Source organism: Mercenaria mercenaria, chromosome 8, assembly GCF_021730395.1.
Source record: "Mercenaria mercenaria strain notata chromosome 8, MADL_Memer_1, whole genome shotgun sequence".
Taxonomy (NCBI): domain Eukaryota; kingdom Metazoa; phylum Mollusca; class Bivalvia; order Venerida; family Veneridae; genus Mercenaria; species Mercenaria mercenaria.
The window spans coordinates 2,620,869-2,692,957 of NC_069368.1; the positions used below are offsets into that span (position 1 = coordinate 2,620,869).

General features: G+C 35.1%; 2 protein-coding genes across 3 annotated transcripts; both read right to left on the reverse strand.

Moving 5' to 3' along the window:
• Positions 1-14,434: 14,434 nt before the first annotated feature.
• LOC128558925 (uncharacterized) lies at positions 14,435-17,757 on the reverse strand. The gene is made up of 2 exons (XM_053549242.1): positions 17,628-17,757; positions 14,435-16,597 (listed from the first exon to the last, which is right to left on the reverse strand). Exon 2 carries the CDS (start codon positions 16,594-16,596, stop codon positions 14,452-14,454), a length of 2,145 nt encoding a protein of 714 aa, XP_053405217.1. The 5' UTR covers position 16,597; positions 17,628-17,757; the 3' UTR covers positions 14,435-14,451.
• A 14,299-nt stretch (positions 17,758-32,056) lies between these two features.
• LOC123523200 (epoxide hydrolase 1-like) lies at positions 32,057-60,456 on the reverse strand. Of its 2 annotated transcripts, XM_053549243.1 has the most exons (6): positions 60,170-60,456; positions 53,960-54,084; positions 42,919-43,031; positions 39,569-39,737; positions 34,515-34,666; positions 32,059-33,788 (listed from the first exon to the last, which is right to left on the reverse strand). In XM_053549243.1, the coding sequence occupies exons 1-6, from the start codon at positions 60,374-60,376 to the stop codon at positions 33,529-33,531; spliced, it is 1,026 nt and encodes a 341-aa protein (XP_053405218.1). In that variant the 5' UTR covers positions 60,377-60,456; the 3' UTR covers positions 32,059-33,528. The 2 variants fall into 2 exon arrangements, with proteins under 2 accessions (XP_053405219.1, XP_053405218.1); XM_053549244.1 differs by lacking the exon at positions 53,960-54,084 and having other exon boundaries at positions 32,057-33,788; positions 60,170-60,292.
• Between the last annotated feature and the right edge of the window lie 11,633 nt (positions 60,457-72,089).

Consider the following 72,089-nt stretch of genomic DNA (forward strand, 5'->3'; position numbering starts at 1 on the left):
GACTAGCTCATGTGACCCCTGTGACTGAATAGTTATGGACCCAGGGGACTGACTAGCTCTTTGACCCCAGTGACTGACCTGCTCTATGACCCCATGCCTGACAAACCCCTTGTGACCCTAGTGCCTGACTAGCCATGTGACTCTAGTGACCGACTAGCTCATTGACCCAAGTGACTGACAGCTCATGTGACCCCTGTGATGAACAGTTATATGCCCCCTGCGACTGAATAGCTTATGTGACCCCATGACTGACTAGCTCTTTTGGACCCCAGTCCCTGACTAGCTCATTGACCCAGTGACTGATTAGCTCATGTGACCCCAGGGGACTGATAGCTCATTTGACCATATGACTGATTTGCTCATGTGACCACTGTGACTGAATGCTATGTGATTCAGTGACTGACAAAGCTCATGTGACCTCAGCCTGACTGCTCATGTACCCCAGTGACTGACTAGCCATGTGACCCCTGTGACTGATAGCCATGTGACCCCAGTGACTGATAGCTCATGTGACCCCAGTGACTGAATAGTTATGTGACCCCAGTGACTGACTAGCTATTACCCCAGTGACTGACTAGCATGTGACCCGGGATGACAGCCATGTGGCCCCAGTGACAGATAGCTATGTGACCCCCAGTACGGGACTAGCTCATGTGACCCCTGTGATGACTAGCATGTGACCCCAGTGTTGACTACTAATGTGAGCTATGTTCTCACAGATTGGTGAAAATATCCTTGATCTAAATTTTCATAGAAGAGACTGAAAACACTAGGAATCTAACTACATTATTACATAATTTTCCTGTCTTAATTGTTTCATGAAGAAACAAAGTTTTTTTCCATCTTTGTCAAACTTTAGTACTCATATTTCAAAACATCTCATTTTAATGAAAACATAGTACAATGTTAGTTCAACCTTTTGTCATAAACACTAAGATATTTTGGTAAACAATGTAAAAAAAAAGATCCATGTAGTAATTCATGAAAAACCAAGTACAAAACACTTTACGGGCAGCAAAGTATCGGTAAAACTTTTTATATTTGAATGCTGAAACCTAGGTGTGTAAGATAAACCACAAAACTGTTAATCAACAACGTGATAAGTAGTAACAGAAAATCAATATAGATTTTTTACCTAAAATTTATCTAAACAAAAAATGATAAGCTGTATTAAGTGAAAAGTACATGTACTATTTTTCCTTTTTATTGAAGGTTCCATATAACTGTTACAACACCTGGTCTGTGTAAAAAAACAGACAAGTTTGGGAAGGGGCTCTTGATTAACAATAGTAACTATAATGTGAGGAATGTTCTGAAGTTGTTATACCAGCTTCAAACTATTATAGTCTCTTTCAAGTGGTCCATGACAAAAATTAAGTCCTAATAAATTAAGTCCTAATTTTACAGCTGAAATAATGGGCTAAAATTACCAGTTTTTAGGGAATTACAAAGTTTCACACAAGATAATTGGCTACATGTTCCCCTGACGACGGATCGAAAACGTTAAACCATAAAATATTTTTGCAAGTTTTCTTGTATAAAACTTAAGGCCCCTGACTGCCAGTCTCAAATTCAAACTAAAGTTACCCGTGGCACAAATGAGCGTAGAACATTAAACTATTTTAGTTAAAAGAGAAGAAAACTCTTTTTAATATTCATCCTTTACTTAAAAATCTTTTGGTGGCCTAAGTTATGTCTTAAAAGGGCACCATTACAGCAGTACCCCAGGTACAACATGTACAATTTTGCACACCGATCTTAAAACTGACTTCAGTGACCATGAATGTGACCTACTGACCTACTTTCTATTTCTTTAGCGTCAGTTTGCCATTTTAAACATGTGGCTCATATTACTCAGATGAGCGATTCAGGGTCATGATGCCCCTCTTGTTAAAAATGTAACAAGGATATTACATGAGTGTCCTTTCACGTCAAACTGATTCAACAAAAGAAAAAATAAAATGCGAGTTCTGCGAGTGGGCTATTGTGACCGCTCAGTTTTCCGTCATGTGTCGTGAATCCATAAAACTTTTTCTTGAAAACCCCTAGACAGAATTATATCAAACTTCACAGGAATGATTTTGGGTGGCCCCCTTCCAAAAGTGATCAAAAAATTTTGAATTCTAAGGGAACTCTGGTTGCCCTGGCAGCCGAAAGGAAAACTTAAAAAATTTCTTTTCCAACCGCAAGGCCTTGAATTTGGCATGTGTCATCATCTAATGGTCCTCTATGAAGTTTGTTCAATTGGCCCCTGGGCTGAAAAGAGGCCCCAAGTTTTACATAGACTTATATAAAGGAAAAAACTTTAAAAATCTTTTTGTCTAAACCACAAGGGCCCAGCCTTTGATACTTGGGATGTAGCATTTCCTTGTGTCCTCTGTCAATATTGTTCAAATTTTAACCCCTTTGGGGGAGAGAGAGCAGGCGGCCCTGCCCCTTTTGGGGGTCTCAAGTTTTTTCATAGATTTATAAGGGGAAAAAACCCTTTAAAAATCTTCTCGCCTGAAACTGCAAGGTCTAGGCTTTTGATATTTTGTATCTTGCATTGCCTTGTGGTCCTCTACCAAATTTGTTCAACTGGGGTCCCAAATTTAAAAGACTTACAGTAGGGGGAAAATCTTCTTGTCTGAAAGTTCAAGGCCTAGGCCTTTGATATTTGGTATGTAGCATTTCCTAGTGAATGTCTAAAAATATTATTCAAATTATTCCCCTCGGACAAAAAAAGGCCTTGCCCTGGGGTGAGTTATAAAAGGAATAAATACTTAAAAAATTATCAGATCATATTTCCTAACTGTTCAATTATAATTACCTGATGAACCCAAGTGATTAGGTGTTACTTGACTGTGACCATGACTTAATTACTATCTACTTTCTGTTTTAAAGATACAGCCTTGAAATTTGGATACATGTACAGTTTTTGCACACCGATTCTTAAAACTGACTTTCAGTGACCATGAATATGAAAATACTGACCTACTTTTAATATTTTTTGCATCATTTGCCATTTGAAACATGGGGTCATATTATCAGGTGAGCGATTCAGGGGCATCAATGACCCTCTTGGGTTTAAAATGTAACAAGGATATTTCATGATGTCCGTTCACATCAAAAATTATTCAACAAAATGAATAAAATAAAATGCGAGTTCTGCCAAGCATTTTGTCAATTTATTTTAACTTCAGTAATAAATTCAGTTTTAAAAAGTACAAGTGTTTCTATTCATTTTATCACATGTTAGCTTTCAAGTGAAACTGAACATTTCTTTTTTTTTCCCTGTTATAGACCAATTCAGTTCAGCCAACACTCTTAAAATTACGCCAACATCAAAGCTTTATTACACTAGGTAGTGGGTTTAGTTTACTGTCACAATGTCAAGCATGTGATTATTGAAATTTTTTTTTGTTTTCTTTTCTGTAGATTATGAAATCAGAAGTCCCACAGGGCAGATATAATTTTGCTGTTGTTTATATGGTTAAGATAATTGACATTGTCAGTCAGATAATTGACACGTATCACTTTCTAATAGTAAAATGATAATTGACATGTATCACTAAGATAACTGACACCTTTCACTGGGTACTTGCACAATCACTTAGATGATTGACATGTACATGTATACTAAGATACAGTCACACTTCGTTCCCTCGAACTTTTACGGGACCAGCAAAAATTGTTATAGTTATTAGTTTTTTTATCCATCTAACAATATACATGGAACAGAGATGGGGCCCTGACGATGAGTCTCTCTGTCTGAGTAAAGGGCAGTGTTTGAATTATCCAAGTCTGAGGGAACAAAGTTTGACTGTGATAGACATCAAAAATTGAAATGAAAATGTGTTACTATTTAGCATAATATGAATTTTTACTCTCTTTTTCAGTTGAAAACACTGACAACTTAAGCATGGATTAAACGAAATTTAAGCTGTATTAGTCAAAAAAGCATCGAGGTTATAGCATGTATACCCGTGTGAGCAAACTTCATCCAACATTATACCCCATATACCTCAGTCACAAAAATCATTGTGAATTATGACATGTATATTGAGTCAGCAAAATTATAATGATCGACAACAATATACTTCAGACAGCAACATTCATCCAGAATGTAACACGTATGTCTGAGTCATTCAAAATCATTGTGAATTTTAGCATTTAACCTAAGCCAGCAAAATAATTGTAATTATTCCATGTATACTGGAGTCAGCAAAATTGTTATGAATTAATACTTATTTCCGGAGTCAACAAAATTATTGGAATTATAGCATGTATGCCTGAGCCAGCATAATTATTGTGAATTATTACATTTATACCTGAGCCAGCAAAGTTATTGCAAATTATTACATGTATACCTGAGCCAGCAAAATTATTGTGAATTATTACGTATGTATCTGAGCCAGCAAAATTATTGTGAATTATTACATATGTACCTGAGCCAGCAAAATTATTGTGAAGTTGTATACCTGTGCCAGCAAAATTATTGTGAATTAATGTATACCTGAAGTCAGCAATATTTTTGTGAATTATTTTAAAACATGTATACCTGAGTCAGCAAAAAAGGGAAAAATCCTTACTTAATGATTTGGGCATGTTTGTCAGTCTGCCATTTGGCTGGAGAATGCTTAGTCCTTTAACTGAATGCTTGTCTATGTTCAATAAATGACCACAGTTGGTTGTTTGGTCATATAAACAAGGACAAATCTGTAAGAATGAAATTACAAACATGCTTACTCTGACAGGCTATGATAAGGGTTGGATCAGTGTTTTACAATCAGGAAAAGATGTCTTTTGAATTTACAAAAAATAATGTACCTTTCCTTCTTTTTAACATTTTCCAAAAGATTCATTGTTTTCTTTATCTATATAAATATTGATAATTTATTTCTGAAATAAAAATATAAATATATAACACTACTTTTTGTGTGTAAATAATCAAGTACAGATTTTTTATCAAGTTTTTGAGATAGAGTTTTGCATTTTGTTCTGACTTGGGGTTGCTGAAAAGCACATAAAGAATAAGTTACCAAATCAAGATAAAAAACATACTTTATACCTTAATATATTAAATCTTCTCTAAGGGGTATCATTTTGGGGGTGTGTTTTACAATTTGATTTAGTTCATTTGTTGTTGGTGATGGTTGCATACAATTTCTTATACAAAGTTTGGTTATTTCCCTTCATTTTTTCCAAAACAAACTTTTACCACATAATGCTTTGTGATGTGGCTGGATATTTCATAGCAGTTTTATTTTACTAAATGAATTCTCTAGTTTAAAAAATATTTGGGCATAATATATCTTTAGCTTAAATAAGTATTGCCATGTCCTTGCTTTTATTAGGGACGCATACTTTTTGTATAGTTTGTCTGATTTTTGAAAGAAATGTACAAGGTGTTGGTGTCACTTAAGGTAGTTCTGCACGTTTGAAAAACCGGAAGTGATGACGTAACGTTATTTATCCGGAAAACTAAAAATAAAACCTGGATTCAGCGTACGGAACGAAAATTTTATAAATTAATTGAACCCGTGATAAATTTATTACAAAGGCACTGTTTCTATTTTTCTAAAGTCAAAATATATATTAAACATTCGGGAAGCTAAAAAATCCAAAATAATGTGTTAAAATTAGCGGAAATGTCCGGGTTTACTTTAATTTATAGTCAAATATCTCAAAAATAAGCCACGGACCTATACGTTTTATTTCACCAAATTATAGTCCCTATGTGTATGAACAACCATGGGAAGTTTCATCAAAAATCTACATTGTAGAAAAACATTCTATTCGCGAAAAAAGTTATGAAAAATTATGATTTTCCCATAGACTCCAATTATGAAATATTGCATGAGGTCCAAATTTTTCAATCAGTCTAGCAAAAAATCAAGCACCACGACCCTATCTTTTTAATTGCTGATTTTTCTAGGTATATTCTGAAGTTTTGAAAAATCAGTGTTTAATCAAATTCTACAATGTAGAAAAAATTTCGATCCAAACGTGCAGAACTACCTTAATCATTAACCTCTGAGTTTTGGAAAAAAATCTACGAGGTATAGTTGTCACTTTATTGCCGGCATCGGTTAAGATTTTTGTAAGGTCCTTGTTTTCACTTAACACATTAGCTTTGAAAACTTTGTACACTTTTGATCATCATTAGGTGAATTTATGAAAAACTATAAGAGCTGTAGCTTTTAAACTTTTTACACTCATTTGTTATAGATAGATTAGTAAGCAGGTCAAGAGCCATAACCTTTTTGCATTTTGTTAGATTTGCGCTTTTAATTAACTTAGGTATTGGTGTTTCTTGGTTATTTTTTGTTTATGTTGTATTTTCTTGAATACTATTGTTTTGAACCTATGCGTTTTTGTCATCAGTAGGGTTTTTTGCGTATTGCCTCAAATTTAAGTACTACAGATGGTTGTTGACAAACTAAGGCAGTGCTCTTGTTGTTATATTAAAGTTGGAATGACTGAAAGTATGCAATTTGATTGTTTTAAAAAGGTCAAAGATCTTAAATTTATTCTGTAAGGATGTAAGTCTGCCTGTAAGGTATAAGCTTGCGAGAAAAAGTATTGCTCAAAGATAATCTGTAAGATTACTTTTTAAAAAACCTTTTTTTTTCTAAACCAAGATGAGAACTGTTTTAAAAAATTCAACCTTACCAAAACAACAGTAAATGGAGACAGTAGTGTAGATGTGAAAATGTTTGCATGACAGGTTTTTGTGAAAAACTGAAGTAGTTTTGTTAGTCCCAATCCGTGACTCTAGTTACCTCCCCTGACGGGCCATCCACATATTAATTCTGTAATATCAAACTGAAATGAAATGAAAGTGATAAATTACGCAACGGGCTGGACTAGTGTTTTGTGTGCAGAAATGTGCTTTCTTTCATATTGAGAAAAAATTTGTTGTCTTTTTGTTAGGGGTACTGTGGTGTGATCTAGATTACTGATTACCAATTATTGTAACATGAAAATAAAGTAGAAACTTCATAAAAGTTGATTTTTAGTGCTACTACAGATTATTTTGTTGTTTTTAAAATGACAGGCATTTTAAAAAAATGACTGAGTGTCAAAATTAAGCTGTCCACCTCAGACTTTAGTGGGCATGCACCTGGTGCATACCTAAAGAATCAGCACTTGGACTTTGATAATATTTTTACAACAATCAGTTATGTCTGTGTGAATGTATCTAGCCTTGGACCAAAAAAGTAGCCTTGTACAGGTTTTAAAAATATCATGTCTAAAAATGTTAATTCTTGATGAGCTATATTTGTATGTACATTATTGGTGTTTTAATTTGTAAGTAGACAAATATATGTCGATATTTGCTATTTTATAAATTTACATAAAAAATTCCCGTGCATAAGCATGATTGCATTTAAATTTTATAGAAACAGCCTTTATTTGACCGGCCCTTCTTCAGCAATGAGCATTTATTTGTTTTGAACAACAACTGGAAAGGATATTGGGGTTATTTTTTTTATGCCAAACTTGGGATAGGTGATGTGTAAATGTATATTCTGAACAATTTTCAATGCACTGTGTTGTTGAGAAAAAATGTCAGTAATTTTATATCGTTTATAGAGAGATAATTAATGTTTTGAGTGTTTTCATTTTTGAATAGCAAATGAATGTGTATTTGTTGTATTGGTATTGGGAAATACATGACATTAAAATGTTATTTTTTTTGTAGTCATTTTCAAGTAGGCCAAAATTTTTTCGAGACTTAATCAGTTTTGAAATTTTTTGCCAGAAACGCATTTCTACGGAAAACACAAAAAAGCTGTGTCCTGGTTTCTTTAGGTATGCTCCAGGCAGGACCCCTGTCAACAAAAATAATTTTATGTATTTTAAATGAAACTCTCATAAAATAATTATTAAATGTCCAAAATTTTCCCTTTTTACTTTTTAAACTCACCAGAGCAGAAGGCTTGGGGTGAGCTATTGTGATCACTCACCATCGTCCCATCTGTTCCATCCGTCCATACTTTCTTTAAATGACATCTTCTCTGAAAATTTCACAAGTTTGGTCAGTAGCATTCTGGCTTGGGTCTCTGTCGACTATATTTAAATAATTAAGCTTGGCCTCTTGAAGGTAAAATGACTTTTACTCATGATTGGCTTGATGGAACTTCAACAGGCTTGGTCTGTAACGTCATTATAAGGTAATTTCAAATGCAAATGGGGACACTTGGTCCCTAGTGTCCTTTTAGGGACTACTAGAGCTAAAAATAAAAGACATAGAAGGAAAAGGCCATGTTGTTCTCATGTTAAATCAATCTGCTAGGGTTTCTTAAATCATTTAAAGATTGTAGTGAAAGAATTTTCAAAATTTGTTTAAGAATGAGAAAGTTATGAGCATTTAAATATTTTATCAAAATGTCAGCCATTTTGTTTCAGTGGCAATAAAAAACAGAATGGCGTATTTATTAAATTTCTAAATACATATTTGAACTGTATTTACTCATTTTTGTAAATTAATTTCTCTACTTTTTCAAGCTATAATGAAACAAATTACGATGTTTTACATCTTATAGGTACACTCAAAAACCATTTGCTAAATAAAGAATTCAGTGTAAATGATGTCATAAAAAAATAAAATGGTCCTTCCATGTCAGATTTTTCTCTCTGTTTTTTGGGGGAAAAAAAATGTTTAGTGCTTTCATCACGCGTCGTGTCAGCATTCCCGGGGGTTAAGTTTTAGTTTAGGTCAGCTTTTTTCCAAAAACTATCAAAGCATTGCTTTTAAACTTGACTTACAAAAATTTGTTCACCATCAAACTTACACTGTACAGCAAGAAAATAACTCCATCCTCTTTTTGCAAAATTATGGCCCCTTTTTGGACTTAAATTATTTGGATTTCTTGTATTTTTTTCAATATTTTTGGGTTAAAGTTTTACTTTTTAATCAACTTTCTCCTAAACTGTCAAACATTGTTTAAAAACTTGCACCCCCTTTTTTCCCATAAAAACTGACTCTGTAAAGCAAAAACAAAAATTCCATCTTGTTTTAACAAGAATTAGGCCCCTTTTAACGGGAAAATCGTTTCTTGGTTAAGTTTGAGGTTCTTTTCCCCTTAACTATCAAATAAGCTTTAAAAGCAACACGTTCACCACAAAAGCAACTCTAACAAGAACATAATCCATGGGGCCCAAGAATAATCGCCCCCATTTAAACTTAGAAAATATCAATTTTTGGTTTGGTCAACTTTTTCCTTAACGGCCAAAATATTCTTTTAAAAATTGGGGGCAATTACCCATTAAAACTACCTGCACAGCAATACCAAAATCTAATGCCTTTTTGAAAGAATTATGGGCCCCCGGACTAAGAAAAATCATTGGGTATGACAATATTTTTGTTCTCAAAGACAAAAAAAAACAATAGGGTTTGCAAAACCCCCAAGGGGGGCTCCCTTTAAAATTTTAGAATTTAGGGAACCCATAAAACATTGTATTTTTAAAAAAAAAAAAAACTATACCCCCCATTCAGGGGAAGTAAGGAAATTAAACAAAATTCCGCTCGAGCATACCGGGATATCTAATATCATAGTTTTTTCAAACAGTTTATGTTGTAAATGTTTTTGCAGTTTAGAAGAACGAAAACTTGCATTTTTTTCATAGACAAAGATGTTTTTATGACGGCTTTAAAACGTCCTTTAAAAGATTTTGAAGGTCAAACGACATAAAAAAGACGTCCTCTTCTGTTCATAGATGTCTTCACCATTAAACAATAATTCTAACATGGCTCGAATTGATTTCCAGTTAAACAAAGAAGAAAATCAAACGCAATATATCCTGTGATAAAACGGTTGATGCAACGGACCGTAAGAGAGCTTTATGACGTCAATTTGAACGTCATGTAGTCCGCCGAATGGTCCGATACATTACTCCTCGCGTAAATGAATTCCACATAATATTTATTGAACTATATCACGTGCATGTCAGAATGAAAACAACAAGGCCTTCTTGTGATTTATCGTCTAATTTACCACGGTTCATCGTTCAGATGCTTCAGTAATTTACCACTCGGGCTAAACGCCCTCGGGGTTTTCAATTCCTACGCATCTAAACCTGAACCTGGTAAATTAGACGATAAACAACGCAAGGCCTTGGGATTATTTGTTAAATTAAAGGTGTCTTTTGTTTGCGGGGGGGGGGGGGATGGTCTTGTGACCTCTACCAAAGATTGTTTCAAATTATTTTGATTTGTCAAAAAGTATGCCGCCAGAGGCAATGGTCTTTTTCCTATTGTATACAGGGGAAAAATTTTAAAAAAAATCTTCTTGTGTGAAACTGCTAGGCTGTTTTTGAAATAACTTTACAGTCCTTGTGTGACCCTCTACCAAGAATGTTCAAATTATTTCGATTCATTAAAAAAACATGGCTGCCAAGGGGGCATGGTCACTTTTCCCTATATGTAAATAGCAGAAACTTAGAAAAAAATCTTCTTGTGTAAAACTGTTATCTTTATCTTAAAATAGTTTAACAAAAATTGTTCTTGGTGACCCCGTTTAATTTTTTTTGGACAACCAAAAAACAGGCAACCAAGGCAGGTAATTTTCATAAACATTTTTTTTTAATCAACATCTCCTCAAAAACAATGAATGGTTTTGATGAAACTTACACAAAACTGGGGGTAGCTGTGTCGCTTAGCTCAGTAGGGAGGCGTTTCTACGGTTGGGGGTTGCGAGTTCGTTCCCCCAAATGTTCTTTTGATGATTTAAAAAAAACATTGTGCTGAAATCATTCTCCTCCACCTCGATAATTCATTGGGGAATTTGGGCAGATTTGCGAGAAGGGGGGGTTTTACTGTACAAATCCGGGAACACGGGTTTTTTAAACCGCCGCCGTATAAAAATGAAATACTGTTAAAAAACGGCAAACCCAAACAACAAAAACAGACTGTCTTTAAAATTGTTCCCAATTGTTCCTGCCATTCCAAGGTTTTTTAAAAAATGTTTAAAACCCTTCAACCAAAAAATTTTTTCTCTAGATTTCGATTTTTGGGGCATTGTCTCCTCAAAGGGACGAAATTTTGCCCTAAGGGTAAAAAAATGGCCATCCTGTGTTGAATGTACTTACTATGCTTACAATAAAAAAGAGAAATCTTCTTCTCTTAATCATAATAGCTAACCTTGTATTTGGCGATGAATTAGATTTGTACTGTCTACCAAAACTGTTTAAATTTTTTTGCCCAATATTTAAAAAAATTGGGGACATGCATATAAATAGGCTTACATAAAAGAACCCAACTCGAAATTGTACCTTACATACAAACACACTAATTTTTGGGTCAAAACCCTCTTTTTTTTAAGATCTTTTCCAAATTTGTTCAAAAATTTGGGGGAACTAGGCCCCTTTTAAAGAACACAGACAACATGAAAAAGAACCCTTTTAAAACAAGCAAATTGATAAATTGGGTAACCCCCGCCAAAGGGTTTTGGGGTGGGAATGGCAAAAAAATTACCCGGGCAAAAATTAAAGGATTTTTACTAAAAGGAAATAATTTCATTAATAAAAATCTTTTAAAAACAGATTTTTTTTTTTTTTTTGGGGGTGTGGAGGGGGGGGGGGGGGTAAAATTTTAGGGTACAAAATTTCAAAATGTTATTATAAATATTAGGAAAAAATTTAAAAATATGAAAAAAATGGGGGGGGGGTGTGGGTCAGACGAGTTGGGCAAGACGGGTAATAAAGAGTGTACAACTTGCGTCTGATAAAAAAATTTAAAGGAAGGGTTTTAAAAGAAATAAAAAAAAAGGAATGATTTTTTTTTTTTTGGGGGGGGGGGGGGGGGGAAGGGGGGGCCCCAAGGGGTGACCAGGGACTGGTAAAAACTTTCCCTGTTTATAAAAAAAAATTCATGAAAAGAAATGAAGAAGTTTAATGAAAAATTTTTAAAATTTGGTTGGTTTGTTATTACAAAAACTTAAAATTTTTTTTTTAAACAATTAAAAAGGGGGAAAACTCTAAGGAAAATTCCGAAAAAAAATTGGGGAAAAAAATAAAAAAAAGGCAGGACACAAAAAATGTTGGTTCTTTTTTTATTTTTAAGTTTCATGAAATTCTACCCGCTTATTACGAGAAAAGGCTACAACAGGAATTTTTCATTTAAAACAAGGGCAATAATCTAAGAAAAAAAAAAATAAAAAAATTTGACGGCATCATCACTATGTTTTGGTTTTATTTTATTCAATTTTTATGAAACCACCCCATATTTTCGAGAAAAGGCGCGGGCGACCGGAGGGCACGGACTTTCAAAAAAATGGTCCCTTTTTGTGACCCCCCATTGTTCTCTCTAATTTTTCTAAAAATCACAAAAAAGAAAAATTTCACAAAAAAAACGGAAAAAAGACACAAAGAGAAAGTACCTTATGCAGTCACTTAAAAAACATTTTCGCGGGCACAGACGGACTGACGGACGACAACACCATTTCAAAACCCCCCCCCGATTCATCGGGCGGGGGTAAAAAGACCCGCAAAACACTCGTTTCCTCTCTTTTGTCTGTGTGTAGTTTTTTTTTTCCACCAGTTTTTAAAAACCTAAAAGGTTTAAAATGTTTGAACGTTTGTCATCTGTCCCCCAAATTTCTTTTGTAAAAATTTCTGCGGCCCCCCCCTAAACTTTCCCCCAAACCGAGCACGTTCTTTTTAAAGTTTCACACTCTCTGGCGTGGTTAAGCTCTGAATCTCAAAAGAGTGATCTTATGCAATTATGGCCCTCTTGTTTAGGTAATATTTGATGAACATTCTGACACGATCCGATTCATTTTCCTATTAAACAAAGAAGGCTGGAGACAGTGATTTATTAAACAACAATTCACTGTACTGACGTCACAACTATTGCGTCATAGCATCAAGCGGCGTAACGGCGCGCTGGAAAAGAACCCGATTGAAAACGGGCAAATATCTAATGCATGCCGACAAGGTGTACTTTAAAGTCCTTGATAACGTGTTAGAATCGAAATAATATATCTCATTTAGTGATTTGCTCTTGAATAAATCACTGTCGTTCAGATGCGTAGCATTATATCACTCGGGCTACGCCCTCGTGATATAATTCCTTCGCATCTGAACTCCAAACAGTGATTTATTCAGCGACAAATCACCGATGAGATATATTATTTCTTAAATAATCACCAGGCAGAACCATAATGCTGTCACAAATGAAATTACTACTGAAAAGTTGTAAAACAAACAAAATTATAGGATCACTTAAATTTAGCTACAATCACTTTATTGACATTTCGTTTAATATATCTCTTGATAATACATAATAAGTATATTATTTTATGCTCTTCTGTGAAATACTGAAATTTATCAGTGAAATAATATTGATATTTTCACTGTTTCAAACAGTGAAAATATCATTTTTATTTTTCACTGGTACGGAACTACATTTGAATGCGAAATGATATGAATTATAAATAATTGGAATTTCTTTGCAAAATATTCTTCAGTAAAGGTAAAGATTTATAAAAGTAATAAAAGGATCATGAATATTAACATTTTATCATAACTAAATGTAAAAGAAATCAGGAAACGTAAAAGAACTATTTAAAGTTTTTTCTACCAAAACATCCTGACGTCACAACATTATGACGTTACGATGCGATGCGTGACGTTGCGCGGACAAACTGAATATAATTTGGTTAAAAACATCAAAAATGCCTAGAATAAGCAGAATAAAACTGTTAGTTTCAGTGTAAGATCGAAATATATTTCATTCATGAACACCATAATTTACATTTTCACTCGTGGCTGCGCCACTCGTGAAAATATTGCATTATAGTGTTCACTCGGTGAAATATATTTCGATCTTACACTAAAACAAACAAATATCCTCTATGTAGTTACTGTTTTTAGTACAATGTAGCAATAAATAGAGGATATTTGTTTGTTTCAGTGCAATATCAATTTTATTTCACAAGTGAGCATCAAAAACTGATATTTTCACGAGTGGCGTAGCCACAAGTGAAAATGACTTTTTTTATGCTCACGAGTGAAATAAAATTGATATTTCACTGACACAAACAAATTTTCTTTTTATTTCATGTGTAAAACTCTACTTTTGTTGCGTAATTTATAAAATGTTGAAAATCGTCATTTTAACGACGTTATCGTCATTATGGTCCAAAGTATTCATAATGCTCGGTATACAATTTGACTTCAATTGCGACAGAGGACTGGAACTAGTTTGGCAAAAACAGTGAAAAATAAAGATGATAATCTACTGTTTCAAAACTGTGGATTATCACTTTTATTTCACTGAGAAACTCTATAATTCACTGGAAAACATAGAATAAAATTGCCCACCTGACTATCAATAATTTTCTTTGATTAGGGTCAGGAGATTTCAACCAAAGACTTTTGTGGTAAGGTTCCCTTAATATTGAAAATTTAATGTTTTTGATATTCCCCGATAGATATCAGAATAAGGTTAAGTTTTATTATTCTTTACTGATTATTTGCCAAATTTGATAAAAGTCTACAGATATGGATTCTTGCAGCATTGTTTCTCTCCCTTAGATTTAGGGATTTTAAATAACAATGTAAAGCATCCCTAGCTCTATGCTCTTGCTCCATACATTGTCCAAGTAGATTCAGGGCTGTTTCCCTGTGTCCCAGGTTTGGTTCCTGGTCAATGGTCCTGACAAGGTTAGACAGTGCTTCTTGTTTATCATTTTGTCTTTCAAGATGGCTGTAGGTCTTGTATTGTAGGAAGTAGAGGTAAGGCAGAGAATCTACCACAGCACAGTCCATCCAGTAATCAACTAGACCTCTGGAAGCCATGTCATCTTGTGTAGATCTAAGTATTTCGTACTGTAGTTCAGTCGGAATGCAGTTGATTTCATGTGGTAAAAATCTGACACAAGATGCTGTAATATTCTGTATAGCTTCTTCATTGTGATTGTCAGAGATTGCATTGAATCCTCTTCTTGGAGCTTGCCTGATGTAATTATGACAATTACAAATAGGCTCGACAATGTTTTTGTCATAGCTTCCTTCTATATCTCTGAGTACAATATCTGTTCTGTTACTGTCCCCTATACAGTAAAACATGGATGCTAGCTTCAGTTTACTAGATGAAACATCTGTGTTTAGACCCAGTGAGATCCAGCTGAGAGCTTCTGCAGATATACCCCTGTACTGTTGAATGTTGAGGGAGGCCAGGGTAGATCCCAGTGTTGTACAGAACCAGGATGCAATATGATGGCAAGCTGTTCTTTCCACTCCTTGGCATTGATTATATATCATGACCAGATTGAAAATGTATTTACGAAATTTTATGATAGCTTCTTCATTGCTACTGTTTATGACAGGACATAGAAAAGCGTCCATGTTTTCATTAGTTATCAGTGCACTTGCATGAACTAAGGAACCTGAAACAAGTTCACTGCTTTTTTTGAATGTGAATAAACTGTTCAGGAGTTTCAGAAGAAGCCTTGAACCTAGATCATCACACCCAATCTCCAGTAATGCTGTTTCTTCACTGTTTATAATATATAGTAGTATTTCAAGAATGTAAGGTTTGACTTGAGGTGAAATCTTTCCTCTCATTAAATTATTTCCAGATATGATGAAATGCGTACAATTTTCATTTAAAATACTATGGTACAGGACAAATAAATTTAATGATAGACACACAAGTAAGTTATTTTCTCTCCAGATGTTAGAGTGTGTGTTTGCAATACAGTGAAATAGCACTGTTTTACAAACGAAACTTGAAATGGTATCTTCAAAAAGTGGCTGCTTGAAGAAGGTTTTCAACACCATCTTCATCAAGACATAACATCGAATCTGTGTAATATTAAGATTGAACATTAAACACCTTTCTGCTAGACATGTTGATACTCTCCATTCAAGCTCCTCATGTTCACTGCCCTTGCTTCCAACTGGAACAACAAAACATCCAGTATTGCTACAATATCTCCTTATATCATCTGAAGGCCACTGACCTGGACTGTCTAACCATTGTCTGGCTTGTAGGGGCCATGATTTACAAGGGAAAGTAACAACAAAGTCAATATCAGCATACCCAGGTACTGCTTCTCTTGTAAATGCAGGTCCATGTCTTACTGCTTTCTTGAAAATGTGAGTTGCAAGTGCAAAATGAAATGTATTTCCTAAAAGTATTCTTCCTGTTCTGTCTCTGAAATGAACTTCGTTAAAAAGTATTCTTCCTGTTCTGTCTCTGAAATGAACTTCGTTAAGTACATCATTGTATGGAAGGGGAGCATCGTCTCTCAGACGTTGTAGAAGACAATAACCAGGTGATACAGTCTCATCCTGTATCATCAAGTAATTGGATACACCAGGTTTCCAGTCACACCAGTCTTGTATCACATTAAAGTCGTTATAACAGAAAAGTTGATCAATGTCTGAAGAAAGTCCTTCTGTAGTCGTGCCTTCAGAATTGCTGCCTAAATTGTAAAATGTGGCTTTCTTATCCTGTAATTGTAGGGATATTGAACATATAGATTCCATCAGCAGCCATGTTCTTCTTCTCTTTGTTACAATTCTTTCATCTACCCCTATATCAGCAAGCACTTCTGACAGCCTCACTGACACATCCTCAATATAGCCAGGTTGATGAAACATTCTGAAAATAAATGAATAGGTGTTAAATGTACATACTCCCAATAAAGCCAGGTGAAAATTAGGGTGTTAAACCAAAAGCAAACAAACAAAGAAAGGTGGTTAAAATATTCTGAAAATAAATGAATGAACGTGTTAAATATACATACTAGTATTCTCAATACAGTCAAACTTCGTTAACTTGAACTCATCATGACAAACAGAATTTGTTTTTGATAATAATTTTAATATGAATCTTAATTAATTTACAAAAGTGTTAAATATATATCTTCTCAATATAGCCAAGTTGATGAAACATTTTGAAAATAAATTTTTTAAAGTTATATATCGTTTGTAAATATAAAGACTTGCTCCTTGTCTATATCTTGTCCTGTAGCATCTCATGGTGGAATACTGTGAAATTGAGACTTATATTTTTTATTCTAGTGTTGTGTCTGTTCCATGAAAGAGAAGTTCTAATTAAACATTGTTGAAACTGTTTTAAGGTTGGGAATTGTTTTATTTCAATATCATTTGTTAGTTTGTTTTGGGTTATTCAACAGTTACTGTATTTCAGATATGTAATGGTGGGCAGTTCACCTAACCAGTGTTCTTTGATTCTGTACCAATACAAACCTGTTCTCTGCCAACTTCCCCACATGAATCAGAGGTGGAGGACGAATGATTTCAGACACAATGTCTTCTATCCCATTGTCAGAGATCTGTAGAATGCGCTCTTCCCTACTGCTGAGCAAAGCGGACAGCTTTATTTTTTTTTCAAGATAAATGAAAGGGAGGTAATTATAATTGTATTTCTATCATTCCTTGTGAATTTTTTTTATCAAATTCAACTTTAGAAAAGTCAAAGTTTGAAAATATCTCCAGTAACATGACTATTTTAAATTACTCAGCGAATATAAATAAATGGTTATTATAATTTTGTAATAAGTTTGTAAAAGATCCAGGCAAATTCCCCTAACACAAACACACCCCATCCTACATTGTACTGCTAAAGCCTAGTTTTTGCTGTTTCATAATATCAATGGATACATTACCTTCACATTAATTTTATCTCTGTAAATTCAAACACTATGATAAAAAGCTGTTTTGGATAAAATTGTATTTCTTTGACTTTTGTTAAATTACAAAATTCCAAACTTAATACTTCCTCTTTCTGTTTCAACAGGAAGATAACTCAAATATTGTAACTTTTTTTCTGTTCACTTGTTACTTCCCTTCTAAGTAATCTTTTGTTATTGAAGGACAAGTATATTGAGAAATGTACAGAGATTATAAATTCTAAATAAACATTAGAGCTGTGAGGAAATTATTTTGTTGGTACCAAATAAAAACTACTTCTAATAAAGTTCAGTGTACAGTACCTAATGCATCCCTTCATATTTTAAATGGTCCTGCTTTAGCCTAAGCTGAGAATGTCCTCTTGTTAAAAGTACTTCTGCTTGTTCTCTGATGATGGAACAAAGTTTTGTGCAGTGCAGAAATTAACTGAATCCTGAATTTTCAAAATTGTTTGTAAACATTCCCTTACAGAAGCAAGCCTCTGTGGCGTACATGCTGCGTATTTGCTGTGTATATGCCGCGAACACAGTAGTACGCCAGAGGAGTACATTTTACATACACTGCATGCCGCGTACATGCCGCGTACTATTTCGACGAGTACACAGCATGTACGCAGGAGGTCACTAGTACACTTCAAGTACGCAGCACAGACTCTGAAAATTTAAGGAGTACACTGCATGTACGCAGGAGGGACTTGTACAAGAAAATAGTACACTGCATGTACACTGCAGATACTTTGAAATTTGTGCAGTACACTTCATATACCCGGGAAAGACTTGTACAATTTCTTTTGGCATTTATACTTAGTTTTTTTATATAAGTTAAAGAGAATTCCTATAGTTTTTTTCCTTTCATAGAATTTTTTTAAATTCACATATATGATAGGAAAATTTGTGCTGAAAACAATGAACAAATAAAAACAATAGGTCACCAGGCTTGTTTTTGTGAAAAATTGTTTTGAACACATCCACTGTTGCTGAAACTGCCAGCGATTTTTCAACATTTTCATAATTTTCTGCTTTTTTATAAATACCAACCAAAATATACATCCAGGCAGCACAATACGGTTTTTTCTTTTTACAGATTTTATTATATACTTATTTGATATCATAGTCATATTTGTAATACTCTATCCTTACAATAATGGGTACAAATGAAAAAAAAATATTGTTTCATATTTACTTTTGTGAACTTTTTTCATTGAAAAATACCCATAGTGAAGAATATTTTTTTTAAATTTTGAAAAAACTCTTTCATAGAATTTTTTCTTTTTCTTCTTGTGTATAGATAATTATATTGTGAGCATAAAAATGGCTAAAAATGTATGGGTCACCAGGCTAAATTTTATGTTAAGACCGCTAAAATACAACACCTGTTCGGACGGAAATGGCGCGAACCTGGCCAAATTGATTACATGTATGTCTGCTAAAAGTTAAAAAAAAGTTTTAAGAATTCTTAATTCTTTCTAGAATTGAATACTACATAATCTGAAAGGTGATATTGTCTTATCAGTACTAATGCAATTATCTTACATTATATGAACAACACTGTCTTTGTACTAAAATGCGATGTGAAAACACAACCACAAAAATAGCAAGATACCTGTCAGGCATGATACTTGTCAATACAACATAAACCAGTATCAACATTTGATTACTGATATAACTTATCAAAAATGTTATTTCATTCAAAATTCCTCATATCTAAGATCGTCTGTAACATGTTTCAACAAATGTTGACTTCAGTTCAGTTTTCCATAGAAAGTGTCGGCTGCGCAGAAAGATGCGCATAAAAAACTATAGGAATTCCCTTTAAAGTCTGAAGTAAACTTCATATACGCGGGAGGGACTTGTTCATTTTCTTTTGGTGTTTATACTTTGAATTTTTTTAAGTAAAAGTCTGAAGTACACTTCATGCAGGAAGGTTATGTACATTTTTTTAGCTCACATGTCACATAGTGACAGTGTGAGCTTTTGTGATCGTGCAGCGTCCGTCGTCCGTCCGTCCGTCAGTCCGTGCGTGCGTAAACTTTTGCTTGTGACCTCTCAAGAGGTCACATTTTTCATGGGATCTTTATGAAAGTTGGTCAGAGTGTTCATCTTGATGATATCTAGGTCAAGTTCGAAACTGGGTCACGTGCGATTAAAAACTAGGTCAGTAGGTCTAAAAATAGAAAAACCTTGTGACCTCTCTAGAGGCCATATTTTTCAAAAGATCTTCATGAAAATTGGTCAGAATGTTTACCTTGACGATATCTAGGTCAAGTTCAAAACTGGGTCACGTGCCTTCAAAAACTAGGTCAGTAGGTCAAATAATAGAAAAACCTTGTGACCTCTCTAGAGGCCATATTTTTCATGGGATCTGTATGAAAGTTGGTCTGAATGTTTATCTTGATGATATCTAGGTCAAGTTCGAAACTGGGTCAGCTGCGGTCAAAAACTAGGTCATTAGGTCTAAAAATAGAAAAACCTTTTGACCTCTCTAGAGGTCATACTTTTGAATGGATCTTCATGAAAATTGGTCAGAATGTTCACCTTGATGATATCTAGGTCAAGTTCGTAACTGGGTCACGTGCCATCAATAACTAGGTCAGTAGGTCAAATAATAGAAAAACCTTGTGACCTCTCTAGAGGCCATATTTTTCATGGGATCTGTATGAAGGTTGGTCTGAATGTTCATCTTGACGATATCTAGGCCAGGTTCGAAACTGGGTCAACTGTGGTTAAAAACTAGGTCAGTAGGTCTAATAATAGAAAAACCTTGTTACCTCTTTAGAGGCCATATTTTTCATGAGATCTTCATGAAAATTGGTCAAAATGTTCACCTTGATGATATCTAGGTCAAGTTCGTAACTGGGTCACGTGCCATCAATAACTAGGTCAGTAGGTCAAATAATAGAAAAACCTTGTGACCTCTCTAGAGGCCATATTTTTCATGGGATCTGTATGAAAGTTGGTCTGAATGTTTATCTTGATGATATCTAGGTCAGTTTTGAAACTGGGTCAGCTGCAGTCAAAAACTAGGTCATTAGGTCAAATAATAGAAAAACCTTGTGACCTCTCTAGAGGCCATATTTTTCATGGGATCTGTATGAAAGTTGGTCTGAATGTTTATCTTGATGATATCTAGGTCAAGTTCGAAACTGGGTCACTTGCCATCAGAAACTAGGTCATTAGGTCTAAAAATAGAAAAACCTTTTGACCTCTCTAGAGGTCATACTTTTGAATGGATCTTCATGAAAATTGGTCAGAATGTTCACCTTGATGATATCTAGGTCAAGTTCGAAACTGGGTCACTTGCCATCAAAAACTAGGTCATTAGGTCTAAAAATAGAAAAACCTTTTGACCTCTCTAGAGGTCATACTTTTGAATGGATCTTCATGAAAATTGGTCAGAATGTTCACCTTGATGATATCTAGGTCAAGTTCGTAACTGGGTCACGTGCCATCAATAACTAGGTCAGTCGGTCAAATAATAGAAAAACCTTGTGACCTCTCTAGAGGCCATATTTTTCATGGGATCTGTATGAAGGTTGGTCTGAATGTTCATCTTGACGATATCTAGGCCAGGTTCGAAACTGGGTCAACTGTGGTTAAAAACTAGGTCAGTAGGTCTAATAATAGAAAAACCTTGTTACCTCTTTAGAGGCCATATTTTTCATGAGATCTTCATGAAAATTGGTCAAAATGTTCACCTTGATGATATCTAGGTCAAGTTCGAAACTGGGTCATGTGCCATCAAAAACTAGGTCAGTAGGTCAAATAATAGAAAAACCTTGTGACCTCTCTAGAGGCCATATTTTTCATGGGATCTGTATGAAAGTTGGTCTGAATGTTCATCTTGATGATATCTAGGTCAGTTTTGAAACTGGGTCAGCTGCAGTCAAAAACTAGGTCATTAGGTCTAAAAATAGAAAAACCTTGTGACCTCTCTAGAGGCCATACTTTTGAATGGATCTTTATGAAAATTGGTCAGAATGTTCACCTTGATGATATCTAGGTCAAATTTGAAACTGGGTCACGTGCCTTAAATAACTAGGTCAGTAGGTCAAATAATGAAAAAACCTTGTGACCTCTCTTAGAGGCCATAAATTTCATGGGATCTGTATGAAAGTTGGTCTGAATGTTCATCTTGATGATATCTAGGTCAGGTTCAAAACTGGGTCAAATGAGCTCAAAAACTAGGTCACTATGTCAAATAATAGAAGAAAATGACGTCATACTCAGTTCAAAACTAGGTCATGTTGGGACAGGTGAGCGATTCAGGACCATCATGGTCCTCTTGTTTTTTTTTTGGAAGCAAGAACTTGATTTCCGAGTAACTTTTATTTTAATAGCATAGAATAGTTCAGATTACCGGTATTCTGAACAATGAAAATTTGCCAAACTATTTGCAATGTTCATTTGTGAAGCTTACATCTTAGTGATTTCTGAGCTGCACCTTGCATGCAGTGTCAAAATATATTCTTTTTCATTTTGAATTAATCCTGGAGCTTTCTAACTTGGATAATTGAAAAGCCTTATTTGAACTTCGTTGCATTACATTTTGTAATACATGAAATAATTACCAAGATAATGCCTCAACAGCGCCCAAATGAGAAGAATTAATAGCTCTCACTGTTATTTGAATACTCTTAAGCAAAACACCATTCTATCATGTTTTATAAAGGCTTTAATGCTCATTATGTTAACTCATTAAGGCCTCACCAAATTAAAAAGTTGTTCATCGGATTTGTCGCTCGTATATTTTCAGAACGTTTTTTGCTAATTGCGCTCGCCCCATTGGAAAAAATCAATCCAAAATTTTTTGGTGCGCTACTTTTTACGGACGTAAAAGTGTATAAATGCTTATATAATTCCAGTCCTAGATTGTTCTCAGATGGATTTTAATCAAAATAAATACATACTACGCACACATCGTCTATAATAAATCATAACACTTCTATTTAGTTGCATTAAAGTTGTTTCCCCTTGATGCAGTTACGCCATTTTCTTCAAATGTTTACCAAATTACATGCTACAAAAATTGATTTATTTCATTGAAAAGTGGATGAAGAAAAGCATACTAATTTATTTGATAACATCAATCTACATTATTTTGGTAAGGGTAAATATTTATTGATGCATGTCACTTATCTTTTTTCTGTTTTTTTTCTGTCCAAATGATCAGCATTTGCATACGAAAGTTGGTGGGGAAAGGAATTTACATTATCACAGCAGTTTCGCCACAAGAGTACACAGCATGAATGCAGCAGGAGTACACAGCATTTACGCCGCAGGACTCGGGCCAGGAGTACACAGCATATACGCCACAGGAGTACACAGCATGTACGCCGCAGGAGTACACAGCATGTACGCCGCAGGGGTAGTACACCTCTGGCGTACTACTGTGTTCGCGGCATATACACAGCAAATACGCAGCATGTACGCCACAGAGGCTTGCTTCTGTAAGGGATAAGTTCAACACCATTTGCGACCTCTGTGATCACAAGATCAAGACTCTGACCGAACACTTGTGTTGGGAAATGTACATGTTGTTTCAACCCCATAGCACATAAACAACTGTTGAATTCAGAAATAGTGTTGGTGTCATCATGTATATGTAGATTGAAATCTCCCATGATCATGAGATTGGGGTACTTGGAAATAACGTCTTCAAGAAATTCGAAAAAGTCTTTCACAAATTGCGTAGGTGTCGCCAAAGCTGGGGGTCTATAAATGCCTACACAATTAATGGTAATGTTTTTAAAGACCATTTGCCATACTCCGTACTCAAAACTTTCGGTGGTGCCAGATACAATTTGGCGCATTTGAACACTACTTTTACAAGTCAGAGCAATACCGCCACCCGTTTTGTTTCTACGATTCGCAACACTGAGTCTATAACCATCTTGATTTAAATCTGATGTTTCGAATTGGGATTGTTTTTCATTGGAATACCAGGTTTCCGTCAAAAGTGCAAAGTCAATGTTCTCGTCACGAAGCAATTGTCCGACTAGCACATCCTTTTTGACTACTGAATGATAGTTCAATGTTAGACAGGTGACATTCTCTGTATAGTTACTGAGTGTGTTTGATCGTTTTGGATATACAAGATTTGACACATTTACACCATATTGTTTCCTTTGTATTTTGTGACTTTTGTGTATTGCAGCTCCTGATCGGTAACTTCTAAAGTTTAATATCCCCAGACCTTTTAATCTTGCCAATAATTGTTGGTCAGGTAAAATCCATTGTCTGGGTATTGATCTATATTTCATTAGTTCACTTGCACTATAGGTTTTAACCAGGCCCTTAGGATAATCCATTATGTGATAATCCATTGTGTGCACTGAGATGGTGTTCACCCAGTTATGATAAAATCCTTTGTTAAAATCCAATTGTTTTGGACACAAATACTCCAAAAATGCAATTAGTAATCCAAAAACGAATGATATATTCATAAATGTCACATATTCATGTAACTCCAGAACAAAAATGAAGTTTCTACATAGTCATTTAATCACATAAAATCCCATTTATTTAGAGAGACACAATTTAGCAGCCTTTGACATTTGGCGCTCAAACATACGTATTTGAGAGCTGCAGACCTAGACATTTCAGAAATATTTTCAAAATAAGTTTCGTGTAATAAATGTTGTTTCTACGGAAGCGTGAAAGGGCCATCAGACGCTAAAACGTTTAAGTACGTTAAGGCTGCGAAAAGGATATGTTGACTACTTTGATCTGATATGCATTACAGAATTTCATAACTCTGTTTTGCAATTTACCTTTATCAATTTGGCAAGTTTTTGTATGCTGGTATACATTGTAAGCTGGTGTCTTGGTACCCGCTACTGGGAATGGATCTTGTTAACCGTAATGATGTAATTCATAACTTGGTTTAGCTTCTCAACAAAGTTATGCTTCTTTTGCAATTTTGGTATTCATGCACACGGTTTTTGAATAGTCGAGTGTTGCTGTCCTCCGACTGCTCTTAAATGTTTTGTAGATTTTTCTAATTCAAACCCAGGATGACATAAATTCCAGGGTTTTTTTTTTCATATTATCTTTGACATTTTACCAGTACAAAAGTATTTTTTCTTGGAAAGCATCACTTTGGTGTTATTATAATGCCAATCTAAGTGGTTAAAGGGTAGTTCGTCTTTCTAAAAATGTTAATCTCTATGAAATAGTTTAAGAGAACAAAAGAGAGTGTTTTAAGCACTGTAGTTCCAAGGTTTAACAGAACAAAAAGAGTGTTTTAAGCACTGTAGTTCCGGATATTGACCAGTGAGCCATTGACTCCCAAAATCAATAGAGATCTTTCTCAAGTGGTACAAAGTCAGTATGTAAAGTTTGAAAGCCGTAGCTATTTTACTTTCTGACTTAAGAGTACAAATTACCAGAAGTTAAGTCAGGTCCCTGTGAACTTGAACTTAAGGTACTGACCCGAAAATAGAAAGGGATCATGCTCTTATCCATTTCATTATAAAAAAGATAGAGTGAAAGTGCACCAAAACTAACCTGAAATTTTAAGTAAATGGAGGGATAATAAATAAAATATTGGTGAGAGAGTAGTGGCCCTTGTATCATATGATGTGGGTCATGATGAAGAATAACTATTTCAAGTTTGAAGCAAATCCTTCAAGTAATAAGAGCGATAAAGTGAAAGGTCATCAAAACTTTAACCAAGGTGTGAGCGTGGACATGGATGCCAGGGCAAGTTGGACAGTTCTCAAAATACGTAGTATCATTGTGCATTTTATTTGACCTGGCGGGACGGGGTTTCGCATGGTCCACTACATCATTGTGCAGGGTATTTAGTACATGTAACCAATGTAGCATTGAATTTTAGTTGTTGGTTACCGAAAATTATGGAATTAAACAATTATACTGCTCTACCTATTTTGCGCTTTTTCTGATATTACCATTATTTGTGAAAGTCAGAGATTAACTCCTCCCTGCCAGGTCTAATTAAACGCACAATATTAAGCTAAAAATAACAATAATAAAGCTTTTTTCTAAACAATATCTTTAATATATATTTATTAAGCACAATATAATATACCTGAATACTTTGCAATGTAATCAAAATACTGCTTATTATAAACATGATTAACAAATAGTCCAACTAGGACAGTGACATTTTATGATTTCTAAAATTGTAAAACAAAAACAATAAAGAGCTATTCAAATCATGTCTATATAAACATAGTTGACATTTTCATGATTTCTGCAACTATTGAACAACAATAAAGACCACTTCTGATTATCAAGAAGCTATTGGAATCATGTCAAACTTGCTGGTTTGAATCCTTGTGACAGCAGAATTTGACTGCCATCTTTTACTTAGGTATATAGTACTGGTCAAAACTTGAGAATTGAACCACTAATTAAAAATTAGCTAATTTATAGTAATTTTCTCTGTTATTGGTGCAAAATAAATACCTAAATGCAATGTGTGTTTTTTTCAGGCACATATTACCGGTATATAATGTAAAAGTCTTATATTTCGCGTTTTTTTTGGGTTTTTTTTGCACAATTTTCTGATTTACGATTTTTTTGCGAGGTTGCCACATCAAAATTGGCAATTTAAGATAAATTTGAAATTTCTTAAAAATCCCATTACAAACCCCAGAGACCTTTAGAATGACAGTTTATATCTGGGTCTTGCAAAATAAAGTATCAATTCATGAAATATCCTGTTACGGGTACTGATCAATTGGAGCAGATCTCTACACGCAATTGACAACTTACCCACCTGAACTGGAGGTGGGAGGGCATATAACTTCAGACGTTTAATGGCTTCTCTATCTTTAATTCCAGCCGTCTATAACAGGTGCCTCGTGCCCCCATTTGAATAAACTTGAGAGTGGACCTTGCCAGAAGACTACAAACCAAGTTTGGTGTAATTCTGACCAGAAGTTTCATAGGAGAACATGTTTTAGTTAAAATGTTGACATTAGATGGCAGACCATTTGCCAACACTTTCAGCATAAAGAAAAAAGTTCAGCTAAGCTAAAAAAGCAAAATAGGGTTATGTAACCTGTACATAGAATGTATTTGTTTAGTTTGTTCGGGTTTAACACCATTTTTCAACAGTATTTCAGTTTAAAATGTAATGGCAGGCAGTAAACCTAACCAGTGATCCTTGCTTTGGTACCAGTACAAACCTGTCACTGGCAAGTAACTGCCAACTTCCCACATGAACCAGAGGTGGAGGACAAATGATTTCAGACACAATGTCTTATCAAGTCGTCAAGGAGAACATTTGCCTTGCCCAAGGATCAAAATTCGTAGATCTGTGCTCTCCCTATTGAGCTAAGTGCAACAGCTCCACCTAATATTCGAACTGTCAAGCTGTAAATGGCTTGTTTTAGAAGCTAGACCAAACAAACTATAGTAAATACCATTTTAATGGCAAGTACTGGTAGAGTAACTTCATACCTATAATTAGTTCCTAAAAAAGCTCCAGTCTTATCAAATCAAGCAAAAAGACATACTGGTAATAACTGTAAATAACATTCTATAATAAACAAACATTATGTCATTCATATCTCCCTACTGTTTCCTATTTTCTTAACATTACAAGATGATATACAACAAAAAATAAAGTTAAAATCTTACAAATGTGCAAAAAATGATATGTTAACCTCACCTTGTCTAAATACAGAAGGTTTTTAGTGTAACTTCAGCAACACCCCTTTCCCTACCTCTTCCAAAAAAATATTCACATTAAACATGACATTCACATTTATTGCTACTAACACAAACATGATAGTCAACAACAGCATTTTACACAAAATCCTTAACCCTGAAGTACTGTATATATTTAAAGTCCCTCACAAAATCCATTCTCTTCATCTTTGCGTAGGTATTAACCCCATCCATGCTAATTTTCAGGTTTGATTTTAAATACTAGTAATCAATAAAATTAGGCGAAATATGACATAAGTGACAACAAAATATGGCAACTTTCCAGCTTTGAATGGTGAGGGAAGACCAGAGGTGTCTATCCCAGTGATATTAACATGTTCTTGCATACCAGATTGGGGTTCCAGTATTTTTACACCAGTGCTGGAAAAATCCATCTTACACCCCGGGGTGCAATTTCTCAAGTCTGCGTAGGTACTGACCAAATCCATGCAATTTCTCAAGTTTGCATAGGTACTGACCCAATCCATGCAATTTCTCAAGTTAGCGTCGGTACTGACCCAATCCATGCAATTTCTCAAGTTTGAGTAATCAGTAAGATTAAATGAAATATGATATAAGTGACAACAACAAAATATTGGTCATATGGCAACTTTCCAGCTTTAATGGCAGAGGAAGACCCTGAATGTCTATCATGGTGCAGAAGTATCAGCCTTCACCATGCAAGCTCAATTGTTTTCTCACATGATGACAAGAGGTGAACTGGAAACCAAAAGCAGTGAAGGCCATGACCACTCGGCCTTGTTCCACATTCAGCAGCTATAACAACTGTAATATCTTGACTAAAATATCACAGTTAAAGCAGCAGTGTATAATACATTTAGTTTTAAACATTTTTGATTCCTATAATGAACATATTACTGTGCACAAGCTTAACTTAGGGATTTATATAAGGAACAAAGTATCCATTGCATAGATTCAAGACATTGATGTTTTATCAATTACTATGAAATCTTGCAATTAACCCCATTTAATATGAATGTATTTTAAAAAGCTGAGAATTTCTTCTTATTAATTTAAATGTTATTTCCAGCCTTAATTTTGCATCTGATAAATATTTTGATATTTCAATAATCTGAACCAAAACGAAAGTTTTAAAACTGTGTGTTGCTTCCGAATTTATATTACCCTAAATCTATCTTGGTATGCAAAGGGAGGTAATTACAACTTTTCAAACTTCCATTTCTAATGAATTTCAGCTACATAAATAATAGTTAATGCAAATCTTGTACAAATATAATGCAATACTTTTTATACCAATACCATTCCTAAGGCAAGGTATGCTTGTCAAATTTATACATATTCTGATAAAACTCTACCTTGGTTTTGTAACTTGGATAGAAAAATACTTTGTAAGAAAATCTAACTTACATTAACCACTATGGGTGTAACTGAGCAGATACTTAAGTTTCAATAAAAAGTGACTGGTCATGTTTAAATTTCCCCAAGGGTTGTCTAACATTATTTCACTAGGTTTGATGACAAGGAAGTCTTGTGTTAAGTTTCAATCAAATTCATGCAATTATTTCCGAGACACAAATTGGATGCAAAACTTCAATTACATAGTCCAGCTTACAATAACAATAATAACAATAATAAATTGGAAAATTTACAACAAATACATAATTTTGTACATGTACAGCAGTTGAAATAAAGGCACTAATGTAACAAAGATGTGCTTAAGTAATTAAAACAAAGTCAAAACAAACGACTGAAGAGTCTGACATGCACAGTCTCTTACAAATATATTTCTTGTCATTTAAGGTGTTACAGGTAAATGATTATAAACAAAAATATATCTTATATTCTTATTTTCAAAACAAAATGAAATTCATGAAAGAAATGCTTATAACTAATTTTTGCTGAGACATTTGTATACCATTACTAATTTTTGCTGAGACATTTGTCTACCATAACTTATTATTTTTGCTGACACATTTGTATACCATTACTAATTTTTGCTCAGGTATTTGTATACCATTACTAATTTTTGCTGAGACATTTGTATACCATTACTAATTTTGCTAAGACATGTGTATACCATTACTTAATGTTGCTCAGACATTTGTATACCATTACTTATTTTTGCTGAGACATTTGTATACCATTACTTATTTTTGCTGAGACATTTGTATACCATTACTAATTTTTGCTCAGACATGTGTATACCATTACTTATTTTTGCTGAGACATTTGTATACCATTACTTATTTTTGCTGAGACATGTGTATACCATTACTTATTTTTGCTGAGACATTTGTATACCATTACTTATTTTTGCTGAGACATTTGTATACCATTACTTATTTTTGCTGAGACATTTGTATACCATTACTATTTTTTACTTAGACATGTGTATACCATTACTAATTTTTGCTCAGACATTTGTATACCATTACTAATTTTTTGCTAAGACATGTGTATACCATTACTAATTTTTGCTCAGATATTTGTATACCATTACTTAATTTTGCTGAGACATTTGTATACCAATACTAATTTTTGCTCAGACATGTGTATACCAATACTAATTTTTGCTCAGATATTTGTATACCATTACTTATTTTTGCTGAGACATGTGTATACAATTACTAATTTCTGCTCAAACATGTGTATAAGACATGTGTATAACATTACTAATTGTTGCTCAGATATTTGTATACCATTACTAATTTTTGCTGAGACATGTGTATACAATTACTAATTTCTGCTCAGACATGTGTATACCATTACTATTTTTTGCTCAGATATTTGTATACCATTACTAATTTTAGCTCAGGCATTTGTATACCATTACTTATTTTTGCTGAGACATGTGTATACAATTACTAATTTCTGCTCAGACATTTGTATACCATTAGGCGTTTTCATCATTTATTGCATCTCTTATAATTTAAAAAGGAAAAATAGCAGCTGCATAACTCAAAATTTCCAGCACATTTCTGTCACTTGAAATAGAGAATGTTGTGAGCAGTAACTTAAAAACTGTGATAGCTCCTTCTTTATCTAAAATGTGTTATGACAATTTTGCACACTTATAGGTACTCAATAGTATCAAAAAATGGTGGGGTTTTTTTTGAAGACACAAATATGTTAAACGGTACTAAATGTTGTCTAAAATGTTAAGAAAATACTAAAAAAATTTAATTTGTTGCAATGAAATAAGAAAATCCCTGATTTCAAATCAACAAAATATCTCAGAAAATTATTGTAAATTCAAAACAACGATAAACAATAAATACATTACTAATTTTTGCTCAGATATTTGTATACCATTTTGCTCAGATATTTGTATACCATTACTTATTTTTGCTGAGACATGTGTATACAATTACTAATTTCTGCTCAGACATGTGTATACCATTACTAATTTTTGCTCAGATATTTGTATACCATTACTAATTTTTGCTCAGATATTTGTATACCATTACTTAATTTTGCTGAGACATTTGTATACCATTACTAATTTCTGCTCAGACATGTGTACACCATTACTAATTTTTGCTGAGACATGTGTATACCATTACTAATTTTTGCTCAGACATGTGTATACCATTACTAATTTTTGCTCAGACAATTGTATACCATTACTAATTTTTGCTCAGACAATTGTATACCATTACTAATTTTTGCTCAGATATTTGTATACCATTACTTAATTTTGCTCAGACATGTGTATACCATTACTTATTTTTGCTGAGACATTTGTATACCATTACTTAATTTTGCTCAGACATGTGTATACCATTACTAATTTTTGCTGAGACATTTGTATACCATTACTAATTTTGCTCAGACATTTGTATACCATTAGGCGTTTTTATCATTTATTGCATCTCTTATAATTTAAAAAGGAAAAATAGCAGCTGCATAACTCAAAATTTCCAGCACATTTCTGTCACTTGAAATAGAGAATGTTGTGAGCCGTAACTTAAAAACTGTGATAGCTCCTTCTTTATCTAAAATGTGTTATGACAATTTTGCACACTTATAGGTACTCAATAGTATCAAAAATGGTGTTTTTTTTTGAAGATACAAATATGTTAAACAGTACTAAATGTTGTCTAAAATGTTAAGAAAATACTAAAAAAATTTAATTTGTTGCAATGAAATAAGAAAATCCCTGATTTCAAATCAACAAAATATCTCAGAAAATTATTGTAAATTCAAAACAACGATAAACAATAAATACATTACTAATTTTTGCTCAGATATTTGTATGCCATTTTGCTCAGATATTTGTATACCATTACTTAATTTTGCTGAGACATGTGTATACAATTACTAATTTCTGCTCAGACATGTGTATACCATTACTATTTTTTGCTCAGATATTTGTATACCATTACTAATTTTAGCTCAGGCATTTGTATACCATTACTAATTTTTGCTGAGACATGTGTATACAATTACTAATTTCTGCTCAGACATTTGTATACCATTAGGCGTTTTCATCATTTATTGCATCTCTTATAATTTAAAAAGGAAAAATAGCAGCTGCATAACTCAAAATTTCCAGCACATTTCTGTCACTTGAAATAGAGAATGTTGTGAGCAGTAACCTAAAAACTGTGATAGCTCCTTCTTTATTTAAAATGTGTTATGACAATTTTGCACACTTATAGGTACTCAATAGTATCAAAAATGGTGGGTTTTTTTTGAAGACACAAATATGTTAAACGGTACTAAATGTTGTCTAAAATTTGTTATTGATCACTTGTGTGAAGTTTCATTAAATTGTGTCAAGGGGATGAGGAGAGATGGTGCGCACAAGATTGTGTCTATGTATATAGTTTAGTGACAAAAAACAAAGTCCCATAACTCTGCAAATTTTTTTTTCTGAAAGAACCTAACATGCCCCATGCACAACTACTGTTGTTACTGATCACTTGTGTGAAGTTTCATTAAACTGTGTCAAGTGGATGAGGAGAAATATTGCGCACAAGATTGTGTCTATGTATATAGTATAGTAACATAAAACAAAGTCCCATAACTCTGCAATTTTTTTTTTCTGAAAGAACCTAACATGCCCCATGCACAACTACTGTTGTTACTGATCACTTGTGTGAAGTTTCATTAAATTGTGTCAAGTGGATGAGGAGAGATGGTGCGCACAAGATTGTGTCTATGTATATAGTATAGTAACAAAAAACAAAGTCCCATAACTCTGCAATTTTTTTTTCTGAAAGAACCTAACATGCCCCATGCACAACTACTGTTGTTACTGATCACTTGTGTGAAGTTTCATTAAATTGTGTCAAGGGGATGAGGAGAGATGGTGCGCACAAGATTGTGTCTACGGACAGACAGACAGACAGACAACCTGAAACCAGTATACCCCCCCCTTACAACTTTGTTGTCGGGGGGTACAATAAAAGCTCTCGTGTCTACCAGAAAAAGTTACTCTAACCTCACATGTAAAACAACTATATGTGGGAGACATATAATAACTATACATAAACATTAGTATACAGCTTCTATCACCATAACGAATTTAACAACATATAAAATATCTATACTTTACATAAAGAAAATATCAATTAGTTTCTAATTAACACAAAACTATACAAGTTTCACAATAGCACTAAAAATAACAGTTAAACAAACCAGATTGTTCCCCCACCATTCAGTCAGGGGGATTAATCCTACATCAAGGGGTTTAAATCTTGAACATCAGGGGAATTTATCTTGCAATCAGGTGTATGCTTAAACAAAGTCAAGGGGGTTAATCCTGCAAGATGGAAGCAATCTTGCAGTAAGAATTAATACTGTAAAGTCACAGGATTTAATCTATTACATCACAAAAGTAAAATCAAGGGAATTAATTTTGCAGTCAGGGGAATTAACACTGCAAAATATAGGGAACAAACCATGTTGACAAGGAAATTAACCCTGCAAAAACTGTGTAACTTCAAGGAAATTAATCCTGAAAAGTCAGGGAATAATTACATAAAAGTTTGAAGATTTAAATCTGCAAAGTCTGGGGAATTAATCCTGCAGAATCAGGAGTTAAGCAGGGCATCCACAAATTCCCAAATGCAAATAAATATATTTTAAAGATATACTTCTAATTGCATAAAAAAAAATTCTGAATATTCATAAATGTATGCACCAATATAAAACAAGCAGAATTCTGTTTCTGGAAGCGCTTAACAGTTATGCTAACAAAACTGTAATATTTTTATTTCCCCTGCAAAAATTCTCTTATCACAGCATTACATTCATTAGGACGATCTACATTTACAAAATGGTTGCTGTTCCTGATGACCTTCACTGTCAGGTTGGTCACGTATTCCCCAGCTAGTTCTGCTAATTCTGTATTGAGAGCTTCATCCGGGTCACCCCACACAACCAGCACTGGTATGTTGATTTTGGTCTTACACGGTCTAATTGAACTACTGAATGCTGCCCGGTAGTAATTTATTGGACCTGTCAATGCACCTGAAAGTAAACTTTATTTTACTGGACCAGCGTGTGCACCTCAAAGCAAATGTAATAATAATGAGCCGCCCCATGAGAAAACCCAACATAGTGGTTTTGCGACCAGCATGGATCCAGACCAGCCTGCACATCCACACAGTCTGGTCAGGATCCATACTGTTCGCTTTCAAAGCCCCTTGCAAGTAGAGAAACTGTAAGCGAACAGCATGGATCCTGACCAGACTGCACGGATGCACAGGCTGGTCTGGATTCATGTTGGTTTTCTCATGGCACGGCTAATATGTTGAATGTGTACACCTGACATTAAAAATAAGTATAACTTAACAGGACCTGCGAGACAACTTGAAAGTAAACCTACCTTGAAAGGACTGACAAAGTTGTTATTTTAGACAAACTTGAATGTGGATTTTCTTTTCTCCAGGGATTCTACTTTCACTCCAAACTTTAAATTCACAATATGTACATTTATTTATTTTAAGCTGCGATTGATTTAAAGGTAGATGACCTATGACGATTAACAATTTTTCATTGGATTAGGTGTTCTAGTAGGTTATTTTGATATCATCTGGTCGTTAAAGTATACAACTTTCTATAACAACTAGAGAAAACTGCAACTAGAGAATTTGTTATCAAACAGTAATAACCATGTTGCCATGTCCACTACTCTAAATTATTAAACATGTTTGAGAAATATGAATATGAATGCCTTTACATGTACAAATGTACCTTTTTGTGCAAACGTGTACTTATATGCCTCTATATCTTCATCTGAAGGCTTGTTGTTTTTAAAAGCTTTGAAGACTCTGTTAAAGAATGATAGGTCGTTTGCTCTGAAAGCCAGTTCAGGGACCCACGGTACTTGAAAGAAGTACATGTACCTGAAAATATAGAAATATTCTTGTTCTTGATAAATACAACAGGTCTGGATCACACTCTTTCTTGATTTAAAATTTAGTAAATTTACTAACAAAGTTAATATTTGCTGACATTTCATATTTTTGGGACTTGTACATTCAACATGGCCTAAAGCAAAAGTAGAGATACCTTTATGCAAAAATTGCCAGTTTATCTAAATTTCTTTTTTTTCTATCTTCTTTGGGTTCACAGCTAGTTTAACAGTACATTTAATAGGGTTATTAGCCAGTTTAAAAGTGTGTCAATCAGGAAGCACAGGTATGTTAACCTAACAAGTATCACAGGACTCTGCATGCAACATCCTTTAAGTCAGAGTAGAGGATAAATTTACGTCTTCAGATACACTGTTTTTCTTGCACTGAAATCAAGAGGGCCAAGATGGCCCTATATATCACTGTGAAACTGGCCCTAGATCACTCAGTTTCACAGCTCAAAAATGTTTCTTTGCGGCTATGGTGATGATTTATTAATTTTGGTAGAGGGTCACCAAAGGAAAAATAGTGCGAAATTATTATGAAACCAAATAGTTTCAAACTAGATATTTTCAAAGTGTCCTCTCCTTAAAAGCCCAACAGTTGGTGGCCATAGCTTTTAGTCATTAGGACAGCCATCCTTGGTAGAACTTCAGCCAAGAAACATTAAAAGAAATTATATAAAAATTTAATGCAGCATATTAATGGTAAAGCATATCAGCTATATATCCTGAGAATTTAAGTTCCAATTTTCAGAAAATGTTTTAATTTTAAATTGTCCAGTAGACTGATGCAGGGACTTAAAAGAATACATTTACACGAGCCCTGTATATCTTATTAACTGCACTGTTATTTTTCACTATGATTTTATCCTATAAATATATGCTGATATCTGAATAATAATATCTAAGAAATATGTAATTTATCCTAAACTTTTTCATTTTCACTTTTTTTCTATTAAACATCTTGATTCTAAGTTTATCTCTTTTTCTTTTAATAAGTGTATACAACTGTTCCAATTATTTCATGACACTGTATATCAAAGTATATTTTCTTCATAATCAATTAACTTTGACCTTATACTCTATAGAAAATTGATTTCTTATCTATCTTGCAGGCTTTCCAGCCAGCCATTACAAAAAAGTAGGAGAAAAATAGGTATAAATTTGGCAAAAAAGTAGGAAAAAATTAGAAAAATTGACGAAAAAAGGTAGGAATTTATGTAAGCTACAAACTTTAAGAAAAAGAGCTTTTGGGACAAAAAAGGGGCTTTTGCACTGGAATCTCAGTATTTCACTGTTCACAACTGAATGCGCTAAAGACGCACCTACTGAATCCAAACTACTTTCATAAACCACAGAATGTACTTTTTTGAACATTGACAAAAACACTCAAGGTGTTAATTGACATTCATTTTGGGTAGTTGGAAAAAAAAACCCTTGATTCTGGGGTTCTGATATGAAAAAGTACGAGTAATAGGAGGTTTTATAGAAAAGTAGACAAAACTAGAAGATGCTTTTGTAGAAAAATGCATGTCTCCCCCAATGCATAGTCTTGTAGGCAAGAAGTCAATAGGGGACAGGAGCAAAAGTCAAAGAGACACTGATGGTTAGCTGCAGCAGGGATCATCTACTTACCATGTCTAATCAGCCCACTAAGTTTCAACATTCTGGGTCTAGTGGTTCCCAAGTTATGTATTGTAAACAGTTTTCAATGTTCAGGCCCCAATGACCTTGGCCTTTGATTGAGTGACACTAAAATCAGTAGGGATCAACTACGGTGCATGTCCAATCATCCTTTTTCAAGTTTCAACATTCTGGGTCAAGTGGTTCTCAAGTTATTGATTGAAAAGAGTTTTCTATGTCTAGCCCCCTGTGACCTTGACCTTTAATGGAGTGACTCCAAAAACAATAGGGGTCATCTACTCTACAAGTCCTATCACCCTATGAAATTTGAAGGTTCTAGGTCAAATGGTTCTCAAGTTATTGACTGGAAATGGATTTCCATGTTCTGTCCACAGTGACATTGACCTTTAATAGAGTGAACCCAAAAACAACAGGGGTCATCTACTCTGTAAGCCCTATCACCATATGAAGTTTCAACATTCTGGGTCAAGTAGTTCTCAAGTTACTGACCTGAAATGGATTTCCATGTTCTGTTAGCTGCGACCTTGACCTTTAATAGAGTGATCCCAAAATTAATAGGGGTCATCTACTCTGCATGTCCAATCATCCTATTAAGTTTCAACATTCTGGGTCAAGTGGTTCTCAAGTTACTGACAGGAAATGGTTTTCCAAGTTCAGGCCCCTGTGACCTTGACTTTTAATAGTGTGACCCCAAAAACAATATGGGTCATCTACTCTGTATGACCAATCATCCTACGAAGGTTCAACATTCTGGGTCAAGCGGTTCTAAAGTAATTGATCGGAAATGGCTTTCCATGTTCAGGCCCCTGTGACCTTGACCTTTAATAGAGTGATCCCAAAATCAATAGGGGTCATGTACTCTGCATGACCAATTATCCTATGAAGTTTCAACATTCTGGGTCAAGTGGTTCTCAAGTTACTGACCGGAAATGGATTTCCATGTTCTGTTAGCTGCGACCTTGACCTTTAATAGTGACCCCAAAATCAATAGGGGTCATCTACTTTGCATGTCCAATCATCCTATTTTTAAGTTTCAACATTCTTGGTCAAGTGGTTCTCAAGTTACTGACAGTAAATGGTTTTCCATGTTCAGGCCCCTGTGACCTTGACCTTTAACAGTGACCCCAAAATCAATAGGGGTCATCTACTTTGCATGTCCAATCATCCTATTTTAAGTTTCAACATTCTGTGTTAAGTGGTTCTCAAGTTATTGACAGTAAATGGTTTTCCATGTTCAGGCCCCTGTGACCTTGACCTTTAATAGAGTGACCCCAAAATCAATAGGGGTCATCTACTCTGCATGTCCAATCATCCTACGAAGTTTCAACATTCCTGGTCAAGTGGTTCTCAAGTTATTGATCGGAAATGATTTTCCATGTTCAGACCCCTGTGACCTTGACCTTTATTAGAGTGACCGGTCATCTACTCTGCATAACCAATCATCCTATGAAGCTTCAACATTCTGGGCCCCTATGACCTTGACCTTTGATTCGTCTACTCCATAAGCCCTGCCGTCCTATGAAGTTTGAAGGTTCTAGGTCGAATGGTTCTCCAGTTATTGATCGGAAATGATGGAAGGACGGACAGGGCAAAAACAAGTGGGGGGGGGGGGGGTAGACATAAATAGGAGCATTTTCAAAATAGTAGTAAAAAGTAGGAAAGCTGGAAAGCCTGAATTCCTTGATAACATGGGGGCTGCCTCTTAACTATGAACATGACATTACCGGAACTTGCAAGAAGAAGATGTTTAAGCAAACTGTTGATGCCGAGAGACGATCGACACAGGGTGATCACAAAAACTCACCTGAGCATCTTAACTAACTACTTTGATATTTGGGCAGCAAACTGACAACATTTCTAATCCTAATCTGATGCACTACCTACAATGGGGTAACTGGCACTTTTATTCTAAACCAAAGATATTTTGTCATGAATAAATCTCCGTAGTTTAAATTATGACTGTAAGGAAACTTTTATTGACTGAAAAATATAAGCTACACAGACTACAATGTCACTCGGATCTGTGTCTATACCCATCTTAGGCCCCAGAATGGCTCTGTATCTGCCTTAGTTATTCATACAAGTCATATAACAAAAAGACAAATTTATAAAATATTCAATTTTTACAGATGTATAAGACAATGTCATCCGATTTTTTTTTCAGACACTCAATTCAATGTACTTTTACTTTATTAATAACATGAAAAACTGTTATATCTAAAAACAAGAGCGCCGCCATGCGAGGCAATATACACCCGAAGGCTTACATCATAGGATTGGAGCAAAATTTTAAGAACTTGACTGTTGTAGCCCCAAAGGACTGGAACAACAAAAGGAAAACTTCAAAAATCAAATCTAAGTCCACAAAATAAAAAATCAAAGTCTACAAAAAAATCCTTATCAGGTATAGGTATGTAAAAATACACCTTAAAATTGGAGGTACCATCCATGTTGTACCACAGAAAAGTGGTCTCGGTTTTTCCCTACGGCCAATAATAAAAAAGTTTCAAAATAAGCTATTTATAGTAACATAAAAGGGAAGTAATTAAAAAAAAAAAAAAAAATATTGTAAGTACAAAAAAGAGATCTGCCAAATAAAAACAAGACCACTGCAATGCAGAGCAATATACACAAAGCAAAGTCATATATGACCTTTGACCCTTAAGTGTGACCTTGACCTTGAAGCGAGTCATCCAGAACATGCGCTCTGCACATCGTTACAATGTGGTGAACATTTCTGCCAAGTTTCTTTGAAATCCTTCCAGCAGTTCAAGAGTTACAGAGCGGACACGAAACAAACTGATATGACTTTTGACCCCTAAGTGTGACCTTGACCTTGAAGCAAGTCATCCGGAACATGCGCTCTGCACGTCGTCTTGGTGTGGTGAACATTTGTGTCAAGTTTCTTTGAAATCCTTCAAGGGGTTCAAGAGTTACAGAGCGGACACGAAACAAACTGATATGACCTTTGACTCCTAAGTGTGACCTTGACCTTGAAGTGATACATCCAAAACATGCGGTCTGCACATCATCTCAGTGTGGTTAACATTTGTGTAAAGTTTCCTTGAAATCCTTCTAGGGGTTCAAGAGTTACAGAGCGGACACGAAATTGCTAAGGGACAGACGGACGGACGGACGGACACCAGCGTCATAACATAATACGTCCCTTCGGGCGTATAAAAATTACTAGTAAACCAGGCAGCTGATCTTTTACCAGCCTGATGACATAAAAATTTATAAAAATTACCATGACTTCTTGAACTGTGACCAATGTCCACGTACATATTTCTGAAAAGTTCCCGGGTGTGGACAGTTGCAGACAACAAGTTTATCCACAAGTTCTGGGTACCGGCTCGCAAACTGCCAGGCTACAGCACCACCCCAGTCATGTGACAGTAAAGTGCAACTGCTATAACCTGGAAATAAGCATGTTGATCTTAAAGTGGTAAACCAAAACACTTTATGATAATTTACTCAAGTAAGTAAATTTGTTGTTGGGTTTAACATTGCACCAACACTATCATAGGTCATTATGGCGTCTTTCCAGCTTTGATGGTCGAGGACCCTCAGGTGCCCCTCCGTGCATTACTTCATCACGTGCGAGCATCTGGGTAGAACCATCGACCTTGCGTAAGCCAGCTGGATGGCTTACTCACATGAAGAATTCAACGCCCCGAGTGAGGCTAGAATCCAAAACAGTGTGGAAGTACAACTGATTTGAAGTCAGCGGCCTTACCACTTGGCCACACAGGCCCCTAGTAACAAGATGAACCATAGACACTGGAGTTTGTAATTAAACAGATTAAGCATACTGTACATGCAAAAAATCTTTCATGATCCCCTACATAATTGTGATTTACACTAGATCCAAAATTGAAATACAGTGAAGAAACAGTGTTTGTAGACCTGAGTTAAGCTTTCAATAGTCTTGTGTTTACTGGTGTCATGATACTGTACATATTAAAGAATTCTAACAGAGTGTCTAGACTAAAGTGTACAAGTCAGAAATTGCAATATATATATACAATCTTGGAATCAAAAAATAAGCTGAAAAAAGTATTATTTTTTGCAACATATCAATAACATCAGTGTTAAATTTACGATTTTAAATCAATTTTATAACACATGTATTTATACAGTCAAGATCATAGTAAAAAGAGTGCTACCTAGGACATAAAGTTATATAGCTGGAAATAAACAACTGAGTATCTGGTTTGTCACTTCTACCAGCAGTATATTAACAGTGGAAATTTATTTCAGATGCTGGGTCAATTTTGCAAAAGATCAGTTAAAACAGTTACATGCATGTTGGTGCCATCTAGCATACCCCACCCTTTAGAATCTGCTTGGGAAAGGCATCTATCTTCTGCTACTAATTTTCAACAGCCATTGGTTTTAAAATACATCCAAACAAATATTTAAACGTCCATAATGCTTAAATTTTTTATCTTAAAAACAGAGTAAACAGCTTTCCAAATAGATGTTATGTGTAATTACATGGTTAGAAAAGCACTTTAATATTGCACTGTTATAGTTAGAGCCATAAAGGGAGGTAATAAAAACAACAGAATCAATAAAACATTCTTAGACTAGTATATTCAGGAATATTCAAACCTTCGACAAACGTTAAAGAAAGCATTTATCGGACATAGGATTTAACAAGAAATTAATATACTCTATGTTCATAATGGAAAAAGTGGCAGCCACATTTTTACAAAGGCATTATGAGCCTTTAAGGACTCTCAGTCTAATCATTCAGATTGTATCACTCTGTTTAGGACAAAGATATGAGAATTTAAGGTTGTTTCTGCATATTCAGATTTTTTTTTGTAACAATGTAAAATTTTACAAAATGGGTATCTAGCCCATGGTGCTGTTCCATATGTGAATGTAAGGGTTTTCAAGAGAAACCGATGGTAAAATGTGCATATTTCCAACATGCTGAAATTGTAGTTAGGTGTGTGTCCATAGGATACAGGACCCCCAACTTCCTGTCACTGTACATGGCTTCATGACTCTACCAGTAGGTTAAAAAAATTTTTTTTTAAATATATGCATATGTGTATATTTTACAAAGTCAAGGAACATATCTCTGGTCAAGCTGAGTGAAATCCCAAACAGAACACCAAGTGCACAACAAAAACATTCTGCTGTTTCAGGACTCTACGTCAAGTTCATTTTGAAATACAACAGACACAAACTTTTATACCCTTAATGCATATTTCTGACAAAGTCAAGGGCCATAACTCTTGGTTTGCTGAGTGAAATCCATTAAAAGAACTTAGGTGAATAAATTCACATGATGAACGATATTCCCACAGAGCTTCATGACTCTAGCTCAAATATTTTTCAAGATATATATAAAACACAAACTTTAAAGCCCTTTCATAACTGGTGTGGCTGAGTGAAATCCCAATAAAAACACCAGGACTGGTGCATGCATCTTTCACATGCTGATGAACAATCCTGTGAGGTTCGATGACACTATAGATCAAATACTTTTTAAGATATTCATGACACAAATACACAGATGGACAAAGACAACTCTAAGTGCAACCGCCACCACCACCCTCCAAATTTATTTTGGGAAAATAAAAACATGGTCAGTTCATTTCAAAATGCTACAGATACTGGTTAAAAGTTGGCTGGGGAGGAAGAGAGGAAAGGGGTCTGCACCTCACACGTCTGTGGGAAAGTCAGTTTTGATCATAAATTGATGACATGTTAGTTCAAAGAAATTTTCCTGCAATGCTGATTTTAATGAAACTGCTCAAAGACCATTATGTTTACAGCATAATATTATATAGTATGGTTAAATCAGATGTATAGATCTGTGTGTGTGTTTTTAAGATCATCCCATTATTTTGATAACATTTCAAGCTGATTTAAAGACATTTATAATTATGGAATTAATTACCATGTCCTTTTTATTATCATTATTTTTCTTTATAAAAGATAGTGACATTCCTTTATTAACGAATTTACTCATATATTGCCATTAATTCATAAAATGACTCGTTTTCTTGTCAAGCCAATGCTTAATAATAAATGATGTAACGCCATCACTGCCAGTTTTTCTAACATGCAGAACTACCTTTAAAACTTAAGATTTTATCAGTCCATTTAAGTATGATTTTATGAGAGAAAATACCACAAAATTTAATAAACAAGAAATTATTTTGCAATTTAAATGACAAAAGGCTTACAACACATATACAAGAAAATATAGCTAGTTACTCATAGACTGATTGAACTGTTTAGAACTGTGAATGAGAAATGAAACAAGCACATTCAGTGAATTTATAGGATGAGGAGACGAGTATACAAGGAAGAATTTTAAGAGTTTAGTCCATAAAAGGGACGTAACTCAAAAAATTGTTATCTGACAATATGTACATGTCCACTTCATGTTAATGTGACATACACAAAATTCATTTGGACTGGATAAAGACTGTACGAGGAGCTGAATACATGAGAAAGTGCAACCCATTTTGCCGTATAAAAATTGGTCTGAACAACTTTCAAAAGTTAACAATTCTTTCAAACTGCAATATTAAGCCCCTGTCACCTTTTTTACCTTACAAACAAAGTATTTACCTAATGCTGGAATAAGTTGCTTAATATCATTGGTGAGATGTTCATACGTGTAATTTTTGTAGCCTGAAGGCTTGTCCGAGTCAGCATATCCACGCTGGTCTATAGCAACTACCCTGAAATAATTCAAATCTAAACTTTACATATAAAAAAGTTAAAGGCAGGCCTTCACTCACTCATCTCGGTACTTAGTACTGTTTACTTCTAGCCATAGAGAATCTCTATGTGCATTTCCTATAGAGTAAAACCTTTTGAACAAAACCTATAGGTTTTCAAAATGTCATTTATTTGGCCCTTTAGAGCAAGAAACCTGTATGTAACTGTATGTAACTGCATAAGGTCTCCAGACACAACCGACCTTCAACTTGTCTGTATACATGGTATATGGCATCCTTAGATGATGACCCAACAATCTGCACAAACAGAGGTGACAGCTTTTTGGTGCAGAACAATGGATACAGAATATTGATGACCCCAGCTCATATGACCCCAGTGACTGACTAGAACATGTGACCCCAGTGACTGACTTGAATAAGTGACCCCAGTGACTGACTTGCTAATGTGATCCCAGTGACTGAAAGGCACCTGTGACTGCAATGACTGGCTAGCTCCTGTGACCTCTGTGAGCTCATGTGACCTTAGTGACTGACTAGCTCATGTGACCCCAGTGCCTGACTAGCTCATGTGACCCCAGTGACTGACCAGCTCATGTAAGCCCAGTGACTGACTAGCTCATGTGACCCCTGTGACTGAATAGCTTATGTGACCCCAGTGACTGACTAGCTCATTTGACCCCAGTGACTGACCTGCTCTATGACCCCAGTGCCTGACTAGCTCATGTGACCCCAGTGCCTGACTAGCTCATGTGACCCTAGTGCCTGACTAGCTCATGTGACTCTAGTGACCGACTAGCTCATGTGACCCAAGTGACTGACTAGCTCATGTGACCCCTGTGACTGAATAGCTTATATGACCCCTGTGACTGAATAGCTTATGTGACCCCAGTGACTGACTAGCTCATGTGACCCCAGTGCCTGACTAGCTCATGTGACCCCAGTGACTGATTAGCTCATGTGACCCCAGTGACTGACTAGCTCATTTGACCATATTGACTGACTAGCTCATGTGACCCCTGTGACTGAATAGCTTATGTGATTCCAGTGACTGACTAGCTCATGTGACCCCAGTGCCTGACTGGCTCATGTGACCCCAGTGACTGACTAGCTCATGTGACCCCAGTGACTGACTAGCTCATGTGACCCCAGTGACTGATTAGCTCATGTGACCCCAGTGACTGAATAGCTTATGTGACCCCAGTGACTGACTACCGGTAGCTCATTTGACCCCAGTGACTGACTAGCTATGTGACCCCAGTGACTGACTAGCTCATGTGGCCCCAGTGACAGACTAGCTATGTGACCCCAGTGACTGACTAGCTCATGTGACCCCAGTGACTGACTAGCTATGTGACCCCAGTGATTGACTAGCTAATGTGAGCTATGTTCTCACAGATTGGTGAAAATATCCCTGATCTAAATTTTCATATGAGAGACTGAAAACACTAGGAATCTAACTACATTATTACATAATTTTCCTGTCTTAATTGTTTCATGCAGAAACAAAGTTTTTTTCCTTCTTTGTCAAACTTAAGTGCTCATATTTCAAAACATCTCATTTTAATGAAAACATAGTACAATGTTAGTTCAACCTTTTCTCGTAAACACTAAGGTTTTTTGTAAAGAATGTAAAAAAAAGATCCATGTAGTAATTCATGACAACCAAGTACAAAACACTTTACTGGCAGGCCAAAGTATCTGTATAACATTTTATATACCTAAGGTGTGGTAAGATAAACCACAAAATTGTTCCCATCAATCAAAGTGATAAGTAGTAACAGAAAATCAATTATAGATCTTTTACCTATATTTTATCTCACAAAAATATGATAAGCTGTATTAAGTGACAGAGTACATGTACTATCTTTCCTTTTTATTGAAGGTTCCATATAACTGTTACAACACCTGGTCTGTGTAAAAAACAGACAAGTTTGGGAAGGGGCCCTTGATTACCAATAGTAACTATAATGTGAGGAATGTTCTGAAGCTATTATACCAGCCTCAAACTATTACAGTCTTTCAAGTAGTTAGGGCTGTCATTGATAGAAACGATATCGATGTATCAACGATTTTTTTTTGTCCATCGATTATCGATTCCCATTTTCAAAAATCGATATTTTACAGGGAGAAAAAACTACCCAAATAAACACTCAGACCCTAAAAAACAACTTAAGCTCACAAAGTTGTAAATTTGGATGAATGCAAAAAAGGAGTGAAGGCAAAATAAAAATGAAAGATGTTATTAATTTTTATGTATTTCTTTTATTTCATAAATACAAATACAACACAATCAAACAGAAATATGAAAAGTAGGCAATAAAACTTAAAATAGCAATTACAGGAAGGTATATAGTATTATATGAACAAATAGGTCGTTAATCTAACTTAATAATCAATATATCGATGTATCGTCGATATTTGTCTTCTGATATATCGGTATCGTCGATACGCCTAAGACCCAATCAATGACAGCCCTACAAGTAGTCAATGACTAAAATTAAGTCCTAATTTTACAGCTGAAATAATGGGCTAAAATTACCAGTTTTTAGGGAATTACAAAGTTTCAAACCAGAACAATTTTGCAAGTTTTCTTCTATAACTTAAGGCCTCTGATTGCCAGTCTCAAAATAAGACTAAAATGACCCCGACGTGCACAAACTCTTGAGCACAGAACATGAAAATATATTAGTTAAACGAGAAGAAAAATCTTTTTATATTCATCCTATACCGGTACTTAAAAACCTTTTGGTGGCCGTAAGTTATTTCTTAAAACAGGGCAGTGTCCATTACAGCAGTACCCCAATGCTTACTGCTTAATGCATATACATTTAAACTTGTGTCATAATCTTGCACTTTTGAAGAAATGGTTTTTAAATCTTCCTTATTTCCTTATGTTTCTCTATGTACACTCCTGTGGTGGTACCACTGTGATTTGACACAAGGCACCTATTCAAGCAAGCACTGGACAATGCTGCTTGAAAAGTAGTTTACTTCTTTTAAAAGTTATAAGGCTATCATTAAAAAAACATTTGTTCGCGATAACACCTCCTACCTGTCAAAAATCGTTGCGACCCAACTTTTTTTCTAGTTCAGATAAAAAAAATCCCTAGGGTAATTCGCCCGTGAGTCGATTTTGCCGTTGAGTCGAACGTTTTTGGCGCCGTTTTTGACCACCTTTCCCTTTTCCCAACACTCTCTGTGCATTCTTGTTGTGTTTTGCATCCTTTCCGCATTTTTCTACATCATTTTCCGTGAAACTGACAATGCGCGATCTTTCTCTCCTGAGCGCTTCTTGTTTACTTAGTCAACCGAAGTTTTCGTGGCGGGAAATTTGAATTTTTTCAAGATTCCGAAACCAGAGAACCTACATGTAAGTAAAAAAGTCCTACTGCACGAACTTTTTGTTTATGTTTTGTGTAATTTATACTGTATTTTATAAGAAATATTCTGTTTAAAGGATAAATATGCATGGAAAAGTACAATAAAGAGTTAATCTTGGTCACATGAGTGTTTGCCTTTGACCCGAACGAGATCCGCCTGTGAGTCGAACGGGTGTTCGACTCAAGGGTTAAACAAAAGTAATCAGAGTTTTCACACCTGCTCTTGGTTTAATTGCTGATAAATAGTCTTTAATAGGTAGAAAACAACCTAAAACCCATACGGTACGGACCGGATGTGGACGGTACTGACGTATTTCACTACAGACTTCAGACTTTAAAATATGATTCAGAAACGTGTATACAACAAATATACCTGTTTTTTTCTTTTAAATATAGAATGAAGCCGTATTCGGAAGAGGCGCTAAGTAGCGCATTAGAAGAGGTTAGGCAACAAACCTTATCTATAAGAGCTGCCACCAAGAAATACAGCGTGCCAGTCACCACACTACATGACAGGGTTTCCGGAAAGATCACGATGGGTGCTAAATGGGGGAAGGCAACTCTTTTGCCATTAGCCAAAGAGAAAGAGCTGATTAATTTTGCATTGCAAAGAGCCGATATGGGCATCGGCTTTTCCAAAGAGACTTTCCTTAGATTTGCTGGACAGTTTGCTAAATCTGAGGGTGTTACCTTCAAGAATGGTGTGGCGTCCGAGAAATGGTGGCGAGGGTTGAAGCAAAGAAACCCCGAATTCTCCCTTAGAACTGCGGAACCCACAGCATCAGGGAGACACATGTCTATGACAAGGCTTCGTATCTCCAGATACTTTTCGCAGCTGAAATCTGTCTTAGTTGAAAATAGTCTACTAGACAAAAGTCCATTTATTTGGAATATGGACGAGACTGGTCTGTCCTTATCTCCAAAGTGTCCCAAGGTTTTGGCAAGGAAGGGATCCAAGGTGGTACATGCTAAGTCATCTTCATCCAGGGAACTAGTCACCATAATTGCATGTGGTAATGCTTCGGGATATGTAATCCCACCCCATGCTATCATTCCTGGAAAAACTGTCCGAGCCCTCAGAAGTTATGACACTGAAAATGCCCCAGAAGGTAAGTGCAAAAAATCCTGTATCACAATTTACTTTTACTCTGTTACAGTACTTGAAAAAAAGAATATTATAATATGATTCTCGATTGCAATTTCATCCTACATGGGCAAGTTGTTAAGGTGACTTCCAATCACCTCAATATTTCGCTGCTCGAGTTCAGCTTTCGATTGCGTCCCTCGACAGTTTCCTATGGAGAATATAACCCAAATCATGCTTATGTGACCGTACATGTTTCCCTGTGCTAACCATACGATTTGTTCTTTCATTTTTATCATTTACATTTATGGATATACCACACTTGTCGAGATAGCATTGCGTATTAATGTATTTCGAGCTTATTCACTATGATCAGTCCACAAACGTTCATACCCCGACTAAAGATGCCTTTTTTTTTTTCATTGTACAATGTAATTATTTGGATTTTGTATAAGAAAAGTGTTTGTTTCCGTATCCCGACTTACCCTATCTTTTTGGGTGGATCCTAAATATGTTTATGACCTGAGAGATTTTTTTTTTCAACTTTTTAACAAAATGTTGAAGTTAAATGTTATGCTTTAAACATGGCCAGTGATGTTAGAACTCAACTTAATGACGCTCAAACGGCACAACACCCTTAGTTGTATTCATTTTTTGACACAAACATAATGTCTGAAGGACCCCGTACCCAAAAAAATCAAAAAAAAAAAAAAAAAAAAGAAACACATATACCTACCTACCTACCTACCTACCTTAATTTAATTTGAGCATGTTACCGGAAGCAAACATTTTTTAGACCTCAATTTACATAGTTATGCTTTATGTACAGGAACCAAGTTGAGCGTTTCCGACAGTGGCTGGACGAAACAGGGAATAAGTGAACTGTGGTTTTCGAAAACCTTTCTGCCAAACATTGGCCCAGCCCGGCCCCAGGTACTTATTATGGATGGACATGATTCCCATCATCATGTGGAATTTGTTGATGCTGCAAGAAAAGCCGGAATAATTTTGGTCGAGTTACCCAGCAAGACGAGTCATTTCACTCAGCCTTTTGATAGGTTAAATTTTCAATATACTCATTAGCATAAAACCATGCCTATCAACATGTTTTACGTGACAGACTAAAATATAACTATATTATTACTCATTTATTCTATTCAATCTATTCTCGATTGCGATACAAGTTCTTGATCTAAGCTTGCCTAGGGAAAATGCATAAACTGACCGCCGCGATATGACTGAAATATTGTTGAAAGCGGCGTAAAATCCCAACCAAACAAAACAAACAAACAAAACAAATCCATAATTAATCAAACTGAATGTTTAACATCGCAAGTGCATTGTTCAAAGGCACCATTAACCTGCTAGAAACCGTTTTAAAAGAGAGAGATAAATAGATAAATCACTAAATAGATAGATAAATAAATAAATAAATAATGCCAGATCGTTCATGATGCTGTCAACTCTTTCAGCATAAAAGTTGTATGCATCTTTATCACTTAAGGTGACTGAGTTATAGCCTTAAGCATAGTAAATCCTATTTATAAATTTTAACTATTTCAGGTCTGTCTTCAAGGCACTGAAGTCAAGCTGGTCTGATCATCTGCACAGATTTACATCAACAACGGGGGTAACTGTTGGACACGCTCAGTTTTTCAGGATGTTTAAGTTAGCCTGGACAGAGTCCATGACAGCTGAAAATGTAGCATCTGGATTTCTAGCAACTGGTATATGCCCGTACAACCCGGGGGCTATACCGGATTTAGCTTATGCACCAGCAGAGTTATATACTGCAAGGGTATTACAAGCTGAACCAGTCGATGCGTCTGATTTACCAGCCACAGTATCTGCTGCCATTGGTAGCAACGCTGTGCAACCACTCGTACCACCTTATATCTCTTACACAGAAACAGTCATGTCAGGTGATGGACCTTCGGCACCTAATGCACCTACTGCAATATTCAGGGAGAATCCTGATAGTACTTCAACCACTGCCACTAGCAGTCTAACCACTAGTACCATTGCCACTAGTAGTTTGACCACTAGTGTCGTTGCCACTAGCTGTTTGACCACTTGTAGCACTGCCGCTAGCAGTTTGACCACTAGTACCACCGCCACTAGCAGTTTAACCACTAGTACCACTGCCACTAGCAGTTTAACCTCTAGTCCACAAACAAATGAGATCATTATGTCCCTTGACATACATGATGGCAGTGAGGTTATAGATCTACCCATAACATTAAGTGAAGATGGTATGCTTGAGCTGCTAGAGGAACAGTTGGCAGACGTCAGTTCACCTCTCTCTGAAGCAGCTCAAGGTATCAATCAAACTTGTACAGGTGAGGCCCAGGCAGTGTCATGTCAACAGTCCATAGAGAGTGTCTCTGAATGTACTGCAGACATGGCATTGTCTGTGGTAGAATCTGCTATAACGGATGAAAAGAAAAGAATTTATGAAGATGCTTTCATGTCAGGTAGAGTCCTAAATGACTCAATGTATACTACTTGGTGTATGTACAGAAAACAACAACATAAGCCCGCCACTGTAGCAGCCGTACCCCAGCCATGTAATCCTCTACTTGCCATCCCCAAACAGCAATTCTCAAACAAATCTAATTCCAAGAAAAAAGCCCAGTATTTTGTCATATCCTCTGACGAGGCTTTCAGTCAACAAGTAAAAATTAAGTTGGAAAAAGAAAAGAAAGCAGCAGAGGCTGAAGAAAGAAAGAGACAAAGACTGGTAAAAAAAGAACAGAAAGAAAAGGCCTTAGCCTTAAAACAAGAAAAGAAAGGTGTAAACATAAAATCAGAAACAAAAATAAGTTACAACAAATAACAATTTACAGAATGACGTTTAAATTTCATTTGCTTTCACTTGATTGAAACTAGGAGAAAGAAATGAAATAAAGTTTACTCTGTTATTTGTTTATGTTTAATGTTGTGTACGAGTACTAGTTTGTTTCAATGAAATGTTTCACATCGTTCAAACTATAGCACTTTAAAGAACGAAATAAACGTTACTCTCTAATTTGTATTTTGTTTAATATTGTCTACTAGTCTGTTTAACACTTCCAGTTCCTCGTCTGACACATATTCAGTTATGTACTTGACAAGAAAGACGTGACTCTTTGGAACGACGTCCTCGGTACATAGTTCTTCTTCATGCCACTCTCTAATTTTCTTTAGAATTATATTGCGGATGTATGGACATTTTGTAACCAATGACTTCAGCTGTACGTGCAGAAGAAATAGATCATCATGGTCGTAGTACCATTCTCTTTCGTACAACCCGTCCAATGATTTGATAGCATACCACGTGCTCTCCTTATCGTGTCTGCAAATCTCACGTTTATAAATTATAGTTGTGATGTTATTTGCCATATCTTATCATTCATGTAAGGAAAAACAAAGTCGTAACCATTGAGAGAATTATGTAGTACCTCCTCAAAGTCTAACTGATGGTTCGACAAGTTTTGTGCCCGTTTTCAACAACTTTCTTGCAATTTTAGTTCACCATAAGATCGTACATTTTACGGGCAAATACTAGCGTCTGTAAGAAAATGCTAACTTTCTCACATAACGAGACATGGTCATTACAAAGACGCGAACCCATGACCCGGGCCTCTATCAGTGAGAGATCCTGTGTCAGTGATGCTATTAGAACCACTCGTCCACGGAAAAAGGTAAACAAAAAACAGGACGGACATGAAACGCAATATTTTTTACATGTAGATCACCTCTAACGCTCTTAGTACTATCGTAAGTTTAAATGTAACTAACACACCACACTAATGCATATAGCTTTATAAAATAGCTAAGGATACTGTTTGAATTTCTTGAAACTCGTGTTATTTAGAGGCTGAAACAACTTGTTGAAACTTCAGAAAATGGCGCCTTGTTATGGGATATGATTAAACCAATCAATAAAGGGGTTTGTTGTACTGTTTCCATATAAGAAAGCTCGTTTTATTGGTGAGATTCTTGTGTTCGAGTCAAGGGCGAATGTGTTCGACTCAAAGGCGACAACGAGGTTAGTGAGTACTTCCAATACTTTGATATATTTAGTCCAAGATACGGTAGTAAAACATACTTAACTATAAACCAGAATAATAGCCGGAACATTCCACATATTGTAAACGGTGTTGCCGTTATATGCACCTCCGTATGATCACTGCGAATGACTAACCTGTTTGACTCAAGGGCGAATTACCCTATATGATTATATGCAAAAAAATATTTCCCTACTTATCTACCCACACAAAAAACTATGGGTCACATTACCACAAACAAACAATTTTTTTACCTTTTAGCCTGCTGGTAGCAAGTGAATTACCTTTCCGTTGCGACAAGATCAGCCTGCACATCCATGCAGGCTAATCATGGTCAGCACTGTTCACTATTCAGTCAGTAAATTTTCAGTGAACACCCCTTTGAAAAGTAAGTGGCATTGCCAAGATTGAATGATGGACAAGTCCATTTTAGAAATTTAGCATGGTAAAGGTTAATTATTATGGCCGTACCTTGTGTAAAAGATTAACCCTATGCAAGTCTCTGAATCTGCCTAAACTTGCCATTGAATGCCCTATGTTTGTGAGCTGATAAATAAAGCAGTTAAGTATCAGATACACTTGAATGTCTTACAGTGTAATCAGTTAGATTTGGCTAAGTACAATGTACTGAAACATCCCATCTTTGCCAGATGAACTATCATTCTAACACGACCCAGCTAATAACCTACATACGACCCAGCTAATAACCTACATACATGTAGAGCAAAATCTATCTTGGGTAATTCTGTAATAAACCACTCATGTGCAATGACGTCATCCGATCATAGACTCCATTTGAATAAACCTAGGAGCGGACCTTATAAATGTGCTACAGACCAAGTTTGATGAAGATTCTTAAAGCAGTTCATGAAAAGAAGTTGTTCATGGGGAGTTGTTTAAAGGTGTTTCTATTTTTAGCTCTAGTGGCCCCTTTTGAAGATATTTGGGACAGGACATTACAATGACACTATAGACCAAGTTTAATGAAGACCTTATCTCTTTACAGGCTGATTTTTTGAGTAAGTCATATCATGATGGATCTCATTTAACACTGTACAGAAAATGTTTAAACTACCTTATCATCTTGGCAAAAATTATGACCAGCAGATATTTTAAGGGACATGCAAAAAGTCAACAACACTATAAATCATTATATGTTGAGTGGGTACCTGCACTTAATAGACATCAATGTGCACTACAGATATGATGTAGAAAAGCTGCCAATGTGTACTGTAAATGTAATGCAGACAAGAAGGCCATACAAGCCTAAGTCGCTCACCTGACCTTGACTATCTGACCATGAATATAATATGTACAACACACTGAATTACAAAGGGCCACAACTGTACAAAAAAGAAATGCCTGGCCAAGTGTTCCCATTTGAACAATTTGAGAGAGGATTGGTACAGACAAAGTTTAATGAAGACCTGCCAAGTAGATCAAGGGAAAAAGCAATTTAATGATAGGTCTATTTTAAGCTTAAGTGTCCCCTTAAAGGGACAAGGTGTCCATATTTTAAATAATTTAACTGAGGACTATATAAGAATGCTACAGGCCAAACTTGATGAAGACCCATCAAGAGCTTCAAAAGAAGAAGTTGTTTAAAGCTATTTTTAGCACAAGTGACCCCAAAAACGGTCTTAGTTCCCACAGACAGAATTTTATAACAGTGCTACAAACAAAGTTTGATGAGGATCAATCAGGCGGTTTATGAGAAGACATCATTTAAATGAATATCTTCTTTTTTGGTGCTTCCAGTCCCAAAGATAGAAATAGCTCACACTGAACATTTGGTGCAGTGGAGCTGTAAAGGTACCAGCATTTAATATATTATAAAATATCATAGAAAAGGAACCTTCATTGAACTTATACCAATGTGCACTACAAATAAAATGAGAAAAGGTACCTTTGTTTAACATAATATTATGACAAAGTGTACTAAAATGTAGAGGTGTACTCTACAACTACATTGTATAATGCAGAAAAGGTACCTGCATAATACAGTGCATTGAACATTTGCCAAGACATCAATATTTCCATGTTTTAATGAAAATGATGTTCCATATTAGAATAGGTAATAAAGAATTCATGCTATACTGAGTAAAATGAAAACAAACAAGAGATAATATCATATTTATGATTGTGCAAAGAAGATACCATCTTGCATAAATATCTTGCAAGCAAGAAAATTAATTTAGAGGTCTCCAACAGCTGCTGTAATAATAAACCTAAGAAAATTGATACCAAATTAAAATAATTATTGAATTTCATAAATTTTTAATCCGAAATTCATGTGCATTATTGTAACATGTAATCAGAACAAGAAAATGTTCAAGACAAAGAATTGAATTCGCATTAGTAACTATGAAAACTAATTCTAATACGTAATTAACAAATTTCTGGAGTTTTTAATACCTGTAATCCTTACTGAATTCTCGAATTTGATAGCGCCACGAGTACCAGAACTCCGGAAACCCATGCAGGCATAACATTAATGGTTTACTCTCATCCCCGCATGCTACATAATGTAATTTCACCTCCTGCAAACAAATTATAGACTCGGTCATTGCTTTAGCAAACTGGTTTTGTCTAGCAGAATATCACATTTCCTAAACCAACTAGAGTAAGTGTACTCGGTTCCCACAGTTCACGGTTTCGCACACCAAAGAATTTTCCGTTTCTTGTAATGAAATACTTGCCAAGAGAAATTTAAACTGGTGAAATCAAGGGACCAGGTCTATTTTTGAATGTTCCTATAGTTTTCTAAACGACAAGCAGGCATTCTGATAAAAGACAAAGATATACAAAAGTGTAGTAAAAGTATCACCGAGACAGCATAAAATTAGACTACACTGAGGGTACCTCGTTTGTGCATGGTATAGCGACATAATTATGATAATGACAGCTAAAAATACAGTTTCTACAGAAGTATCAGTGTTGTGCAATTTCGATTCAACCAATATCCGTACTGTACAAAGAATTAGAGAATTTTTAGTCACGGAGTGCGAAACCGGGTACAAATATGTCCGAATAATGGGTCATTTTCAAATTCTGGCTATATTGGAGAGCTACCAGTGGTGAGCAGTTATCACATGAAGAAAAACCTAGTGCATAAATAAAGAGCCATGTATCTATTCTTCTGCCTGAAAATGCAAAATACTAAATTGCTTCCACATATTTCAGTTTATTTCAAGAAGTGTGTAAAAAGTGTGCGAAACCAGGTACACTGACTCTACATGTTCTATAATTACAAGGCTAGTATGGTAAATTTGTCAACTTATTAATTTACTCAGATAGGTTTGTCTGAATAGCTTTAAAATGCACTATTTTGTCTTGTATAATTTCAAAATTCCTCATGGAGGACCCTGAAAACCCCACCTGTACTTGTACCTCAATTTTGTAGGCGACTAGTGTGTACATCTTAACCAGACATGCTCAATTTGTTTGTCTGAAATGGCTTAAAATGCACAATTTTCAAAATATTTCTAGGAGGACCGCCCGAGCCACAACCTCTACGTGTACTCCAATTATGCCAGCGAGTAGTGTGTACATTTAAACTTGATTTTCTCAGATTTTTTGTCATAGATTTTGTAAAATGCACCATTTTTTCTTTTAAAATTTCTAGCTCTAATCTGTATTTGTACTTCAATTATTTGTATTTTTTTGTAAAAATAGACTTCTATGGTCTTATTGATAGAATTTCAGACTCCTGTGATGTAGCCTACTGTGCACGATTAACATCTATTCAAAATCCATTTAGTGGTTCTGGAGATGACATTAAAACACAATTATTGACAATGTCTGTCATGGCAACTTGACATACAGACACACACACGGACACAGCGTGACCACAAATTGTAGCTCATCGTTAGCACTTTGTGTTCAGGTTTAGCTAAAAAGGTTAAACAAGTGCGTAGTAGTTGGGGCTAGGGTTTGGGGAGGGCAAGTGTTCCATCTGTCCAGTTGTCTGTGCATCTACTTGCATCTTACAGCATTTTCCCATTGGAAGTGTCTAGGGGTACGGATCCGTACCTCTAGAATCTGATTCTAGAGGTACGGATCCGTACCTCTAGACAAGCCTATTAGGGGTTTTCTAGGGGTACGGACCTCCGTTTTTCTAGAGATTAAGGGTCATTTACATTTCAAATTTTGTTGCGAATGAAATAACGAATAACATTTCATCAGAATTCACATTAAACTTGGATCTAAATGGTTTACAGATACTAACATTCATCCGATTTGTTACATTTTCTTTCGGAACGTAAATAACCGAGGGACACCAAATAAATCACGATCGAGGATTCGAACTGGCAGGAAAAAAAGATATAAAGATTAAACAAAACAATGTTAAATATGTTGGGGAAAAAACAATTGATAATTAACCCTTAGTGTATTCATGTTTTTCACACATTTGGCAGCCATTAGGAGATACATGAGATGTTTTCACAAACAGTTTCTTTTACTTAATGTCGCTTAATTGATTATTAAACAATCAGTTCCGTGCCGATTATCATTATACCTTGTTAAATAACAAAATAAATTTATGCATATTATCATGCCTAATTTATTTATTGCTGAATTTCAAATAGAATTCATTTAAGGGATAGATTCATTCATTAATCTAGCTGTTATCAACAGCTTATTTGACAACAAACTAATCAGCACGGAACAGTGTATTCATTTGGAGTTCTTCGGTTATTAAGGGTTTGAAAGAGAAGGTAAACAGTCGGGTGAACGCTGGTATCTGTAAACCAATTAGATCCAAGTTTTAAGTGAAGACTGGTTACGACTTATTTGTTATTTCCTTTTTAACAAAATTTAAGATATAAATAACTCTAAATCTCTAGAAAAAGGAGGTCCGTAACCCTAGAAAACCCCAAACAGGCTTGTCTAGGGTACGGATCCGTACCTCTAGAATCTGATTCTAGAGGTACGGATCCGTACCCCTAGACACTTCCTTTCCCATTTAGTAACATTGTCAAGTCATTTTCTTTCATCAGCATCATCATCTTCAGTATTTGCCTCACTCCAGAAGAGTAAAGGTAAATTTTAAAGGTAAACAGGTAAAGGTAAATTTTATTGAATTCCGGACCATTCACTCCCAAGTCTTTTCCTCCCCTGTCTTTTCCTCCCCTGACTATTCACTCCCAAAATGGGAGTGAATAGTCACCTTATGGGGTGACTATTCACTCTCATTTCATTTTTTTCTATTATGACAATTCAAAACTATTCAATGTTTAATATTTAGGTTGGAACTGAATTCTAAATAGATGTTCCAAGAATATTTGAATATTATTGCAAGTATGATATATAATATTGAAATTTCATATCTCTAAATATAACTGAAACTGGATAATTTGATTAAATGCTATACATTACAATGATATATTCAGTGACATTGTACATAATAACAATAATAATTATTATAACAATATTAATAATGACAATAATAATGGAGCCCCGTCAAGCAAAAAGGATCCTTATGGTATTTTTTTTTATTGCTTTTACTTTTTTTCCATTTTCTGAAAGAACGATTTATTTTGTATCGGAAACCAAAGTTTCAGTTGCCTATCATCAGGAATTATTGAAATATGAATAAGATGTAATTTAATTAAGTTATGTATTGTTACTACAGCATCTTTGATGTCCTTTGATGATTTAAAGAGAGAAGTGATATAAAAAAATATGCATTGTTATAATAATTATCAATCGCTCATTGAAAAACTTTTTATAATCACCCCTAGTATATAATCCAAGCATTTTAATTTATTTCATTCTTGAGTATTATTGTACATGCTAAATTTTATTCTGGTGTCATAACTGTTTGAAAAGTGAATTATGAAATTGTTGGATTATGTATTGTAAATTAAATTTCATTAATTATGTCACAGTTAGATTTATGCATTGACTGTAACAGGAAGGTTCGTCTGAGCAATCCCCCCAACTATCTTACTTCAAAATTTAACCACAGCCAAATATCTGATGTGAACTTAGATCAAATCAAAACAATGAACTATTTTTCATAAATCTTTGAGCTACTCGGGACCCACAATCTGGAAAAACATACCTAATCATATATGCTCATCTGATACTCTTGCAAAATTCAAACAATCCTATCTTCAATGGCACTTTTCTCAACCAAAATTACTATCAGAAAATAGTGACTACCAAATTATTTGAAGTTCCAACATATGCAGACTATTAATGTATGTCATTAACTTTACTTAGAATATTTTGTTTGTTTGTTTATACATGTATATAATTTTATTTCATTTTTTTCTCTTTATTTTTGTAAAATGTTCTCTCATTATTGTTTATAATCATGTTTATTGAACATATTTATACAGTGAGCTATATTGAAAATTGGCTCTGTCAAATATGTCATCAGCTATAAATAAAGTTGTTACTTACTTACTTGGGTCAACGGATTTTCCGCTCCATTTTTTGCAGAATCAACATTTAAAAAAAAATTAGCTTCCGCTGGCTTCAGCTTTTGCAGACTGTTTTCAAAATATCGAAGAAGGCCTTTTTCACTGTTAAGGGACTCTTTTTCACAAAATTTATCCATTCTAAAATGTTGATCATATTGCCCATCAAAATCATATTGGTTTCGAGTGAATTTCAATTTTGACAATTTTAAACTTTTTTGTACACATTTGTAAAATACATGCTTTTGAGTTTACTGAAGTCAGTTGACCATCGCAAATTCACCTATTCAAAAATTTGTGTAGAGCAAGAGGCATAAAATATTGCATATTTGTTCTGCAGGAGACTGGTATCCAGATCCATCGCTAAAAAAATTTTTTTTTTTAAATATCTGGAAATAAATTCTATATCTTAGATATTAGTGGAATATAGCAACAACAACGCTGTTCCAGGTTCAGTAGCTTTTTAATAATGACGTTACATACAAAATATTGCAAGGATTTGACGACGTTTACGTTACGTTAAAGCATGCAAATTCACGACATGCTATATTTCTTAAGAAGGCTTTAATACTTAATTATTGACAAACTATAGAATTTACTACAGAAACACATGAGAATTTGCTGTTTTTAATACTTTACCATTCCCGGCGCATTTATCCTTTTTTTTTCTTTCTTGATTTGGAATTTTAAAAATATTTTAGAAACAAAAGCTCATATTCTTATGTTTATAATATGACCAAACTTCAATATGTTTCAGCCAGATCTTTACATTACTCTTCTTTAAAACCTAATACTTAAAATCTTTCTTGCTTTGGCTTAAAGAACATTTTTTATCATGTCAGAAAATTTTTAAGTCTCATTTCCTCAAAAATTCCTTAATTTTGTTTTTATAATATTGTTTTCTTTACACTCTATGTTTTGTATTATTTTTGTTGCACTAACAATGATACTTAAAAACAAAAACAGTCTTACGTAATTATTTATCTTATCTTACATATCTACATTAAAAAATAAAAGAGAAGTCAATGAATTAATAAATTATTCAGTTTTGTTGTCTCTAAATATAATCCAGCCAACATGGCCAATGAACATACAATATTAATTAACCTAACCTAACATACTGTTATGTTGTGTTATCTTATGATGAATTTAAAGACATGAGATGTATCAATTAGCAATTTCTATATGATATTGATCTGAAAGGTGATGATTAGGGTAGCAACTTTCAGTCAAGGAGTGTTAAACAAACACAAGTGATAATTGATGACTTTGTTAATATACAACTTATCAAGGAGGTTACATCTCATGGTGATGAGATAATTGGTAGCTTTTAAGTATACGGAATATCAAAGATGTTTCACAAATTATTTCACAAGGTATAAGGTAATGTTACTACAATTTAAAAATTTATCATGCACAATGCTATAATGACTTATGAAAATTTTGACCAAAGGATTAAAAAAATACACACATAAAAATCAAAAGTTTTCTTTTTTCTTTTGATACAGTGAAGTATGAATTTTGTTAGAATGTTTTCCAGTTATATTTTTAGTTTCTATTTATAGTTTCTATTAGTCCATTTCAATAAATGCAAACTCAAAAGTTCTCAGCAGTTTAAATTACATATTTAGGCCATCACAGTAAAGTTTTATTTAATAGGTATTTTCTTAATATACTCTCTCTTTTTCAATATCCTCTTTCTACTGAAAATACTCAAAACAAACTAAACTTGCATTTTCAGAATATTGATAATTAAACTTGCATTTTCAGAACTTATTAATAATCACACAGTCAATAATATAGATCTATATATATATAAAAAAAAACTTCATTAATATTTCCAAAGTATATTTTGGATTATCTTTACCCCTCTCAGAAAAAAATAATCCTACAAATTTTCACAATACTCAGTATATATAATCTGCATTACAAAAAAAAAATACATAAAACATTTCAAAATCATTAATTTTTATTGACCTCATTAAAATGGGAGTGAAAAGTCACCTCTTTAAAGAAAATGGGAGTGAATAGTCAGGGGAGGAAAAGACTTGGGAGTGAAAAGACTTGGGAGTGAAAGAGCTGACACCCATACACCCAATTTTATTTACCATCACTCTATGAAACAAATTATATTTATTCACATACCTGCGATTTATGTAAAATCCTTGTATTTATTGCTTGTAACTTTATTACTTACCTCCAAATGAATAAATCCATGATTTCCAAGGCTTGGATCATTCAAACATGTTGGCATCACTTTCCTCTTATTGAAGAAAGTGCCACTAACAAATTTTACAGGTGAACGAACGAATGTGATAAAAGTTCGAATTAACACAAGTGTTGCAATAAAATATCCTATTATGGTAGCCAAAATTATCTGGATTAAATGTGCTATTTTCCCCATTGTCACTCCTTGCCTCGCGTAACCAAACTGAAAGTACGGGAAAGTACAAAGTACAATATTGTCAGGTGGGTTCGATTGTGTATCCCGGTATGCCGATTCGTGCACGTAATGTGATACACTGCGCGTGCTGCGGGTTAGAGACCACCAATTCTTTTCCTACAGATTTCCATTATAGGTTACAACACACTAAATAGCTGTTCTTCTTTATACATGTTTCCAATGGCCGCAGCACACATCAGGACCCATTTTAAATGTCTGTTACTCACATTTTCTTGAAGAAGTCCTAAATTCAGGGTCGCACTCAGCAGGTTGTCGTTGAAGGTCACAATTCAGACAATCCCCCGTCCTCTCAAGGCTCGGTCCTTGGGCCTTGCCTTTAATACCTTTCCCGCATAAATGATCTGCCTGACAGTGTCAAGAGCAAAAAGAGGCTGTTCGCAGATGATACGATAGTCTATGTTACAGTCAAATCCAACAGTGATGCCCAAGCTCTACAACAAGATCTCCCTAATAAGCCTTGAAACCCGGGAGTATGATTGGTCCATGGAATTCAATCCAGACAAGTGTGAAGTCCTCAGAATCAATCGCAAAAGAAACGCTTTAATCTTTTATAGTCGGTTCAAAAGCTCTTCAGAGCTTATGTTATCATGTTGCTTTCTTGCCGACTTTAAATAAAACTTATCTTATCTTCCACTATAAGTTGCAAGATATCAATTTAATTAAAATCGGCTGATTCTGCCAAATATCTAGGTGTTACCATCAGCAATGAGCTATCATTTACAAATCATATCAACAAAATAACATGCAAAGCAAAAGCAAAAGATTCCTTAAACGAAATGTCAAAACCCCAAATAAAAGAGTCAAAGAGGTTGCATATAAAACTTATGTCGGACCGCAGTTAGAGCACTGTTCTACAATATGGCATTTGTGGCAAAAGTATCTAACCTTAAAATAGAGCAAGTCCAAAGATCAGTATCAAGATATGTTTATAATGACTACAGTTACACCAGTAGTGTTTCCATAATATTAAATGAACTAAACTGGCAAACCCTAGAACAACGCCGTAAGATCAGTGCAGTTACAATTTTGTATAAGATCCAACACCACCTTGTTTTTGTTGACCATAGTCACTTTAGAAAAAAGAGAAACCTGAACTATTTGATACCGTATCCAAAGACACACTAGCATGCAAACTCCTTTTTCTAGAGGTGTACGTCTGTGGAACTGTCTCCCTGTGTCTTTGCAAGCTAATCCACTAGCATAGAAATAATTGCTGGGCAGCTGCCACCTTTCTATTAGTTCTAATTCAAATTCCAGCTTTTACTCTTAACCTGGCCTGTACAGTAGTTCTTTTACTCTATCTTTGTGATGCACATAATTTCTGTGTTTTCAGTATTATTATATGTTGTTAATACATGTATACGAAAAAAATGTGATTATGGATGCTGTGTTTTAACTGTAAAAAAATCAAGTTTGACCGCAGTGATACATATTATCGATCAAAAGAAAAATTTGTCTTGTGTAAAGAATTATCATATGTTGTTTATACCTGTATATGCACGTATATATTCATTTATGTGTCTGTTAAATAAATTTATTTATTTACATATACTATATTTTTTCCTTTCTTTCCCATCCTCTGGCTAACACGGCTCATTAACCCCCCATAAATTAACACTTTCAACTGTCACATTATAAACATAATTAAAGGAAAGTTAACGCGCGTCATTAATTAATTAAGTGATAAATATATAATAACCTAGGTGTTAGCTCCTGATCCATCATGTATAAACATTGCTGATTATTACTGATTATTGATAACATGTTTAAAATTTAAGATTAAACACATAGTCTTACATCCTTTTATTAAGAATATAAAAAGAGATTTAAATTGACCTCACTCTGTAATTACGGTCTTATAATCATACCTTTGGATCAAAAATAATTCCAAAATCGTGTTTTAGTCATAATTGTCGTCATAAACAAAATCAAAGTAATATAAAATCAAAACATACAAATATTTCTGAGGGGCCGAAAACAGACCGCCGCGGCAATAATTAACTTCCCCGCTATCGTTACCAATACTGCTATGATACCATAAATAAATATTATCATCATCCAAGATGAAGCTTCCTGGTGAACGGCGGTGGTGGAGGAATTTTAAATAAATGTTTATCACTTTTTTATACATTTTAATATTATTTGAAAGTGGTAGACATTGTAAATATATATAAATATAGATGGTTGTAGTGAAATTGTGAAATTAGTGAGAAAAATAAAACTTTTGTGTGACGCGCTCTGCGCGGACCGAGTCGGCCATATTGAATTTACCAACAGAACTGTTATAAACGCTAGTTGAGCACAGTTAAGGAGTGGATGCAGCCTTGTTTTTAGTGGAAGACAGTTTTCTAGGAACGTAGCCATCACAAATTCAATAAAAGTTTTAATTAATATTTTTTGTTTTTAAAAGAAATAGTGATTCGGGCAGATAACTCTTGATGTCATCAGCTCCTGAGATTTTATAAAGTTTTTAAACGGAACACTATAGCTATAAAAAGTATAACTTGAGAAGAACTGAGTATTTTATGTATTTTCTTTAGTGAGAAAATAGCCATTTGCAGCAGTGTGAGCATCCGCATACCACTCAACTGTGGTGATTTTAGACTTTTAGTACAGTAACAATTTTTAAACGGTTTCTAAGCGAAAGTTTATAACAGTTAATGCTTGTCTTATCTGCTACAAAAACTCAACACCTGTTTTGTGAATTTTATCAGCAAATCTTTAACTTAGTGTGCCCCAGTATATTTTGTAGCAATCCAGTCTGGTCGAGATGAGCAGTACCGTGGTAAAGGTGGGCAAGATGAAGAACACCAGTAAGTCCAACAGCACTTTGGGACAGTCAAAGGTAACAGGATATGTTCTTAACCTTCAGGAAATTAGAAGCTGCCAAAAGAGTGCAAAGCATAGTATGAGAACCTACGGGTTATGACCTAGTAATCACCGCTGATGCACCTTCATTTGAACTACAAAGGAGGCTTCACTTGTACACTTCCAAGCTTTTTCTCCAGAGAAAGGACATGTGAACATTAGTTCCGTTACTGACAGATCAGGGGAAAATATTGTTTCAACATAGTCAGAGTAAATAGTGAATACACTTTGAATATATATACAACTAACTGCATTTATGGTCAATGGCAAACATGTAAAATATTTTGTAGATAACGACACAGTTGAAATACAGAAAATTGTAGCATGTCATTCTGCCAGCTTGAATGGTAAATCAGTTGACGTCGCAGAGGTGAACAGACTTCTAGCACATAGTATTGAGAGAATGCTGAATGCCAGTGAAAAGTCAAGACACTGTAATACAGAATTAAAAAGGTAAGATTTGTAAATCAATTGCAGGAAATACATCTAATAACGACATAGCATGTATTAAATGCTGTAGATCAAAAAGTGCCTATTGTACATTCAAATTTCATTGGGTACACTACAAATGCTCACAAATACGCAATTATGTGAAACTTTCAATGCTCTTTGACATGAAAATTGTGTGAAATTCAGTAATGATAATCTTACAGCTATCTGTATGCCTTGTATTAGCATCATAGAACATATAACAAGGGACGACGAATGTGAGAGACAAACTCTGGCCAAAACTAGTTACAACAACCCAAGCCAACAAAAGAAAGATGTGGAGCGTACAGACAGTACAAATGGAACCAGCACACCCCAGATAAGTGTTGAAAATCTGAAAGAGAAAGAACTGAATTTAAAGAAATTTGAAGCTGAATTAAAGGTAAAAGATGTGAGAGGGAACATATTCCTTTTAGTGACAACGAAAGTTTGCTGAATGCAGTACATTCTAGAGATACAAAATTTATACTAAGTCAGGTTGATAACTGGAAATTTTGCTCGATACTTCAACTATCAGTAAATTAGTGACACTGTGGGAAATAGTGCAGATGAACCTGAAAGAACAAAGATTAACACAAACCTTCCTATAGTAAAAAGCAATACTTTCCCATAAAATATAACTCCTAGCTTGCATTTCCACTACCGCCCATGAACAGGCTCAATCAAACCGAGCCGGCAACATTTTCGTTTATGTCATGTTGAGCGATCTGTGGTTTTTCATTTTTTTATTCTACATCTTATAACAGCCATAAGAATGTTGAAAACGAGAAATCTAGTTTTTCTGGCAAGAATTTAGAAAGTTCAAGCAATCAGCAATTACCGCAACAAAGTCGCAGACATACGACACTACCTAGTGGTTATATTGCAGTTCCAAGAGGGCATCTACACAGAGCGCCAGAGGGTCAAGCGTTACGCTTTGCATTTGTCTCTCCCAATGAAAGGTGGCAACAACACTCACTCAGTACCACGTACCCAAAGTAAGAAAGTAAATGTGCAATCAAAGATAAGCACCCAGAGTGCCACAACACCATTATGCCCTAATAGTATCCAACCACAGACCGTTGTAGATCTTACACAAGATGTCAATGCCAATCAGTCTTTTTTAGGCGAAAGCACAGAGTACCTCAACTTGAAAAAGCAAGAACTAAAATCGATGCACCGCACAGTAAAGAACAATTGTATATAGTGTCTTTTAATTGCAAAAACATTATAACTAGTGTTCCTACAGAAAATAAACTTTTTAAAGGTGCACAGATAATACTTCTACAAGAAACATGGTTATTTCAGTGTAACTTGTCATATTTGTCTGAAATTGGAGATGATATCTGCTGTGCCGGTAAGGGAGCTAATTATTACCACCCCCTGCTACCAATCCAATTATCCAGAGGCTATGGAGGCGTGGCTGTCCTGTGGAAGAAGAAATTTTATCATACTAACACCCCACTGGCAGAAGGGTAATGAAAGAATTCAATGTGTAGAACTGAACTGTGAACCAAAACAACTTATCATATCAGTATATTTGCCTTCAAAAGGAACATGGAATTCTGAAAATGAATTTTTGAATGCACAGACCAACTTCGGGAATCTCTTCTCAAATATCAAGGCGCACACAATATAATCATTGTAGGTGACATCAATGCAGATCTATCCGCTCAGAAACCAATGTTGAAAAGAACTCATTATCTGAAAGAGCTGATCAATGTTTTTAATCTCAAATATGGCATCTGTGGTAAAACATTTGTAACTCATCAAAGCAGAGACTGTTCGGAGATTGATTACTTTCTAGTAAAAAAAGTGGTAAACACTGAATTCTCAAAGAAGACAATTCTGAATGATTTGGAAATGAATGAGTCAGATCATCACCAGATTAAGTTGGCAACGTTAATAACTCTAGACAGTAATGTACTACAAAAAACGCCCTTGTCATGTACGGAAGATTAAATTGGACAAAATTGATCAAAAACTATATTGAGAAAAAAAAAATCCGAAGCAAATGGTTTCTATGGATATGAAAGATTTGAAAACAATTGATGATACTGAAGATTATTCACTCAAAGTAATGGAATCAGACTGTGGATTCCTTTTCCAGTAGAGTTAAAATAAAGAAGTCTAAACCTAAACTATGTGTATGGACACGTGTATAGACACAAAATATTGGTTTCGCTTTAAATTTATTTATTTTGTTGGATTTAACGTCGCACCGACACATGATAGGTCATATGGCGACTTTCCAGCTTTAATGGTGGAGGAAGACCCCAGGTGCCCCTCCGTGCATTATTTCATCACGAGCGGGTACCTGGGTAGAACCACCGACCTTCCGTAAGCCAGCCGGATGGCTTCCTCACATGAAGAATTCAAGGCCCCGAGTGAGGCTCGAACCCACATCGATGAGGGGCAAGTGATTTGAAGTCAGCGACCTTAACCACTCGGCCACGGAGGCCCCTTCGCTTTAAAAGAATTAAGATCGGCTTACAAAACCTGGGCTGCAGCAGGAAAACCTCGAGATATTGAAAGTCAACTGCTATTAAAAATGAAAGACTGTAAAATACAATTTCGTAGGTCATATAGATACACACACAGGACTTCCCAAGACAAAGAAAATATCATAAATACCCGTACACGAGATAATAAACTTTTTATAAACTTGTTAACAAACAACGAAAAACAAAATCATGTTTTATCGAATACTTGAATGTTAGTGGTGTTAAGCACTCAGGGACTGAAGAAATTGTGCAGGGATTCAAGAAACAGTTTTCAACTCTTGCGACTCGAACAGAGAACCCAAGATATGACAAAAATTATCATGAAACCGTTAAAACTGAAACAAAGCATATTAAAGACCTAGTGAAGGACTTTGACGTCAGCATGATAAATACTAGCGAGGTGGAAAAAGCAATGTCTAGTATAAATAAGGGGAAGGCAGCCGACTACTATGGGTTAACAGCCGAAAGACTGTTAACTGGAAGTTAAACTTTATACGTAGTTTTGTTACTTATACTGAACAGCATATATAAACTATGAGTTATCCCGCAAATGTTTGAAAATGGGGCTTCTCATCCCAGTATTTAAGAATAAAAGCGAGCGAACAAAAATAACGAATTTTCGTGGAATCGTAGTACTTCCAGTGATGGAAAAAATATTTGAAATGGTTATTAAAATAGAATAGGTTCAACACTTGAGGAGAAACAGAGTGTGCATATCAGCGTGGCTTTACATCAAAGACCTCACCACTTCATGTTGCTTTGATTGTAGAAGAAATTACCAGGAACTGTAAAGATAATGGCGATCCTGTGAATGTTATTTTTCTTGATGCAAAGGCTGCTTTCGACGTGGTCGACCACAATCACCTCCTTAGAGCGTACCATGCTGATGTCACTATAACCGGCATTGGTCAGTATAAGAAAGTATTCATACTAACGCACAGAGTGTCGTCAAGTGGGCTAACCAACCGTCAGAACTATTTATCATCAACCAGGGCATTAGACAATGAGGCATGTATCTAAAAATCTAAAAAAAATTATTTATCTCTGGCTGTTCTGGGGGCTTTATCTCACTCTGTCCCTCTGGTCAGATCGCTCTGTGTCTGTACTAGTAGAGGATGAATTTCGCGGCCTGTGTGGCTGCGCTTGCTATATGTAAATAAAATCTGGAAAGTTAGATCCCTCGGAAGCACAGAGAGCAAGGCAAACAGTGAAAATTGCAGACTCGGTTTGATCGAGTCTGTTCATGAGCAGTAATGGAAAATGCAACACTGCCCACGCCCCCTAGCACCGGCTTAAGCAGTTTTCAGTCTTCAAATCTAAATGAGTTTGAACGACTTTGAACGTGTTTATCATGAAAAGGGCGCTATATAAATCTGGTATAATAATAATAATAATAATACTGTTTTTTTTTTAAACTCTACGTAAATCCACTACTTGTACGTCTAGAATCTTCCAACTTAGGAGTATCCATTGGAAACGTAAAGTGTAATGAAAGTGCCTGAAATACTTATTAGCATGGCAGACTACTTTTCTAATTGTAAAAGATTTGCCTTACAACCTAAGAAAACCGGGGCGCTTAAAATAAAAAAGTGGAAAACCACAGGTCGCCCAACACGACATAAATGAAAATGTTGCAGGCTTGGTTTGACTGCGCCTGTTTATTGACGGTAGTTGGTAGTTCTTCCAAGTAATAGAAAACACCATTCTCAGGAACAATATTACTTATATGACGACCCCATCACGAATGCCAAAGTTAGCGCACACCTAGGTTTAAAAAGAGCAAGTACTGTAAGTTTCACGGCAGAAGATAATGTAGAGCTTAGCACCAAGAAGGCAAGAAGAACTGTGTACAGCTTTATAGTAACCGGTCTACATGGAGCAGGAGGTCTAGATACTAACACTGCCTTACCTCTTCTACAGTTATATGTTAGTCCCATTCTACTCTATGGGTTAGTTTTACCAAGACGCGAACTCTTAGATAAACTGGAACTTCTTCAAAAACGATTACTTAAGCAGCTGTTTATGTTACCCGTAAATACTTCTGCTGCAGCAGTGTTCATCTTAAGTGGTCTCATACCCGCAGAGACACAAATACACAAAGGAGCAATTATGTTTAACAATGCAGTTTGTCTACCAATAGAAAGACGACTAGCAGTTCGACAGTTTACAGTAAAAAGCGGTAATGGTGCCAGCTGGTCTGTAAAAAGATCCTTTGGAAGCAAAGAATGCAGCAGACTCGGTTTGATTGAGTCTGTTCATGAGAGGTAATAAAATGTGCAATACCTCTCACGCCCCCTAGCACCGGCTTAAGCGGAACTCTATTACACATAATTTATGTTGAATGGACTCGATGATCCCAAAGGACCAGAAAATATAACAACACTGAATCCAGGCGTTTGTTCTGGAAATACGACCTTGGTGAACCAGAAGACCTTTTGAAAAACACTGTAGAAAAAACTTGAATGGAAAAGAACAGTAAAAAAGCTGTAAACTTTCACTGGCAAGAACAAATCTTAATTCAAGCTCGCCATTCAAGTAGATTAAAATAGTTACACCTGCAGCAAGTAACTATCGGTAAACCACATCCCTTTCTGCAAATTCCTGCAAGATCAACTTGGGACGCTAATAGATCCCAGAATAAGAGAAATGACCAGTATGTTTTATTCAATTATTATGATCTTGATCACTATGAAATGTGCTATGTGAACTGAGTTATAAGAAAACTTTATTAATTGCAAAAAATTCTGATTATAGTATAAGGACTGTTTTGAGAATATATTGTTACCCGTGTGCCTAAATACATTTTCTTTTATCTATAATAAAATCCAGCAATAGAGTGATCATTGTTCAAAATACACATGATTTATTATTTACAAAAGGTGTCTGAATACATTTTCTTTTATCTTTAATAAAAATCTAATAATGATATATTAGTGTAATAAAACTTGATTTATTAAAAATAAAAATACTGCTCTATGTACTGCACAATAGCTTAGCTTATTATGATAAACAGAAGGTAGTCTATCAATGGTCCAGTCTTGTATACTGGCCATTAGCGCCAATACGCAGACCATAGGCCACATACCTCGCATACCAGAATCAGTGCCTTTAAAACTTATGTCCGGGACATAATGCTACAAAGTAGTCGTATAGGCTGGCGTTTAGGACCAGAATGCAAGAGGCAATACATTCCGCTTGTGTAACAAAGCAACAGAAACCATGCAACACTTTCTTTTAAACTGTTCCGCCCTTGCTGTCGTTCGAAATCCAATCGTCAGTGAGATTAAATACGAAGTGAATATTCTGCCATATAGACCGTGGGACGAGTATACCCTTTCAGAAATAGTAAATATTGTCGTAGACTGTACCCATTTATGCGGATCAAAACAGTTAAAAATATTATAGAGTCTCTAGAAGGTGTTGAGTTCCATTGTAAAAGATTTATTTTTGCTTTACATAATGAACGATTTAAACAATTGAAATTGTGTTATCAAAATAACTTTAAAAATCCCACAGAAACAAAGTTGCACCCAAGAACCTCGCTAATAAGTGTTTATTATTATCGAAGAGTTAGCAGAGTGTTGTGTTTATTCGTGGTGGATGTATAAACTGAAATCGCGGCTCACCAACATTGGTGGAAAAGAAGATGAGAATACAGAATATAGCATGGCGTTTATTACGCGTTTAACATAGCGTCGCCTGATTCCTATAGTACTTTATTTCTCCATTTCTTGAAAAAAATAGATTTTTACATCAATTTGTTTGTCTCGCCGAGTCCTATCGTTCTGCAGCAAGTAAACGTGATTTGTGACGTCATAAATAAAGATCCTGCGTAACACTTTGCTCCATGTGCTCTGTTCAAATGTAACAATAACTATTAAAGTGCTCTATCTCCAGGACTAAGAGCACTGGTATTTTTAAAATTATTCTGACCAATCATACACATAAAGTAACATCACGTGATCATCTTAAGACTTTGTAAATGAGTACTCTATCTCCAGTTAACTTAACTGAGAATTGCTCTAACTATATTTTAACCAATAGAAACACGGGTGGTAAACGCGCAATCCAATTCCCGCTGGGAATACGCTTAAAATGGGTTGCGCAACGTCCGGTGCTGGTGTTGCGCGTAAAAAAAAGACGAAATCAAGGTATGTGAAGTTATGAATTTGCTTAGTATGAGACAAGAATAATTGTTCTCGAAAAAAGGAAAATGCTATTCGACACAAATATGATGATACATCATATATGTAAAATATCTGGTTTGTAATTTATGATTCAGCTCTATGATCACAAAAACTCTGGCGACACGAAGCATGAAAAAAATATGAAATCAACAAACATGGCAACTTCTGACCTCATATGCCTAATTTGAGGACATCTGATGCTTTTTATGATAACTCAACTGTTATGAAATAACGGATATCAAAATCATTTGCTTCAAATCCTGCTTTCGGGGACATAATTGACAAAAAATCATCGGGAATGGGGTTGCGTACCGGGAATGGAGTTGCTAGTATACATCATAATGTATATAATGTATACTAGCAACTCCATTCCCGGGGCGCAACCCCATTCCCGATTGTTTGTTTGCCGATCTTTCCCCCAAAAGCAACATTTCATTCAAGTGTATGTAATTTTTATGACTGTTTTACACGTGTTTGATCATTAGAAGCGTCACATTTCCGGGAAAAAGGCACAAGAGTTAGAAAATTAGCATTTTTTCATGATTCCATACGTTTTTGACAGTTACAGCCAGCAGAGTTTTCGTGATATCAGGGCTGATTTTTAAATTAATAATTTGATATTTCAAACATATGATATTTGTTCATTTTTGTGTCGAATAGCATTTTGCTTTTTTTCGAAAACACTCGTAAATGTGTCATTATTTACAAAAACAAAAACCCACCTACCTCGACTTTGTATATATTGATGCGCAACACCAGCACCGGAAGTCGCGCAACCCATTTTAAGCGTATTCTTAGTGGGAATTGGATTGCGCGTTTACCACCCGTGAGAAAGCTCAGTTACATGCATGTGATCACACAAAATATGGAGAATAAGCATAGATGGTAGCATGTTTGAAATATACTTAGAATGCCTATCTACATGACATGCAAAGATGAGATTGCTTTTTATAGCTTACAAGGACTACTTTATCATTTTATTACTTATACAAACACATAGTTTTTGTCAAACTATAGGCATGGAAATACATGCAAGATTTGCAACAGTCCTGTAGTGATGTGTATTTCGGATAGAAATTATTTTCGTCATTCTGAAGCTGTATCTTAAGAAATACCACTGAATATATATAACTACCATATGTGCAAACATGTTTCTGAGAAGCAAGTTTGCCAAAGTAGGTTATTGTTAGTGCCCTAAGCTGAACAAACATGGTAAAGGATCTAATAATTATGCCCTAGTGCACCCTAGAAAGGGCAAACTGCTTCCGTTTGAATAAAGTTAGGATATAACCTTCTAATAATCCCACAGGCCAAGTTTGATGAACATCCAACAAGCGGTTCATGAGAAGAAGGCATTTCTATAAAAAAAATGTAGATCTAGTGGCCCCTAAGAGGGGCCAAGTGCCCCCAATCGAAATTTGAGAAAGGACCTTATACTGATATCTAGACCAAGTTTGATAAAGATACATCAACTGGTTCATGAGAAGAAGTCGTTTAAAGGTATATCTATTTTTAACTCTAGCAGCCCCTGAAAGGAGCCAAGTGTCCCCAACCGAACAACGTTGGTGAATGACCTTATAATGATGCTACAAATCAAGTTTGGTGAAGATCCATCAAGTGGTTCAT

Bases quoted from the DNA above. Each gene is read 5' to 3' on its own strand.
- LOC128558925 (XM_053549242.1), bottom strand. From the start codon at position 16,596: ATGTTTCATCAACCTGGCTATATTGAGGATGTGTCAGTGAGGCTGTCA.
- LOC123523200 (XM_053549243.1), bottom strand. From the start codon at position 60,376: ATGGGGAAAATAGCACATTTAATCCAGATAATTTTGGCTACCATAATA. The intron at 54,085-60,169 runs GTAAGTAATAAA...ATTTGTTTGCAG, and splicing joins ATGGATTTATTCATTTGGAG to GAGGTGAAATTACATTATGT. The intron at 43,032-53,959 runs GTATTAAAAACT...GAATTATTTCAG, and splicing joins GAATTCAGTAAGGATTACAG to GGTAGTTGCTATAGACCAGC.